The sequence below is a fragment of the Ictidomys tridecemlineatus genome, chromosome 6 (assembly GCF_052094955.1).
Source record: "Ictidomys tridecemlineatus isolate mIctTri1 chromosome 6, mIctTri1.hap1, whole genome shotgun sequence".
Taxonomy (NCBI): Eukaryota; Metazoa; Chordata; class Mammalia; order Rodentia; family Sciuridae; genus Ictidomys; species Ictidomys tridecemlineatus.
This window is the reverse complement of record NC_135482.1, coordinates 5,298,426-5,368,549: the sequence shown is the minus strand read 5'-3', so window position 1 is coordinate 5,368,549 and position 70,124 is coordinate 5,298,426. Positions and strand designations below refer to the sequence as shown.

The window sequence follows — 70,124 nt, the reverse complement described above, 5'->3', positions numbered from 1 at the left end:
CCCACCTCCCCCTGGGGGACCTCCAGGGGACCTCAGGGGGCATCTGGAGCCCCTCAGAGCCTGAGGAGGAAGACCGGGTGTGGGCGGGGAGCAGGCCTTTGGAGGCCGACCCGGGCCCAACCGTGGGGTCAGCCCTACGTGGCCCTTTGGCCTCCGTCTCCTGGGGCCTTGCTGTTTCCACTGTGGGTCCTCAGTTCCTAGGAAATTTTCTTTGGTAAAATTCCAGCTGGTCTCAGCTGAACCAGAGTCCAGCAGTCACTCAGCTTGCCGGGTGGGGCCTGGGTCCTCCCTGGAGATGGGGCGGGGCCTGGAACATTCTGGAGACAAAGAGGGGAACCAGGAGCCAGAGGGAGAGCTGACTTAACAGATCAGGGAAGGCCGCGGGCAGTGGGAGGGCGAGGTATGGCAAGGGTGGAGAGCAGGCCCTGAGGACGGAGGGAGCCTGGACCTGGCCCTCCCCACTCCCAGGCACCCCTGGTCAGCTGAAGAGCCCCGGGCGCCCCGTTTGGTCCCCAGAGCCCAGAGCAAAGGGAGTGGAGTTGCAGCAGGTACCGCAGGGCTCCTGGCTTGGATGGATGTGGGAACCGTGTCCCCAGGGGTCCCCACTCATGGAGCACATGAGCTTCTTGCGGATCTGTGTTCCTGGAGCGAGGCAGTCCCCAGGCACCATCCCTGGGAACACTGGAGCCTGCTGAGGGCGGGGCTGGACCACGGGGCTGGACCACGGGACCAGGCCGACCTCAGCCAGAGCTCACGGTGCAGCGAGGTGACAGTCAGTCCTGCAGGGGCAGCATGGTGCGTCCAGGGGCCGGGGAGCCCAGAGAGGGCTCTGACCCCGTGGTGAGAGTCAGCTGAAGAAGACCCAGAGGTGTCGGCAGAGCTCTCCTGCAGCCACCGAGGACCGGCATCGGGACCGAGCAGTTTCTAATGTTCTGGACGAAAAAGATGAGATTAATGACCGAGGAGGGCAGGCAAGGCAGGAGGATCACAAGTTCAAGGCCAACCGGGGCGATTTAGCAAGACCCTGTCTTAAGGTCAAGATTTTTAAAAAGGGCCGGGGTAAAGCTCCCTGGTAGAACACTTGCCCAGCCTGCGTGAGGCCCTGGGTTCGCTCCCCAGACCTCAATGAATAAATAAAATGAGAATCAAAAGAAGAAGAGCGAAAACCAAGGAAACGCTAGTGTGGAGCATGGTGTCAGGAGGAGCTATTTGAAATTAAGTTTTCTAAGGACTAAAAGATATTGGGGAAGGATTGTGGTATCGATGAACCTTAGACCTCAGTAAGATTCCGTAGTAAAATTTTATAGATAACTGATAGTAAGATCCATAGATTACCATTGAAATCATAGAGAACCTTATAGAGTTGTCCCTCTTAATCCTTGGAGATTGATTCCAGGGCCTCTGAAGTTACCCAGATCCAAAGCACTCAAGTTCCTTATAGAAAAGGTATAGTATTTGCATAGAACCTTTGCACATCCTCCTGTGTACTTTTTCAAAGGACCTTTGCACATGCTCGGCTAGGGCTCTACCACTGAAGTGCATCCCAGTCCTCTCTCATATACTTTAAATCCTCTCTAGACTACTCACGATACTTAACACCCGGTGGATTCTGTATGTTATTGAGCACAGCAGTGCATGCTAATAATCCCAGGTACTCTGGAGGCTGAGGCAGGAGGATTGCAAGTTGGAGACCAGCCTCGGCAACTCTTAACTCAGAATAAAAATAAAAAGGGTCCAGGACCAAGCAAAACAACAATTAAAAAAAAAAAAATCGGTGTTTACAGCTGTCACACATGTGGAATGAGGAGGGGCAAATTCGACCTGAAGGGAAGGGTTTCCAGACAGGACTGCCCTGGAAGGCTACAGGTGCTGCCTACCCTGGAATAGGGGAGGGAGGAGATCTGCCCTTGGACTCTCCCTGCCCCCGTCCCTGGGCAGACTGGGCAGGGCTGTGGGAGGGACACTTGCTCTCCTTCCCTGAGCTCAGGACTCTGCCTCCAGCCTCAGCGGGCTGCCAGTCTTGAGACAGTGGGCTCTGGGTGCCAGCTGCCAGGTTCAATGGCCCCCCCACGATTGGCAGCCAAACCCAGTGATGGTTCTCAGGTGCCCCCCGCTCAGGGCAGCTGGGCTGCTTCTTTGCTCCTGCGTGCTATGCCCTTCACAGTGCTCCTGAGGCAAGATGGGATGGCACCGAGCTCAGGGGCTGCCCCATCACCCACCGCGATCGCGGGTCCCTGTGGATCTGGCCTCCTTGGGATCCTGGCAGCACTGACGGGGAGCCCTGGGGGCACTGTCCCTCCTGCCTGCTGGTGTCCAGCTCCTGGTCTCTTCGGGGAGATGAGTGGGTCCCCAGTGCAGCTTGTCTTACTGCGGCTGACTCTCCAGGGGCCTGATGGTCTCTGTCAGGGGTGGACATGGGCCAGCCCGGCCTATGGAGGGTGTAGGTCCACGGCTGATGACCAATAGCCTCAGCCTGGTGCCCAGAGAGCCTGCCCGTGGCCACCAGGCACCGTGACCCTCCTGCTCTTCTGTCAGCGGCGCTCGGCTCCGGCCATTTGCCTACACTCTGGGCCCTGAGCACCCTCGGGGACGGGCCCCTGCCAGAGCCTTTGTGCCATGCAGCGCACACCAGAGTCTCCGGGAAGTGAGACCTGGAAGGTGGCCTGCAGCGGGCATGGTGACCAGGTGGCTTTGCCCTCGCTGCTGCCTCCTGAGGTGGCCGTCTCCATTTGCAGAGGAGGAGCGGAGGCCCCGGGCACTTCCCGGGAGGAGAGGACTGTGCAAGGCGTGGGGGACGGGGTGGGGCTTTGGGGCCAGGACCCCAGCGCTCTGCGCGGAAGACAGGGGCCAGGATGTCCTTAACCCCCGGTGGGTGCAGTGGGACGAGACCCCGCGAGGGGCCACACCTCAGGTCGGGACACTCCCAGGCTTGGCTCCTCCCACTGAGTCCAGCCCCAGGGTCCCCAAAACAAAGGGCAAGAGGCGGTGGAGAGTTCCTCCCTGCCCAGCCGCGGAGCGGCTAACTGAGCCGGGAGCTGGTCAGTCTGTGGGGGCCCTGGGGCTGGGCCTCAGCAGGGCCATCGCTGTGTCCATGTCCAGCGGGAGTCAGCTGCCCCTCTGACTCCCCAGCCCAGGCGGCCTGCGGGCGGGACTTGAAGTAAAACAGAACCCTCCGAGGTAAACAGGGTCCCCTCCTGGAGCTAAGAACGGTTTCCAGGAAAGTCCGACGAGGACCGGGCTGTCAGTTTGGGGAACTAAAGGACTTTGTCCTTGAATCACAGAAACATGCCCCAGGATCTGGGCCCCCAGGCAGCTCGAGGGCAGGCTCCCTGGCTGAATCTGTCCGGTGGCCCTGGGGAGAGCGGGGGAGTGGCCGGAGGGACAGAGGCCCTGCAGGCTTCTCACCACCCGCCCTGCGTCCTCCTCATGCGCCCACCTCCCTGGCCCGTCCCCATCAGCCTGCTCCTTGGACGTCAGCGAGTCCCTGGTGACCTGGTCGGATGCCTCCAGGGAGCCTTGGGAAAGGGTCCCAAGGCTGGCTCTGGACAATGGAAGGGACCATGGGAAGGGAGCTGGAGGGCAGCCGTGCCCGTCAGAGAGGCAGACAGAGGGTCTGGACGGTGACACGGTGACACGCCTGGTTTGGCATCTTTTACTGCTCATGCTCCGTATGACTGGGGCCATCCAGACCCCAGTTTCCTCCTCTGTGAGCTGGAAAGGGCTGTCCTCCTGGTCTCAGGCTTGGGGCCTCATGATGGTTACCGGGGGTCTCTCCCAGGAAGGTTCAGCCCTGAGGGTCTGTGGTTCCAGAGCCTGTGGCCTTTCCCCCAGGACACGGGTCAGGCTGTCCGTGTCTGCTCAGCTTCAGCCATAATCGAATTATCTGGCATCTGGCTCCAGTTCCGGCAGGTTCCCCTGCTGTTCCACCCTCCCCCAAGGGACAAGGCAGATTAAATCCCCACTGCATGCCCGAGACGCATGGCTGGTTTCTCCTCGTCTGACATGGGGTGTTTCTTTTTCTTTCTTCTTTTTTTTTTTTTTAAAGAGAGAGTGAGAGAGGAGAGAGAGAGAGAGAATTTTTTTTTTTTTAATATTTATTTTCTAGTTTTTGGCGGACACAACATCTTTGTTTGTCTGTGGTGCTGAGGATGGAACCCGGGCCGCACGCATGCCAGGGGAGTGCACTTCCGCTTGAGCCACATCCCCAGCCCTTTTTTTTTTTTTTTTAATATTTTCTGAGTTGTCAGTGGACCTACTTTTTTGTGTGGTGCTGAGAATCGAACCCAGTGCCTCACACATGCTAGGCAAGTGCGCTACCACTGAGCCACAGCCCCAGGCCACCCCCTACCCCATGGGATTTTTCTACGGGAGAGCAAGAGATGGACCCTGCCGTTTCCAATGTCCCTGTGGAGTTCCAGGAAGACTCAGGCTGCCCACAGTCCTGCAGGTCACCTGCTCCCGGGAGCCCGGGATTCCCACGATCCTGAAATAAATTGCCTGAAGCAGCCTTTGCTTCTTTGGGTGGGTCTGACTCTTCCTTTGGATTCTGAGCTACCGTCCTCTGACCATAGCAGTGAGGGACCATGTCAGGAGTCCGAAGCCTTTCCCTGGATGCAGTGGTGCTCTGAGAGCTGTAAAATTATCAAGATCGTCACCACCACCATCACCACCATCACCATCACCACCATCACCATCACCACCGTCATCACCACCACCAAAACATCACCATCACCACCACCATCATCACCATCAACACATCACCAACAACACATCACCACCTCCACCACATCACCATCACCACCATCACCACATCACCACCTCCACCACATCACCATCACCATCACCACCATCACCACATCACCACCATCACCAAACCAACACATCACCACCATCACCACCACCAACACATCACCATCACCATCACCACCATCACCACCATCATCACCACCATCACCACATCACCACCTCCACCACATCACCATCATCACCATCACCACATTACCACCATCACCACCATCATCACCACCACCACCACATCACCACCTCCACCACATCACCATCACCATCATCACCATCACCACATCACCACCATCACCACCATCATCACCACCACCACCACATCACCACCATCACCAAACCAACACATCACCACCATCACCACCACCAACACATCACCACCATCACCACATCACCACCTCCACCATATCACCATCACCATCATCACCACCACCATCAACACATCACCACCACCACCACCACCATCATCACCACCATCACCACATCACCACCTCCACCACATCACCATCACCATCAACACATCACCACCATCACCACCACCACCATCATCACCACCATCACCACCATCACCGCCATCACCACCATCACCACATCACCACCATCACCACCATCACCACCACCACCATCATCACCACCATCACCAAATCAACATACCACCATCAACACCATCATCACCACCACCACCAAATCACCTCCACCACATCACCACCACCACCACCACCATCATCACCACCATCACCAAACCAACACATCACCACCACCACCACCACCACCACCACATCACCACATCACTACCACCACCACCACCACCACAACCATCACATCACCACCACCACCATCACCACCTTCACCACCATCACCATCACTACCATCACCACCATCAATATATCACCACCACTACTATAACCATCACTACCACCACTGCCACCTTCACCACCACTCTCACCAGCACCACCGCCCCATCATTGTGTTAGTCACCTTTTTGTCACCCTGACAAGATACCTGGGAAAAACAAAGGAAGAAAGGTCTTTTGGGCTCATGGTTTCAGAGGTTTCAGCCTATTGTCAGCTGGCTCCATTGTTCTGGGGCCTGTGTGAGGAGAGGCGCCTTGATGGAGGGTGTGGCGGAGCAGAGCTGCTTGACTCATGGTGGCCAGGAAGGGGAGAGAGACAGAGGAAGGAAGGAAGAGAGGGAGAGAGGGCTGGGGAGGGAGAGAGGACCCACCCTTCCATGCACGCCCCAGCCACTCACTTCCTCCAACAAGGGGCCACCTCTGAAGTTTCTACCACCTCCCAATAGTGCCATCAGGTTATGGATCCATCAATGCATTAACCCATAATGAGATCAGAGCCCTCACTCCCAAAGCCTACCTCTGAGCATTCCTGTACTGGAGACCAAGCCTTCAACATATGAACTTCTGGGGGACACTTCAGATCCAAATCAACAACCATCCACACCACCACCATCACCATTACTATCACCATCACCACCATCATCATCACCACCATCATCACCATCACCACTACCACTACTACCACCACCACCATCACCACTATCACCACCACCATCACCATCATCACCACCACTACCACTACTACCACCACCATCATCACCACCATCACCACCGTCATCACCACCATCATCACCATCACCATCATCACCATCACCACTACCACTACTACCACCACCATCATCACCACCATCACCACCGTCATCACCACCATCATCACCATCACCACTACCACTACTACCACCACCATCACCACCATCATCATCACCATCACCACTACCACTACTACCACCACCATCATCACCACCACCATCACCATCACTACTACCACCATCATCACCACCATCATCACCACCACCACCACCATCATTACCACCACCACTACCACTACTACCACCATCACCACCACCTCCATCATCACCACCACCACCACCACCATCATCACCATCATCATCACCATCACCATCACCACCATCATCACCACCACCATCATCACCATCATCATCCTTCAAAACAACTTTGTGGAAAGCCAGGTGTCGTGGTGCACACTGAAATACCAGCTACTCCAGAGCCTGAGGCAGACGATAACAAGCTTGAGGACCCTGTCTCCAGACAAAAAATAAAAAGGGTTGGGGAAGTGGCTCAGTGGTAAAGCACCCCCAGGTTCACTCCCCAGTGCTAAGACAAAAAGCAAAAACCTTGAGGGTCCATCCGCTGAGGGTGTGGCCCAATGGGACTCCCATCAGCTGCTGGTAAGAGTGAAAATGGTCACATCTTTGGAAATCTTAGTGTGGTCTGCTAAAGACACACAGCCTCTGACCCAGTAGCTCCTTTGGGAATATAGAGCAGAAAACATACAAGCACCTCCTACCCGGGATCAGAGCAGCTGCACTCGTAATAACCCCCACCCAGAACCAACCTAAAGCTGGGAAACTGGTGCCTTCACACCACGGAATACTATACAACACTGAGCATGAGTCAACCATAACGACATACCGGCACGGATGGCAGCCATGGGCTGGCCTGGGGCCTCGATGGTCAGTCTGATATGTCCCCCAGGCTGGGCCAGTGTCCCCAGGGATCTCCTCACCCCTGAGCCAGGTGCCGCTGTGCCGGGACTGTGTGGAGGTGGTTCAGGTCGAGGACTCGGGACTCACACAGCAGATTCTCCTGGTGGCGTGGGGGGCCGGAGCCCATCTTTGAGACCTGAGAGCCAGCCGCAGATTTCCACACGGGCAACCCTCGCCGTGGACGGCTGCCCCTCTCCCGCCCTCAGAGCTGCAGCCTGGAGGATTCGGGGCCGCTACCAGGTTCCCCGTGGAGAGATCCTAACCCCAAGGTGACGGTGTCGGTGGGGAGGCCATTGGGAGGTGACACGGTTGTGAACGGGGACAGCTCCGTGAGTGGGATTAGAGCCTTCCTACAAGCGGCCCAGAGAGCTGCCTGTCCCCTCCACCGTGTAAGGACAGAGCAAGAGCTTGGCATCTGTGGTCCAGAAACGCCCTCGCCAGACCCCCACCCCCCGGGGCCCCGGTGGTGGACTCCCAGCCTCCATGTGCCGCTGGGCGTGAGCGGACAGCCCGGGTTCTGTTCCCGCAGCCGGACGGGGGACAGGGCCTTCAGAGGGTTCAGGGCAAGTCTGGGCTCAGCGCTGGTGACGTTTCCGCAGAAGGCTGTGTGGGCTGCGGCCCCAGGAGCCACGTCAACGGCATGACACCCTGCTGACCCGGTGTCTCTGGGAAGCAGAGCCCCAGGCCTGTCTTCCTGGTGGCCTTGGCTTTGTGGAATTTCTCGTCTGGAAGTTAGATACAGTGAGGAAGGGCCTTTGACCATGACTTGGCCCAGCAAATAGCACCAGGTGACAGTGCTGCTGGCGGAAGCAGACGCCCTGGGCTGCTGTCCTGGTCCCCGGCAGCTGCCTCATCCTACCTGAGGCCGGTCCCACCCCCAGCACCACGGGTTCCATGAGCACTGCCCGGCCATCTCCAAGGGCCTCGCTGGATGTCCCAGGGCGGGCTTTATTTTTACTGTGACAAAGCACTGGGGACTCCGGCTGCAGTCTTGCAGAAGTTCCCACGGCGTGCCCGGCTTGCCCCTGCATGAACGCCCGATGCCTGGTTATAAAACAGTTTCATGTAAACAAAATACTTGCTGTTTAAATATGGAAGTTAATCCCCATTGTGAGGCCTGAGGAGGGCGGAGCGGAATTGACTGGAATGAAGAAATGTGGCCTGTGAGAGGTGATCAGGGTCAGATGAGGCCACCAGAGTGCGGGGGGGGGGGGGGGGGGGGCCCAAGGCTGGGGACGAAGCTCGGTTGGCAGAGTGCTGGCCTCGCCTGCACAAAGCCCTGGGTTCGAGCCTCAGCCCCACCGAGGGCAGTCCCATCGCCGAATCCCCGGGCTCTAGAAGAGGTCCCTGTGTGCTCCCTGGGTGTGCTCCCTGCCTCTGGCCGCAGACGTTGCTTCCTATCTTACCGCGTCTGTGGTGTTGAGCTGTTAGCACAGAGAACGCACTGAGACCCCAACCCCCGCAGCTCAGGAGGCTGGGGCAGGAGGATCAGGAGTTCAAAGCCAGCCTCAGCAATTTAGCAAGGCCCTAAGCAACTCAGGGAGACCCTGTCGCTAAATACAAGGTTAGAAAGGGGTGGGTGTGGCTCAGCAGTTAGGCACCACTGAGTTCAATCCCCGCTGCTCCCCACCCACCCACCCCCATCCCACAAAACAAACAGAAATCGGAGTCGTGGCTTTTCCTGTAATAAACAGCATCAGGAAAAAAAAAATCACATCCTTGACTTCAAAGTTTCCTGATCCAGTGAGACCTGCCCCACGTCAGCCCTGGGGACAGGTACATAGATGACAGGTACAGACATGCTGAGCATGTGGTACGCAGGTGAGGCACGTGGGGACACAGGCACACGGGCGACGGTGGGGCCAGGCAGAGACTGGCAATGACCATGACCCAGTCGGATCTGGGTCTGGGAAGAGGGTGGAACCCCCCCCCCCCCGCCCCAGAGCCCCTCCCTCCCCCCACCAGGCCGTTGAGAAGCACAGGGCGCCCTGGACGGCTCCCTCCTCACCTTTTGGCCCACCTGTGTTCCGGTCCCCGGTCACCTACGCAGGACAAGGTGGGGAGCGCATGAGAACAAAGGAAACCTAGAATGTGTGGAGGGACAGGCGCCCTTCCCCGCGCTGGGACCCTCCTGTGTGGAGAAGGTGTCTCTGTTCCACCCTTTCGTTCCCTCAACTTGATTCTATTCATTTACCTTTGCACGGGGCTGAGGATGGGGCCCAGGGTCCCGCCCGGGCCTGGAGGCCAGCTCTGCCCGGTCCCAGCCTCTAGGTAAAACGTGTCTCTACGCTTTGCCTGGCGTTTCCTGGGTGCTCAGTCCTCACATCTGGGGAAATGGGACTTGTGGTCACGGGTGACAATAGGTACATAGACACACACCTAGGTGACAGACGGTAGGTAGACGATAGCAGGCAGACAGACATACAGACAGACAGCGGGTTGTGGGAAAGGCTCTCTGGATCTTGGAGGTCAAGCAACCCCACGGTCTTCTGTTTACCAGCTGAAGAACCAGGAAATGGGTGTGGAGAGCAGCCTGAGGTCTGAGGACGCGAAGTTCTGTCAGGGAGGAGCGAGAGACTCTCCCTGCCTCTGTCTTGTGGCTCCACCTGGGCCTCCACCTGGGCCTCCACCTGGGCTCCGCAGGCTGGGCCATGCCCGCCACAGGGCTGGGAGGGATCCTCTTTACCCAGCTACTGACTCAAACACAAATTGCTTTTGAAATACCCTCAGAAATGTTCCCAGAAACAGTGGTGTTTTTTGGTCTGTTTTTGTGGCACTGGAGATTGAACCCCAGGACCTACTGAGTTTCCTCCCCTGCTCTTTCTGTTTTGAGGCACAAGGAGGGGGGAGGTCTCTGGGGACCCAGGGTCTTGCTGGGTTTTTGAGATTAGTCTTGACGTGCCACCCCGCACCTCACCCTCCCTGGCAGCCAGTCTCTGGGTCACCCATCACCCACTTGTGACAGCATGGACCTCATCCTCCAATCGACCCCAAATCTACTAGCCTAGGAATTTAGGGGGTAAGTTTCCAACACACGAAGTTTGAGGGGACAGTCACCCAGCCTCCAGGGAAGCCAGCTTCCGTCTCTCTTTTCAGTTGGTGCATCGTAATTACACCAACGGTGGGACTCGCACACACACCACACAACAGTGTAGCTTTTGTCCCCCAGGACCTCTCCCAAGCTGCCGCCTCCCCCTTCCCCAGGCTCTGGGGATCGAACCCAGGGGTGCTTTTCCACTGCACCACCTCCCCAGTTCGCCCCAGGGCATTTTACATTTTGAGACAGGTCTTGCCAGTGGCTGAGGCTGGCCTCCAACTTGTGATCCTCCTGCCTCCGCCTCCCCAGCTGCTGAGATCCCAGGTGTGCACCACTGTGCCCAGCCGCAGTCTTTGAGTGAGAGCTCCTTATCACTTCAGCCCTTGTTAGCCACAATGCATCACAGTCTCCCCTGGAAGCTGGGGCTACACAGAGCCTAGAAAGTCAGTTCCTTCTTCCTCCTCCTCCTCCTTGTGCCTGCCTGCTCCCCTTGCTGGGTTGGGAGTTTCAGGCCGGAGCATTTGCTGGCCTGGAGGACCGGGAGGCATCTGTGCTTTCCTCTCTCCTCCTGGCCCTGTGCTTGTGTTTGCCACATCTTCCTGGGTTGTGGAATCCGTGGGCTCACTGTCCCTGGTGAATCACTCTGACCCCGGTCTCCTCCTCGCTCTGAGTTTGAGGATATAACGCAACACCGAAATAACACAGACAGTCAAATGTGGGCCTGGAAGCTCTCCAGGGCACATCACATGCAAATGTCTCTGCTGAGCCTCGAGGATGCAGTGACCCTTAGGAACATGGGGGGCTGGGGGCTGGGCCACTGCAATCCCAGTGACTCAGGAGGCTGAGGCGGGAGGATTGCGTGTTCAAGGCTAGCCTCAGTAACTCAGCGAGACGCTGTCTCAAAGTAAAAAACAAAAAGGGCTGGAGGATGTGGCTCTGTGGTAAACAAAAAAATAAAAGGAGATTTCTTGAATTGTCACTGTCCATCTTGTGTTGCATGTTTGTGAAATGCAGGTAACAAGAAGGGACCTTTCTCTGTCCTTGTTCTCCATCAACGCAAACTTCCCCGAGAACCCTTTGGTGGACAAAGGACAACCCGGGCCCCATTGGAGAAAGAGTCCCCTGGGGTGGGGGACTTCAAGACCTGAGCTGTGACGGTGTGAACCCGCGAAAGACCAGGCTCGGTGCAGGGGTGAGCCCGCTGCAGCTCCCAGCGACCTGGGTCCCCAGAGACCTGGATGTGGGTGCCAGGTCCCGCTCAGAGGAAGGAGGCGGAGCCGGGCGGGACTCTGCGGTGTCTGAGCCGCTCACCCGGCCCTTCTCCTTCCGTTTCTGGGAGCAGCCCCCTCGTGGGGTACGAGAACCCTTCTGCAACCTCTGCGGTCACCGCCCCCGTCTGGAGGCACCTCGGCCTTCTCTGTTCCCAGAACAGAACGACCGTTGAGAGTCTCGGTGAGCAGTTTCACACGAGGCGCTTCCTCTTCTCTCCTCGCCCGCCCGCCCACCCCACCGGGGCCAGCTCGCCCTCCCTCCCACCCTCCCCCATTGTAACCCCTTGTTTTTCTGAAAACAGGTCCCTGGGGGCTCTGCTCACCCCACACCCACCCGGGGGACTCTGGGCGGCCCCTCGGCTGGCTGGTGCAGGGCTCCTGGGGACCTGGACCTGCTCTGGCCTGTGGCCTCTGTAGCCAGGGTCAGAGCCTCTCGCTCCCCCTGGCCAGAAGGCTTGCGGCTGGGCCACCGACACCAGGTCTTCAGAGGGACCCTGACTGCTGCTCCGTTGGGGTCAGTGCAGTCCCCGTGGCCTTTGACCCCAGGGCTTTCTCCGAGGCTCGCTTCCTGTGGGGGAGGCTGCCCAGGAGACCAGCCCGGCCACCGCAGCGCATGCCCACGTCGTCTCCCCGCGCTGCCGGGGCCTTGTCTCCCCAGAGCCAGGCCGTGAGGCCGCGGCAGGTGGCTCCTGGGGACCCAGCACGCTGAGCTGTCCCCGAGAGAGGTTCAGGCGTGCCCTCTGAACCCCTGGCTCAGCTGACTGTCTGAGGGAGGGACCAGTCTCTGGGCCTGACCCTTCCTGCCCGGAGTCCCCAGGAGCCACCTGTCGTACCCTGAAATGGATTTTTTATTTTTGGAGCTGGGGACGGACCCGGGGTGCTCTGCCAGGGGGCTGTGTCCCCAGCCCTTTTTGTTCTCTGAGCCTGGGTCTCACCAGGTTTCGGGGGGTCTGACTGAGTTGCCGGGTTGGCCTCAAACTCGAAACCCACCTGAGCCTCCGAGCCGCCCGGCCACCAGGCTGCAGACCTGTGTCCAGGGACGGCCCCTCCCTCCCGCCTCCTTTTCCTCCATTGCGAGGGGAGGCAAGGACTGGGCGGCCTGGGGGGCTCCCATTTTCTTGGGGACGTGTCTCTGAACTGTCCCCACCTCCGGCCAGGCCACAGTCTGAACACTGCCACCCGAGGGTCAGGCTGGGGCTCCCTGCAGGACCTTCTCTGGCCTGAGAGACACCCCTGAGTCCCAGGGGCTCTGGCGCTGGCCCCTTGGGGGCTGCTGGGCATCGGGACTTTGCCGGGTCCCCACAGAGCGCTGGCTGTGGGACCCCAGACCTCGCTGCCCCAGGGCCATGGCCCGAGGCCCCGTGCCCCGGGGGTCCCTCTGGGGCTGGAGCCAGGGGAGGGGCACCGAGGCCCCAGGAGCTACTTTCTCTGCTTCCTCCCAGCTGACCCTGGCTCCACTGGACGTCCAAAGCCGCTTGGTGACATCCTGCAGCAGTTTGGGTGGCCTGTCTGTCCCAGACCCGCGCCCCACCCCGCACATGCTGGAGCTCGCCCCGTCCCTGGGAGTCTGCGCGGTGAAGTCCCCTCTCTGGTGGCTCCTCTTTCCTGCGCCTGTGCGTGGAGGGCGCCCCGCCTCCAGGGCCAACTCTGAGGCCAGCTGGCAGCCCCAGGACGGCGGGGAGCCCTGGGGGACCTCCAGGGCCCTCGAGGCTCCAGGCTGCTCGCTCAGGGGGTGGCTGCTGGGGGTTTCTGTCCCCAGGAGAGGAAGTGCCCTCAGCCAGCTGGTCAGGCGGAGGCCAGCCCGAGGCCCAGCGCAGGCTCCCCCGCCCTGGCTGGGTGGGGCTGTTCTGGGGACACCTCGGGGCAGGCCTGGGTCACGGGCCTAAGTTGTCCCGGTGACTCCTAAGACAGCTTCCTGGGTGACCTCAGCCCCGATCCTGCAGGAGGCTTCTAGGCCTGACTGGGCGCCGTGACCCGCCACTGCCCGGGGCTGTGTGGAGCCCTGAAGCTCAGATGTCACAGCCGCGTGGGTGTCCTTCGAGAGCTCCAGGTGGGCGTGGCGGGCATTCCTACTGTGGCGCCTGTCACCCTGACCCTCGTCTTCACGTTGCGGCTGGGCGCAGGGCGCTGGGCACTGGGCACAGGACGTGTGGCGCGGCGTGGGGAGATCCGGCACAGGGAAGCTGGGCAGCGAGTGCTTGGCCGGGTGGACTGGAATCCGTTCCTGCCCTTGGAGGTCACGGCTGGGCACCAGGTGCCACCACCTGGGCACATTTTAGGAAGATGGAGCGAGGTCCTCCAGGCTGGCCCCGGGGGACGTGTGCGTGGTGGGGCACGAGGACAGTTGAGTTAGCGGGGACACTCCTCCCGGCGGCAGAAACCTGCCAGCACCTCAGGGCCGGGCGGGAGCTGGGCGCACAGGCCCTTCAGCCGGTCTCCTCTGCCGGGGGACCAAACTACAAACTGTCAAGCAGATGACCAGAGTGGAGGACGGCCAAGGAGGACGGCCTAGCGGGGCCACGGGAGGTCTCTAGGAGAACGCTGCGCCAACTCGTTGGGTTTCTTTATGCTGACGCTGCTTCCTGGCTATTTATTCACTTAATTTGGAACCCAGGATTGAACTTGGGGCCCTTAACCACTGAGCCACATCCCTGACCCTTTGTATCTTTTTATTTTGAGTTGCTGAGGCTGCACTCAATTCACAATCCTCATGCCTCAGCCTCCCGAGGCCCTGGGATTCGGAACGCCCACCGCGCCTGGCCTGACCTTTTCTTTTGCATGTTGTTGTCATTCTGTGCCCACCGAGGCTTGGCTCCAGGCCCCATCTGGGCCACCCCTGCACCACGTCTGGGCCAGTTTGTCACATTGTGTCGTTGTTGTGACTCTTTTGCCCTGCCCTTCTTTATTTTGTGGCACCCAGGACTGAACCTGGGGGTACTTTACCTCTGAGCCACTCCTCCAGTCCTTTTTATGTTTTTATTTTTAAATTTTGAGACAGGATCTTGCTAAGTGGCTGAGGCTGGGCTCCAACTTGTGGTCCTCTTGCCTCAGCCTCCTGGTTGCTGGGATTTCAGAGTGTGCCACGTGCCCCGCTCAACATTCATTCTGAAACCTGATTTCACACAGTGTTTCATACTGTTTTTTCCATAAAGAGGCCCCCAGAATGCTGTGCTCTGAGGTGGCCACGCTGGCCATGTTCAGGTGGGATGTCCCCCACCCTCGGGGTCATGCGGTCTCTTTCCGTCTGTTAAAGGCCACAGAAGGGTTTGTCTCAGGGCTGTGGGGCATGCTCAGTGTGTGTGGGGAGCTGGGAACCAGGCGTCAGCCTCGCCCTCCGTGCCCTGCCAGGCTGCAGGACTCATTTTCCACCTGTCAGAGATGCTGACTCAGAAGCACCGTGCATTCCAGTTGCCTGCCTGTGGGTGTCTTCCTGTGTCTCCGTTTCCTCACTTATGAAGGTGGAACGATTCTGAGGCCCGGGGCTCTGTAAAACCAAGGTGGTGCACACTTGCAATCCCTGTGGCTCAGGAGGCCGAGGCAGGAGGATTGCAAATTAGAGGCCAGCCTCAGCAACTCAGCAAGGCCCTAAGCAACTTAGCGAGACCCCATCTCAAAACAGAAAATAAAAAGGACTGGGGATGTGGCTCAGTGGTTAAGGGCCCCTGGGCTCAATTCCTAGCACCATAAATAAATACATTAATTAATTAAAATAAAAACAAAACCCTTGATGGTGAAGTAGGTGTCAGATGGGTGCCTCGCCACTAGCAGATTGCCTTCCTGCTGGCCCTGAGCAAAGGGGAGGTCAGGGTCGGTGTGTCCTCTGTGTCCAGTCCCCTCCTCACTCATCTTCCCTCTGGAGGCACCCTTCACTCTGACCCGTCCCCGCAGCCCCGGGGCTTCTGCGGTGACTGGCGGAGGACCCCACGTTCCTCACTGGACTTTCAGGCCCCTACAACCTGCCCTCCAGTCCCTGCCGCCCAGGGCTCCGCCGGGAGAGGCCAGGAGAAGCCTGGAGGCCTGGCTGCCTCCACCTGTCTCCTCTCTAAGAGTCACTCCCAGTTCAGGAGAGGGCGAGGGGCCGCTGGGCAGGGCCACACCCAAACACACTGCCCCAACCGTGGACCTGAGCCACTGACTCCCCAAGACCGGCCGGGAGCAGGGGAGGCGGGGGCCCTGGCTGCTTCTGGGTCCGTCAGGACAGAGTCCGGGGGTGGCACTGGGACTGACAGGCACATGCTCCTGAAGAGCCAGGGACCTCAGCTGTCTACAGGATGTGACCCGCCCGGCTCCTCAGGATGACTGCAGGCCGCAGCCTCTGGTGTCACCAGCACCGAGGCCCTGCACCCCACCCCGCATGGCCTGGAGGCACCTGCGCTCCCGCCCCTCCCTCAGCCAGCCCTCAACACAGGCCACGCGGCCCCTCTCCAGCCTGCTCTCGGCACAGGGCACCGAGCCCTCCGCCCCTGACTGTCACAGTCCAGTGGGAGAAGCGGGGCGGGTGGGGTTCCGAGGTGGAGAGGCGGTGGCTGGACCTTGCAGAAGCCCATTCGAGGGCAGCTGTCTCCACAGGAACACAGATTGGGCTCGCGTGGCCGGGAAGTGATGGCCCTTGTCCCGCGGGCCTCTGAACCTGCTGTGGGCGCAGGCCTGAGAGTCCCGCCGCTCTCTAGCACCCTGGCCTGCCCTGAGCGCACAGGCAGGGCGCAGCCGACCCCAGGAGGACAGGGTGGCCCTGGGGGGGGGTGGCCCTGGGGCGGGTGTGCCTGGGGCAGGGCAGGGGGTCCCAGAGCCAGGAGCCAGCCCCAGGTTCAGGATGCAGGCAGGTCCTGGTCAGGCTGGACGCTTGCTCCCTGGTCAGCACACAGCCAGGCAGAGCGGGCAGAGGAGAGACTGTGCGGAGCGCCTGTCTCATGGGCTGGGAACTAGGAACAGGGAGCCCACGGGCCGCGCGAGTCCCTCAGGACGCCTGGCCGCAGTGGGAGGAGAGTCACCCTCTGTGGGCAGCCCCAGCGCCATGGTCCTCCATGTCTGCCCCTGGGTCATGGTCACTCCAGCCGCAGGGGCAGCTCAAGCCGAGCCAGGGTGCCCAAGCCCGTCTAGCCCTGCTGCCATGTGCAAGGCTGTCCCTCCTCCACTCACCAGAGCCTCCTGTTCCTCATGCTCTGGACGTCCACGGGCGTCAGGGTGGGCAGGAACAGGGTGGACAAACTCAGAAGCGTGTGCTGGGAAGGGGTGACTGAAAGGGGCCTGAGAGCCCGAGGGAGGGAGTCTGTCCCCAGGCGGGTTCTGGGAACCCTGGGTTCCAGCCCAGGGTGACTCCACCCTCTGCTTCAGTGCTGTCTCCTGTCACCTGGTGTCACCTTCCTCAGGGGTGGGAAGGACCAGGTTCCTCATTCCAGTGCTCACTGAGGGCCTGTGATGGGCCAGGCACACCTCCAGGCACAGGTGACATCAGTGAACAAGAGACCAACAGCCCCGTCCCCAGGGTGTGGCACAGGGGGACTGAGACACAGCCAGCGCGGCAGGTGGCCATTTCTAACAGGGCCATCAGAAGCCACAGGAGACTACCTGGCCGAGGCCCTGAGGGGGTGCCCCAGGGCCTGAGGGGGCTGGTGTGGGGCACCGCGGGCCTGAGCCACTGCATGGCAGGGAGGGGCTCGCAGGCCTAACCTGAGCTCCTCCAGCACAGTTAGAGCCCAAGGCCGAGGGGGTCTCCACGTTGTGTGCACAAGTAAACAGCCGCCACCTGCCTGGCAGCACAGCCCAAGCTGGTGAGTAAGTTAATCAGCAAATCAAAGGACCCCCTGGAGCTGCGGGCACTGATGGGCAGCCAGGAGGGAAAACCAGCAAAGGGTGCAACCCCTCGCGCGAGCCCATGGCAGGGTCCCCCGACCCTGCCACCTGGTCACTCGTCATGAGCCTGGCCCAGGAAGATCACCACAGCATCCCACCCCCTTGGACTTGCTCAAGGTGAGGTGCCTGCGGCCTGTGATGACCGCACATGGCCAAGTCGTCCCCAAGCTGGTACTGGGAACCCAGCCGTCTGGAGCTTGGCCCAGAACGGGCTCCGAGCTCCGCTGGCTATCTTATCTGAGTGCCCACAGGTCTGCCTGGCCAGCCTCCTCACCCCGCTGCCCTGCCTTAACCCTTCCCTAGCCTTTGTCCCTGTGTGTGTGGAATCGTGGGAAGAGTGATGTGATGTGAGCGAGGGTCAGATATTAGAAATTAAGATGGAATAAAGAGCCCGTGGTTCCTGGCTCACACCTGCCAGGTGACTCTCGGGTGTTCAGGGAACCGCCACTGCTGAAGGGGACAGCCTGTGAACTGACTGTGTCCAGTGAATGCTGTCTACCTTAATGACAGCTGGGCAGCGGGAAAGGGGGAAAGGGGCAGGAGAGTTCCCAGGACTGGAGGCCTGGGGACAGGGCCTGGAGAGTTCTAGAACTAATACGACTTGAGCCCTGAAACCGGAGAGTTGATGGGGGGGAGATGGCAGGGGTCAGCAAGGAGACCAGCTGGGCACCAGCACGGTGACCTAGGCGCCTCAGCCGGACTCTGGGTGACTAAGGGGACCTCCCAGCAGACTGCTACACTTGTGGGAGGGACGTGTCAGCAGGTCTGCAACCTGAGTATCAGGCTCCTAGCTAAAGAATGGGGTGGCTCTTGGCCAGGGGTGGTCAGTCTGTCATGCCTGAGGGTGAGTGGGGGGCAGGGTGTGGCACGGGGGTCCTGGGGCTGGAGCTTCACCCCTCTGGCTTTGCTGGGGTAGTGAGAGGGGGTCACTGTGTCCCTAGGAGCTGAGGCCTGGCCTCCTGGAGCTGTAGAGGGGCAGCGCCTCTGTCCTGAACACTGCCTTCCGTGGGGCCGGAGCTCACAGGTGGCACCGGAGCTCACAGGTGGCACCTAGCTCTCTATTTACATCTGCCGATCTCCGTTCCTGGCAGCTCTCTGGGGTGATTAAAACATGCTGCACGGTAAACACGAATCCCTTCCCCGGAAGGCTCTGAGAGCAAAGGCCTCCTCGCCTCCTCGCCCCTCCTGGCAGAGAGGGTCAGCAACACCACCTGGTGCTCAAGAACAGAGGCTCCGCAAACACCCAACGCATCAAAGCACCACTGCCAAGCCTGCCCCGGGGCCTGGTGCCTGGGCAGGTGCTCCGTCCACCATTTTCTTTTTTAATCAAAAGACCCCACGTGTTTGGCTAAACAGGCATTAACCAACATCCTTGATGTACGAAGCACTCCTCAGACAAAAGGATACACGGGCCCAGGACAGACTCCTTCAGCCCTGCTGGGGGACGGCCACAGAAGGGCGCAGTGCAGCCAGGGGCCCACACCCCCTGAGACGCCTGGGAACGCCCCACACACTGCCGCGAGGAAAGCTCCAGAGTCACCCCCAGGCCTGGGGTGGGCTGGCTGCTGGCCAGGAAGCCCAGTGAGGGGGCACAGGGCCGCTGGCCCCCAGCCCTGAGGGCTCCCGAGAGAGAAGAGCCGCCAGCCAGGGTGGCCAACACGGTGGAGTCTCCCGTGGACACTGCTGGGACGAAGTGTCCCTCCCAGACTCATGCTGAAGCCCGAGTTCCCCTGTGCAGTGGAGATGGGCCTTACGGATAGCTGAGGTCAAGAGAGGTCAAGGGTGGTCCCTGACCAAGAGGGCTGGTGCCCGGGCAGTGAGAGGGGGTAGTGGGGGGGGCAGTGGGAGGTGGTCAGTGAGGGGGTAGGGAGGGGGGTCAGTGAGGGGGGCAGTGGGAGAGGGTCAGTGACAGGGTAGTGGGAGGGGGTAGTGAGGGGGTAGTGAGGGGGGTCAGTGAGGGGGGATAGAGGGGGGTGGTGAGAGGGGGTAGTGAGGGGGGTCAGTTGGGGGGGTATAAAGGGGGTGCTCGTGGGAGGGTAGTGAGGGGGCAGTGGGGGGTGAGAGGGGGTAGTGAGGGGGGTAGTGAGGGGGCGAGAGGGGGTAGTGAGGGGGCAGTGAGGGGGGTAGAGAGGGGGTAGTGAGGGGGCAGTGGGGGGTGAGAGGGGGTAGTGAGGGGGCAGTGAGGGGGGTAGTGAGGGAGGTAGTGGGAAGGGGTAGTGAGGGGGGACAGAGGGGGGTAGTGAGGGGGGTCAGTGGGGGGTGAGAGGGGGTAGTGAGGGGGGTCAGTTGGGGGGGTATAAAGGGGGTGCTCGTGGGAGGGTAGTGAGGGGTCAGTGGGGGGTGAGAGGGGGTAGTGAGGGGGCAGTGAGGGATAGTAAGCGGGGGTAGTGGGAAGGGGTAGTGAGGGGGGATAGAGGGGGGTAGTGAGGGGGGTCAGTGAGGGGGGCAGTGGGAGAGGGTCAGTGACAGGGTAGTGGGAGGGGGTAGTGAGGGGGGATAGAGGGGGGTAGTGAGGGGGGTCAGTGGGGGGTGAGAGGGGGTAGTGAGGGGGGTCAGTTGGGGGGGTATAAAGGGGGTGCTCGTGGGAGGGTAGTGAGGGGGCAGTGGGGGGTGAGAGGGGGTAGTGAGGGGGCAGTGAGGGATAGTAAGCGGGGGTAGTGAGGGGGTGCCTTTGAGGTAGCCATGCTCCACCCCAGGCCCAAATGACAAACAGGGAGGGATCCCAGAGGGGAGGTGACAAAAGCGTCCTTAAGGCAGGGGCTCCCTCAGGCAGGAGGCACCTCACCGGAAACCAACCCGAGGACACTGCCCTGGACGGTGAGGAAGCACCTGTCCACTGTCAGGCCCCGGCGGACCCACCCCCCGTCCCCCTCAGGAAGTGGGAGGAACACCCCAGTTGATGGAGCCACCCACACTAAGACATCGCCCGGGTCTGTGTTGACATCATGGGTCAACGCTGCACCACGGCCTCACCCACAGACTTCAGTTAAAACGAAGCAAAAAAACATGGCCCACGGATCTGCTGCGACTGTTTATTGTATTTAGGAGTCTACAAATTTGAGCTTTTAAGAAAGATTCACAAAATATTCATTTGAAATCACATTTTTGGTTCATCAAATTTCAAATGTTTTATGGCTGAACAACATAGCCCAGTGCCTCTACCACACAGCCAGATTGTCTTTATTTATTGATTCACAAACATTCTGTGACTTTTTGAAAACCAAGATTAAGACAAAAAAATCGTAACAAAGCTATTTCACTACGATGACCGCTGTCTGCCCCCTCGCCTTCTCCAACCGTAATTCTGCCACTGGACTGACTCATAGGCACACGCAGGGGGCTCTCGGCTTTCCCTCCTCATAGATCACACAGCAACACCTCGTCAAAAGACCACATTAACTCCCTTGACAATGTGGAAGCTTAGGTTTGTTAAAAATACTTCCCCGTAGTGCTTTTAACTTTACAGAACATAACAAATAATTTGCAAAGGGACATTATTTTGAAATCACCTCAATATATGAATAAAAACGAACAGTCAATCTGTCAAATCAGACACCAGTCATTTTGGTCTTTCTTTTATTCTCTGCTCCCTTTTCAATGAGATGTGTGCTATGAATTTGTTTCTCCAGGCCAATCCCCGGTCAGTGGACACAGTGCGCGCCCTGCTCCCCGGAGGAAGGCTCAGTCCGGGAGAAGGGGCGGAGGGGACTACAGCCCCACTGCTGGAACTAAAGATTCCTGGAAATTAAAGCGAGGACCCGCTGGGACGTGCCCACAGGGGGCATGCGCAGGACTGGTGCAAATGGAAATTACAATAAGGCTTCTCTCTACATTAAAAATAGGAATTTCTCAAAAAGAAATACTAAAAATCAGAAGTGTATATATACCATGTGAAAAAGTAGCAAAACAATCTTGAAAACTGGTGTGTCTGGTCTTTATCGCAGCCTGAGATGCGGTCACTGGTCCATGAGAAGAGGCAATTTCTCCAGGAAGCGCAGAGCCTGACCTGGGGATCAGGAGCCATAGCGATCCTGGGGAGAACCAAAGCCAGGGTTTGCTCGGGGCTTCCCAACAGCACAGCGCAGCTGATGCGGCTGTTGACCCAGGGCACGAGAGGTGGGGACGGGTGTGTGTGTGTGTGTGTGGCATCGGCACTGACGCTGCATCCCAAGCACAGGGCAAGACACAGGTTGCTGGGCCGACGCCCAGGACATGGGGAGGGTTTTGGGAACCTGCGGGTGGACGTGCTGCAGGGTTTGTCCAGGGCCCATGAGCGTGTGAGGCAGGGGCGTTGGGAAGGTGATGGCCACATGCTGAGCCCTCTGGGGAGGACAGAGGAACACCCACCAGTCTGAAACCCTAAAATTTGGGGCCAGCTGCTGATGGTAGAGAAGTGACTTGCCCTCTGGGCCTCCATCTCTTCACTATAAAACAGTGACATGAAAAGGTGGCGATCTGCACAATGGGGCCACCACCTACCAAATGGGGGTGCTACTCACTAGAAGGGACCCATGTAGGCTCAGCCAACCGAGGAGTGGGAAGCAGCTCTGTGGCTCTGCAGAGAGCCTGGGACAGAGACGCAGTCAGGCAAGGTGACCCCCACAGGGATCCCCACCCTACCCACCACAGCAGCAGCCGCTGGGACTAGGAACCCCCTTGGGGGCACCAGAGACCACTTGGATTCAGTAACCTGCCAGAGCCATGCTTTTTGTTTGTTTTGCGATACTGGGGATTGAACCTGGGGTGCTCCACCACTGACCTGCACCCCCAGCCCTTTGTATTTTTTATGTTGAGACAGGGTCTCACTAAGTTGGTGAGGCTTGCCTTGAACCTGCAATCCTTCTCCCTCAGCCCCTGAGTTGCTGGGATTACAGGCGTGCACCACTGTGCCCAACCAGAGTAGTTTCATGTTAACAGAGTCCTTCTAAAATGATACAAATTAGAAGGTTCCAGAAATAAGCCTTTCACATAATCTGAGATGGCTTTATTTCAGATTCCATCTCTGCTTTATTTAAAAGATTGAAATACAATCTAAATATCCAACATGGGAATAGTAACTAAATTAGATGTTCTAAGGATATAAAATCATAGACTATATAATCCCCTTTTAATTTAATGACTTGCATAGAAATCTGGAACTAAACTATACCAAAATACTAACAGATTTTTTTTCTCTGAGCAGGGGCATTAGTGATGATTTTATAAAAACTTTCTTCTTAATAATTCTCTGTTCCAAACTAGGAGAAAATTAAATGTCATGCCATATCCATGTCATAAGTTAGAGAATTTTAAGCCAATATAGAATTGTGACTTCTGGTTTCCATGAGGCCCTGGGTCACACTGCAGCAAACACACAAAGCAGCAACCCACCACCCACCGCCCTGCGACTGTGCGGGGAGGGGGTCAGAGCATCCCTCACTGACCTGGATGGAAGTCATCACTCCGTTGGCAAACACAGACAGCTTTCCAGCCACGGACCTCACGCCCTGCTTGAACTGCGCCATGTCGGGGGCACTGGGCAGCACGTTGGAGAGGTTGTAATTTCCTGCATACACAGGGCAGATGCCAGTTTGTCCCTCAACCACAGCCAGGACACTAGTGACTTTAGAGGACAAGGGCCGCCCCTCCTGCTTACTCCAAGCAGCTACACAGGAGGGGCCCAGCCACATTCTAGCAGCTGGGAGGAGACACCTGCCCTGGGCACATGCTCTGCTCTTAAGGCTGGTATGGGAAGGGAACATCACCACAGCCACCTAGCATTGGCCGTGGGACCTCAGGGTGCTGGGCAAAGGGTCCACACACGTTCCTGCAGCCAGTGGGCAGGCTCCCAGGCCAGCCAGTGCCTGGATGCTTTGGCTGCCCAGCTGCCCATCACTCATCCTGCCAATGCTCCACCAGGTGCCTCGGAAAAGTGAAGGGACAGTCCTTCCCCAGAGAGCCCTCGGATGTCAGGAGGACAGCGTGGGATGGTCTCGCCCCTGCTGTGAGGCACCTGGGCAGAGCGGGTGGGAGACGGGGGTCCTGGGGTCCTGGAGGAGCCCAGCGTCTTCAGGCCTCCCAGGCTCAGGCGGTAAGTGAAAGAAATGAGGTTGGCAGGAGCCGAGGTGGGTGAGTGGGCAGGGGAGCTGCAGGCCTGCCTGGGGCAGGATTCTAAACAGAGGGCTGAACTGTGCAGGCAGGAGGCCACCGCAGCAGCCCATGGCCATGGCGCAGGCTGGACCATGAGGATTTTTAATGGAACATTATGTACCAATTTCCCTGAAATTGAGACAATCAAGAGAAAAGTATTTCCAAGACTAAAAGAACAACGAATCCAAACAAAGTGCTCTCCACAGATTGCTGCTTCTGAGAAGGGTCAGGGCTGGGATGCACTGAGTCAGTGAGGACTCTGCCTAAGGGACTCAGCCTCCCAGCTGCGATGTCTGACAAATGCTCCGACCAACAGCCAAGCAAGACCTCAGGCCGACTGAGCACAGTGCTCCAGGGCCTCCAGCCATCAAGCCCCACAGGAGAGAGCCAAGGCCTAGACACGAGGGGCAGGCGCTGGGATGAACCGGTCTCCTGTACCCTGGGAGAGCGCGAGCTCTAACCCTGAGCCACCCCCAGCGCCCTACAACTGGTTTTCTTGGAACAAGTATTCTGAGAAGGGCGGGTGGGGCTCCCAGCCACTTTGTTCTCACATGGCTCTCAAGTTACCTGCACTCTGTCACCTGGGCTCTGAGCTCCCCTCTCCCAGGCAGGGCCCAGTCCATGGCAATCCATGTCCCCACTGGCCCTGCTCCCTGGGAGTGACCACAGGCACTGCAGGAGCAGGCTGGCCAAGGGTGCTGACACGCATTTCCCACTCAGCCCTTCCACCCCTGAAGGGACAGCTGCCAGAAGTCTTGGTGCTCCTGGTGGGGACACAGTGGGGGAGTTACTTCACAGGCAGGAGTCTCAACTGGAACTACCTTCCCCTTCTCCCCAGGTTAAATCACGAGGCCCTCAGTTCACCCATACTCCACACACAGGGCAAGCGCCTGAAGCTAAGGAACACAGGACCATTTCTCAAAACCAGCGTTTGCTCTGCTGAATGCTCTCTAAGTAAAAAGTCAATGTTTCCAGAAAACCACGGAATGTGCTGGAGTCCAGGGGGAACCTGGAAGTGCAGGAGGGTGGCCCCAGGTCTGCATCACCTGCCTCCGAATGGGGGAAAGCCTAATAGAGACCACCTGCCTGGGCCAAGTCTAGGGTGGTGGCGCCCCAGGGTGCACCTTACAATGATCTTGAATTGTTATGGACGGTTGTCTGACACAGGTCAAAGAAATCAATGAACCTTTGTTTTCTTACAGGGACAGGATGCAGACAGGGGCTGCCTCAGTCCTCCCGCAGCAACAAGCAGGCCACTGCCATTTGACCTCCAAGAATTTAAAAACAAACAAACAAAAAAACATTTTTAGAAGTAAACCTCCCAGCAACTTGAATTAGGAAACCATCCACGGCTGGGGTGCTTCTATAACCCAGGTATCTGGCCTGAGAAGACCGGCGGTGCCAGGACCCGGCGCGTGCCCCGGAGCTGACCTGAGTGGGCCCTGGGGTAGGTCTGCTGGGAGCGGCCCACGTGCCAGGCTGGTGGAAAGAGGAAGTTGCCTGACAAAGGCCAGGATCCTGAAAGTTCAGAGCACATGGCCCAGGGCCACCCCTGCCCCAGCAGACCTGAGGCTGGGAAACGCTGGTCAGACGGAGATTGAGCAAGACCAACAGCCCCCTCGCTTGAGGTCAGAGGTGAGGCACAGGGAGCCGTGGCCCTGGCTGCCCTGCCACAGTCTAGCAAAAGTCGAGGTGCGGGGCCTGCCCACTCTGGCACAGTGCCTACCTGCCCCCTGTCACCCTGCCAGCCACACACCTGGAGAGAATGCTCTTCCCTGCACAACACATTGATCTATCTGGTGGTGCCCGCTGTACCCCAAGGCACAGTGGGTCTCTAACATGCTCTAAGCCGCATCACAGAAGGCCCTGGACACTGGCAGTCTGTGCTATGGCCTTCTATGTCACTTCTCCATGGCTGGAAGCCACTGAGTCACTCAGTCACCCCTGCAGAGACCCATGACCTTCCTCTGCAGCACACCCAGCTCCCTACGGGTGCCGGGCCTGGAACGCTCGCTGCTGGGGTCCCCGCCCCTCAGCTCTCTTGCTGAGGAGGGGTTCCTAAAGTGACCTCAGAGGACACTGCCCTTCCACGTCAACCACACAGCCTCCCCTCACACCTGTGGCCCAGGAAGCCCATGGCCATGCACCAGGCCCTTCTGCAGCTCGGGGTGTGGAGCAGAAGCCGGAAGACAGGGCTCTGGGCAGTCCCCAAGTGGCTGCACTGAAGCTCACACCTGCGCTCTCAGGCCACCCCCTCCCAACCCAGCCCCCAGCCCTGGGATGAAAGGACACCTGGCGCTGGGGTCCCACCCTGAGGCAAGATAGCATAGACAGGCACTTCTTCACCTGCCGGTCCCTGGATGTTTGACCTTCCTGGGGGATCCCTGTTCTTATGGGCTGCCACCCACCCCTGGGGGCTGAGGCCCATGAGGCACCTGCTGTGAGTCAGACCCGATTGGGTGGCACCGAACACACAGCATCCATCTAAGCTTCGCTGCGACCTTGAGGCTGGCCTTGTGCGTCAGCTGGCGGGAGCCCCGTGTCCCCAGGGCCAGCACCCTGTGGTGTCTGCACACCCACATGTGCCAGAAGACACCAGTTCACCACACGTGCTAGGAGACAGCCTGCCAGGTGCTGTGTGCGCCGCTGCTTAAGTTTCACGATGTAGCCTCCCCAAGAGTGACCCCAGAACAGTAGCCTCCACTTGCCCGGCTTCACAGGACACAGGAGGCGGAGGACGCTTGCTCAAGTATTTTGGGACAACAAAACCCCCAAGGAAACATGATGTGCCCGTGCGGTGGACGCAAGCCACAAGCCGTGTCCGTCAGCCTCTCACCTGCCGTCTGCTTCCTCTGCTCCTCAAACAGGTCAGCGGAACTTATGGAGGAACTGGCCGCCAGCCGCTCCAGCCGGGCCCTGCTCTCGTACTAGGAGAGAGGAGAGGGCCGTCAGGCTCCCTGCAGGGAGCGCAGCAGCAGGAAAAGGCTCCCCAAGGCGCTGCTTCCCCTAGGCTCTTTTCTCCCAGTTACTGTAACTGCCAGGCAGGGTCCTGGGGACGGCACAGGCAGCCAAATCCACTGTGACATCAAGGCCATGTGAGCGGTGCAGGGGGAGAGGCTAGATCTGTGCTGCGTTCAGCCAGCTGCCAGGTATCGCACTATTTTAGAACCGAGCCTGAATGCTATCAACCTTAACTGAAAAAGGCTTTTGCAGTGCTGAGGGCCGAACCTGGGGCCTCAGGTGTGCCGGCAGGTGCTGAACCACCGAGCTACCCCCAGCCCTGCCAGGGACTTGAAAACAAAGCAGATTTTACGGGTGGGGGAACACACAGGAGGCCACTCTATTCTGAAAATGATGGTATTGCTGTGAAATGAAATCTGCAGAGTGGGGTCCAAGAAGCCTCGAGAACAGGGACGTCTAAGAGTGTGGCAGACAGAGCTGCGCCTCGCAACCGCCTGGCTGGGACCTTCCACCCCCGCCACAGCCCCCAGTGCAGCAGGCCTCCTCGGCACGGCCCCAGAGCAACCCGGACATAACGCAGCCGCCCACAAACCAACTGTGTTCCCCATTTCACGATGGCTAAAGATTATCAATGAATTACAGCTGTATCAAAAATCACCTGTCATTCACTCAAACACTGAGGGGAAGAGAAAGGAGGCCCAGCCTCTGCCGCCCAGCACTTGTCTTGCTGAAGTGGCCGGCGATGAGTGGTCAGAAAGGCCTCGCTCCAGTTCTGGCTTGGGCACTCAGCCTGGGGCCTTGGCAGCAGCCCCTCTGCCCCCACCCCCAGGCCTTCTTCCTGCCTTGTGGGGTTCCCTATGAAGGAACTCTCTGGACCTTACATCAGCCTGGGCTTGTCTTCCAAAGTACATGTCTGATGAAATGGCCTTGACGTTACCAAACTTCTTCTGGGCCTCATCTGTGCTCTCAATGGGCTCATAGTCAGGCTTGCGACGAGCAGTAGTAGCTCTACAATTACAATAGTCAAAGGAGTTAAACCAACCTGTGAGGCAGAAATCGCTCTCATCTGTAGAGTGCACATAATACAGTTTATAATTTAAAAATCTAATAGCAGCAATTTTGTAAAAGAACTCAAGGTTACTTTAAAAAGTCTGAAAATTCTAATAAAAAAATCCAAACAATAAAACATTTAAAGGAATTCCTGCCTAAAACAGGTCTGTTGTTTCTTTTCAGTTCTGACGTGTAATTGCGCGTGTCGGACATGACACTGCATACACGGTGTGTGGTGCAGGGAGGGTGCCCACCCCCAGGTGCCTAGACCACCTCTGCTTACACACAAGGGGCCCCTGGATGGGACAATAAATTATACGGTCCTTCATGATCTCTAACAGCTAGAGAGTCCTGTAGCAGGTGAAGGATAAGCAACCTTGGAGATAAAGAGGGAGACACAGCCTGATAAGTTGCAGCCAAACACCTGAGGAGAGTTACGCAGGCCGGACAGGAGGGGCCACCACTGGGCCCATTCACACAGCATCCTGAGAAAGCCAAGGGCAAACCAGGGTACCAAGGCTGTCCACACAGGGCAGCAGGGGCTGGGGGAGGGGGAAATGTTCTGTTCATTGCCTTCGGCGGCCAGTATACAACCGTACATGTTTGCCAAAACCTGCACAACTGTAACCTAAAAAGACGAGAGGTGTGGCTCAGGCCTGTCATCCCAGCAACTCAGGAGACTGAGGCAGGAGGACTACAACTTAGCCCATCTCGAGCAAAAAAAAAAAAAAAGGAAAAAAGAAAGAAATGGGAAAAGTGATGCATCTTGGTCCAGACCACCCAGGGCCTTGGGCTGGGAATCCCAGGGAAGAGGCCTCCTCCTGTGTCTGTCTGAGATCCATAGGTGAGTCTGTGCCTCCAATGAGAATCACTCATTTCACATGAAAAGGAGACTTAAGAGAGACAGGCTTCAGGGACAGTGCTGCGGAAGGTCTCCATGCCTCCCCTCCCCTCCCCTCGCCTAGTGTTCCCCGCTGCATGTGTCCCCATGGCAACCCGGGGCTGTGCTCATACCTGTCTGAAGAGGCTGCACCTTTCACAACCGCCTCTGAGTCCCTGCTGCTCTCTTTCTTCCAGTAGGAATCTGCACTGTCATCCCAGCTGGATAAGGAACCGCCTCTTATCTCCATGGGGTCATCAAAGTACCTGCAGGAACAAGAGGGGACGGTGACATGGGAGGTCAGTGGGGACACCCACTCCAGTTGCAGTCTCTCATTTCCCTGCCCCACATGGCTGTGGCTGACAAACAGCAGCAGACACAAGGCGTCACTTCTAAGGCTTAAGGCTTTTCAAGCGCTGTGCTCAGCCCACCTGTCCCCTCTCTCCCTGCTACTGCAGGGACATAGCTGCGATTTCCACACGGATAACCTCAGGCAGGTGACCCTCCATCAGCCTGGACATCTGAGGCACCACATGGAAGATAGCTCCAGACAATCACCTGCACTGCAGCTGACTTGATGTGCACAGAAATAAACTGATGTGACGCCCTTGAGATTTGGGGCATGTTTACACCGCAGCATGACCTGGCCTCTCCAGGTAGCACATGACATTGCTCAGTGTTATCCTCCACTGGTCGGTCACATATTTCATTTTCTTTAAGTCTAGTTACAAGTAATGCTGCTTGGCCAGGGGAACTGACCCCACATCCCAGCGCATCCCAGCACAGCGCTGCTCAGAGTAGCCCACGATGGCAGTGTCCTGTGTGGTCAGAGCAAGATTTGCCTGGAATAGGACTAGCCTGGAAGGCGAGGTAGACATGACAGACCTTGATAAACAGTGACTGTGCTATGTCAGAGTCCATGGACAGACTGGCCCCCACACCGCAAGGGACTCTGAGGAAAGGCAGGTCCCAGGGCTCAGGGTTTGGAAGGCAGGTGAAGGGAATGCACCCTGCCTGTCCCCAGAGAGAGAACCAGGAGCACAGGAAGAAAGGCCAGTGCCAAGCTCCACCTTGAAAGGAGTTGCACAAAAGCTGGAAATGCCAGGCGCAGGGTGTGAGATGGGCAAGAGCGTGAGAGCCTGCAGGACCCACCTGCTGGGACCCAGGAAACAAGATCTGGGCGGAGGCACAGGGTGCAGGAACAAAGGCTCTTTTTTTTTTTTCCATAATGTTTTTTTAGTTGTAGGTGGATACAATACCTTTATTTTATTTATTCATCTTTTTATGTGGTGCTGAAGATCAAACCCAGGGCCTCACATGTGCTAAGCCAGCACTCTACCACTGAGCGACAGCCCCAGCACCCACAAAGCTCTTTCCAGGCAGAAAAAAGCAAAAGAGGGAGGCAGGATAAGACTGCTGTTGATGGGGCTGGGGATGTGGCTCAAGCGGTAGCGCGCTCCTCTGGCACGCGTGCGGCCCGGGTTTGATCCTCAGCACCACATACAAACAAAGATGTTGTGTCCGCTGAAACTAAAAAATAAACATCAAAAATTCTCTAAAAAAAAAAAAAAAAAAAAGACTGCTGTTGAAGCAGGTGGTGCGACTTGTAAGGACTGTGGAGAAGGCTTCTGCCTGCCCTGGCAAGAGGGCACTAGGAACACATCATGTGGGCTGGGGCTATGGCTCAATGGTGAAGCACTTGCCAGCATGTGGGGGCCTGGATTTGATCCTTAGCACCATATAAAGATAAATAAAAAATAAAGGTGATGTGTCCATCTACAACTAAAATATATATGTGTATTAAAAAAGCAATAATAACAAAAAAAAAACACGTCTTGTTGCACGAGATTCCTCACCGCCGTGCCAGGCTCTGGCTTTCAGCTTGAAGGGCCCTGTGCTCCTGCTGGTGAGCAGTTCAGCATTGTGGGCCACAGCTTGGAGGAACAAAGACAACCCATCTTCAGAAAACAGAGAACAGAACAATGAAGGGATTGGAAGTCACATCAGAGGAAGGGTCCAAAGATGTGGGACACATCCTGGCCTGGAGAGAGGCCCTCCCATGTTTGACAGACTGCTTTTTAAGGAAGACAGACCAATTCAATGAGAAAATGACAAACCACTCAACGAGCACTTAGGAGGGCGGGTACTCTGCTAGGGGACCCAGGTGACTTATGGGGCCTTTCTGCCTGCTCTCATGGGGCTCAGGCCCTGGTTCAGAGAGAGGCTACTGTAAGCTCAGAAACCCAGGGAGCATGTGAGCAGTGCTTCTTCCTGAGCTGCTCCGAGGACGGAGAGTCCATGGGAGGCTGGGTGGCCCTGGAAGGTGCACAGGGGCCTGGGCATGGAGGCTGGAACCTTCTGGTTCTTCACAACACTGAGATTGAGGCACTTACAATTGCAGACTTAGCATCACTCTAAGGAACTAACGCTTTCTTCACACAGCCGAAGTGCTCTTCTTAGAGCGGAGGGCACTGGGCGGTTTCTAAATGGCTGAACTATCCAGGTCAGGAGGCAAGAGAAAGCCACTGCGTGGGTCTCCTGACCAGCATGGCTCAGGCAGCAGCAGCCACAACAGCAGCTTCTCTTCCTACCACTCACCACGAGCAGCACTCTGTGCTCTGGCAACTCGCAGGGGACAGACATCCAGCCAGGCCTGAGCTGCCCTGGGAGGATGGGAGAGTAGGACTGTGTCTCTCCTGGGTACTCAGCAGCCCGGCTCCAGCCTCACTGGTGTCCCCTCCCTGCTCCATCTTTGGTGTCTGCCCTCACACAGTGTCCTCACTCCACCCGGAGCACTCTCCCCAGAGCCCTTGCTGAGAGCCCCTGCAGGCACACTGGTAGAGGCCGAGGAGCCCTTTGGCTGCACAAAGTGCTCCCTGCTCATTTTGAACTCAGTATGTAATTGCATTGTTTATGTCCTGGAAATAATGGAACTCACTAAAGCTCAAAACCCAAGGATGGGCTTGATCTTATTTTTAATAGAAATGACACTCCTTTATAATTCATAATCTGCAAGTTCTAATGGCTAATGAATAATTTGGAAGCAGTAAGAGCTCTTCGTGGCACTAAAATGCTGGATCTCAGAGTCTCTGTGTGCCAAAGAACCTAACTAATAGTGCCACGCTTGACTAACAGTGGTCACCTGCTCACAGAGAACTAGACAGACATTTATGTCCCTGGACAACCCTAGGGTCACAATGAACAATGCTCTAGGGTCTCTCTGGTGGGAGTCCAGGCAGCCTGGTCTACAATAAAACATCGAAGGCTCCCAGGTTCAAAAGGTAAATAACTGCCCCAGGGCAACAAGGGCGGACTCTTCTGTCTAGAGCCCTGAAGGTCCCCAAGGCCACCACCTGGGGCCATGAGGATGGGGGCTCCCAGTCAGCAGGTGAGCCCACTTGGGGCCCTTCAGCCAGGCTGCTACCAGGTGACAGCAGGGTTCACCTTGAAATTTGCTCCTTACTTCCTATGCCACCATCTGCAGGCATCAGTGAGCAGTGAGATTACCACAAGGCGCGCAAGTCAAAGGGGCAAATGCCGGAACCTCCTCCCTGGCTGAACACCTATTCCTGAAGTGGCCAGCGAGCGCACAGCTTCCAAATAAAACTGCAAATTTAATTTCATCCTGTACAAAAGTATTTAAATGCTTTTAAAGGGCATGATTTGGATATAATCCCCAAGTAAACTGAAACCTGGTGCTTTACACAGGTCATAAAAATAGGTAAACATAAACCATGCAGGTCCCTGAAACTAATATGGGAGGCTGTTTTTTTTTTTTTTTTTTTAAACGGGGATTTGAAATAGTGTTAGAGACAGCAGTCTTTTACAAGTCCTTTTCTTCACGCTTTGATAGGGAAATAAATAATTCTACCATGAGTCTAGCTAGCATGTATTTACATCCATCCTCTAGGTGACACACACACCTGTTATACAATGACATCCCTGAAGCCAGTGTCATTGCTAGACAACTCCATGCCCGCCCCAATGCTATGCAGCTTTCCCCAGCTCCTAGCCTGAGGGGGCCTTTGGTGTGGTTAGTTTACCCCAGCAAGAGTGATCAGCCACAGAACTGAGCCAAGCGACTCAGGCTGTTTCCCCATCACAGAGCAGCTAAGCTCACTCGGCCCACAGAGGCCCCGAGCTGCGTGACTGAGGCTCGGCTGCCAGCACTCCCCACGGTGGCTTCACACCAGTTATGCTCATTAGTACCCACACACTCAGGCCACAGGAGCCTCCCAAAGGCATTCTGAAGCAGGAGACTCTGCTGAAACCCAGGGCAGATGCAGGTCCACCTCTAGGACGCCACACCCAGCAACCATCCCTTTGACTGGGGGACTTTGCATATCTCCAATTTCATGTTTTAGATAAACACATCTATCCCCACCTCTAATTTGAACTCTTGGATGCTGATTTTATTATTGGACATTTTAATATTAACACACACTGTCATCTTAAAAATATTTTCCCAATTTTTATTTATAGCACAAGAGTTAATAACAAGAATCAACAAATGGGACTTACTTAAACTAAAAAGTTTTTTCTCAGCAAGAGAAACAATAAGAGAGGTAAATAGGGAGCCTACATCCTGGGAACAAATTTTTACCCCTCACACTTCAGATAGAGCCCTAATATCCAGAGTATACAAAGAACTCAAAAAATTAGACAATAAGATAACAAATAACCCAATCAACAAATGGGCCAAGGATCTGAACAGACACTTCTCAGAGGAGGATATACAATCAATCAACAAGTACATGAAAAAATGCTCACCATCTCTAGCAGTCAGAGAAATGCAAATCAAAACCACCCTAAGATACCATCTCACTCCAGTAAGATTGGCAGCCACTATGAAGTCAAACAACAACAAGTGCTGGCGAGGATGTGGAGAAAAGGGTACTCTTGTACATTGCTGGTGGGACTGCAAATCGGTACGGCCAATTTGGAAAGCAGTTTGGAGATTCCTGGGAAAGCTGGGAATGGAACCACCACTTGACCCTGCTATTGCCCTTCTCGGACTATTCCCTGAAGACCTTAAAAGAGCATGATACAGGGATGCTGCCATATCGATGTTCATAGCAGCACAATTCACAATAGCTAGACTGTGGAACCAACCCAGATGCCCTTCAATAGATGAATGGATAAAAAAAAGTGGCATCTATACACAATGGAGTACTATGCAGCAATAAAAAATGACAAAATCATAGAATTTGCAGGGAAATGGATGGCACTAGAGCAGATTATGCTTAGTGAAGCTAGTCAATCCCTAAAAAACAAATACCAAATGTCTTCTTTGATATAATGAGAGCAACTATGAACAGAGCAAGGAGGAAGAGCAGGAAGAAAAGACTAACATTTAACAGAGTCATGAGATGGGAGGGAAAGGGAGAGAAAAGGGAAATTGCATGGAAATGAAGGGAGACCCTCATTGCTATACAAAATTACATATAAGAGGTTGTGAGGGGAATGGGAAAATAAACAAGGAGAGTAATGAATTACAGTAGATGGGGTAGAGAGAGAAGAAGGGAGGGGAGGGGAGGGGAGGGGGGATAGTAGGGGATAGGAAAGGTAGCAGAATACAACAATTACTAATTGGGCATTATGTAAAATTGTGGATGTATAACCGACGTGATTCTGCAATCTGCATTTGGGGTAAAATTGGGAGTTCATAACCCACTTCAATCTAATGTATGAAATATGATATGTCAAGAGCTTTGTAATGTTGTGAACAACCAATAAAAAAAATAAAAAATTAAAAAAAAAAATTTTTTTCCCAATTTTTATTCCAGAGCACAGCCTTGGCACACCAGCCAGAGCTTTAGAAAACAATGCAGTACATGGATTTGTACTACTCCCACTGCCAATCAATGAATACCGGAGTGCTCGTCACTACTGTTCAAAGTGGTGGTGATTCTTACTAGATTTACCTTGAGCTGGAAGTAAAGTAAGAATCCTCGCTGTCCTCATGGTACTTTTTTCTCGGTTTTGCCAGGGTAGGAGACTCCTGCTCTATGGTCTGCATATCTGAAGTCACTGAATGAGAAATGCCACTTGAGAGAGCAGAACAGAACAGGGAAAAGTTACATGTTAGTTCATAGAGATCCGCATCTCACTAAGGGAAAAAAGCATGCTTTAAGCTATATTCCAATCAGGGACAAATTGATCAAGAGGATTAAAAACACGGGACAAAACAATTTTTTTTGGTTAAACTTAAAAATATATAAAATCTTTGTGAGATCGCTGGGCCCAATCACACCTGTAATCTCAGCAACCCTGTGCTGAGTAGGAAGATGGAAAGTTTGAGGCTAATTTCAGCAACTTGATAAGATTCTGCCTCAAAATAAAAAACAAAAAGGGCTGGAGATGTTAGCTCAGTGGTAGAGCACCCCTGGGTCCAATCCTCAATACAAAAAAGGAAATCTTTCTACAACTACACAAAACACAGTCACGCCCATGGTGATGCTTGTGGCATGGGCTCTGGTGCTAGCTCAATGACAAGTCAGACCCCTTTCCTTTTTCTAAGGACCATGTTTGCAATTTTTCATACAATTCTGAGTCCTGGAGTAAAGCAAACACAATGAAAGAAGGTCAGAAATACCAAGAGGACACCTTCAAGGCTGAAATGCACACAGCCCCAGGAAGATCCATTCCTGATTAGGAAGCAGAACCACACCTACCTCCTGCAGTTCCCAAGCCCCATGCCCAGTCTCTCCGCGTCGGCTTTCCGTCTCCCACTCAGGTTCATCTTCTCATCCTTCTTCATTTGAATTTCAAGATCCTTATAGGCTAATCGTAAAGATGACACACTGCCAGAGAAAACAAATGCTCCTGAGCTGAGGGTCAACCCTGTGCTCTTACATAATATACCAGGCCAAATCAGATGATGATTGATTCATACTTCAGCTTTACACTCCTTTCCACAATTAGCGATTATGGAGGAAATGGAATTTTTTCCTACTAGTCTTTTCTGAATAGATGCTCAGGACATTTGAATGCATTCTACAGATGCTTTTGGTCCTTGCTTTTCAAGTTTAGCTCATCTGACCTATTATTGTGTAATAACAACACAAGTCTTAATGACTTCTCTATGGGACAGTAAAAGGCAAGACTTCCTCCTCAGGTTGATATTTTATCACACTCCCCCAAAGGACATCAGAATCTGATGCCTCACTAATTAGTCAAACTAATCTGCTGTGATTTAAGATTAAAATATATACAATTTTGTCTTCGTAAATAAATGAAGGGGGAGATAATTAGTTACACAAGGATTCTTCCGTTTACAAAAGAACCCCCCATGGGATCTCTATTAGTCAGGTATCTGAGCATTTAAAATGGGACATTCACCAGCCAATGCTCTCCAGCACCACTGATCGGTACTGCTCCATCAACCAAACACCTGTTACAAATAATGCACCCAAGAGGTCTGAAGAAGTAGGAAGGTCCTTGCAATAAGAACCTCAGTTTTCATAAGAAAACTAAACCAGGCCTCTGTGGTGTCACTGCAGGGTTCCAGCCCATCAGTGAGACAACAACAAAGTGCCAGCACCTCAGGTGACACTCTCTTTGTGGGATTCTGAAGTTATCATCTTATAAGATCAGGAAAAATCAGGAATTCCTTGTAAGAGAGGCATGGCAAAAACACTAGTAAAATAAATTCTGTGTAGTAACAGATCTCAACAGAATGCCTAAGAAAGGAAAACATGTTTGCTTTGCTGTTCCTGCTGTTAATGATCAAGCAGGGTTTTGCTCTGTAATATTATTACTACAGAATAGGTCAAGTCTATTTTATTCCTTAGCAAATAAATACTATTCTTTCAAGTGTAATTTTTGGAGAAAAACAATAGACCTGTCAAGAGGGATATGACAGGAGGTCTGCCGCCTGCTACAGCACGCACTGGACAGTGGCTGGAGGGCTGCTCTGGAAGCACCGGCAGAACCAGGAGGCCAGACTGTCCCCGATCCTCAGAGGCGCAGAGCCTCCAGGCCACACTCCACCTCTTCTTAACCCTCCCAACAGACGGCCTCTGAGGACCACTAGAGGCTGCCAGAAGGCCAGCACTAGGATAGCTCTCAGGCCACGCAGCTCCACAGTATGACGCTGCAAGAAATGATGCTGCACCAGGGAACAGCTCACCCAACTGAAGTCTTGATTTGCAGACATTAAAAATTACCCAGGGGCTAGGGCTGGCACTCATCGGTAGAGCGCCTGCCTAGCACGTGCAAGGCCCTGGGCTTAATCCTCAGCATCACATAAAAATAAATAAATAAAATACTGTGTCCAGCTACAACTACAAATATATATTTTTTAAATTGCCCAACTAGTAGAACATTTTCGATGCTCAGGACAACACACACGCCCCGTGCTCCTGGTCAGCACAGCACTGGTTTGTGACACCGAGGCGAGACGGGTCTGACATCAGTGGCAGGCATTTGGGCACAGTGCTGCAGTGTCCCCAACAGAACTGAGAGTGGCCCACCTGGGTTCCCAAGGCAAATTCATAAAATCTCCCTTCTGGGCACCTCTGCTCTCTCGATGCCTTACAGAGCCCAACGGCAGGTGCCAGGGAAGGCTGGGGGTGGCTTCTAGTAGGAACACACTTCTTGGCTGCCTTCCCTGCAGCAGGGCATGGTCACTTCCCAGATTCCATCTCTGTTCCAAGCAGGCATCGACCCTTCACCCTCTGGGAAGCCTTAAGAACCAACAGTCTAGACAGAGGCGACTCCCAAACACCAGCTGCAACACACCCCTTTGCCCTGGGCCGGAAACCTAGCTTTGTATGTGGAACGAAAGCCTGTCCAGGGTGTGTGGATCTGGCAGGAACACTCCAACACGGGGCAGCGCTGCCCCTGTGTTCTGAGTTCAACCACCCACTGCAAATGACCTGGGCTGGCCTCCGCAATCCCACTTAGCAAAGCGCTGGGAGACGACACCAGCTGAGCACCTCCTGTGTGCCAGGTGTTGCTGGACGCACGTCAGTGAACATTAACTAAACTAATCCTAAAACAACCTCAAAAACAAGTCTATGTATTTTCTTCATTCAATAGTCTATAGGCGTTCAGGCTAAAGCAGACAAAACACCCACAGAGATAGGAAAACCCCCAGAAAGATAAATACGCATAAAAGTAGGGGTCTGAGTGGCCTTTCGGTGCTTCCCCCACCCCGCCCTCCCTCACCGTGGATCTCACGTGGACCAGGTCACCACTGTGTGTGGTGGTTGGTGACCTAGTGACTGGTCTGCGTCTCAGCACAGACTTTCAAGGTCATCCATGCTGTGGCAGGAGTCAGTGTTCTCTCCTTTCTTGACTGAACTCAACTCCACTATGTGGATACACCACCTGTGGTCAGGCTTCTCTATTCATTAATCAGTTGAGATAAGGCTTGTTTCTGCTTTTGACAGTAAGATTAATGCTGCTGTGAACATTCACACAGAAATTTTTGCGTGGATGTGTGTTTCCATCTCTCTTAAGTACACTCAGGAGCGGAATTACTAGGTCATAAGGTAACTTTAAAAAATTTTGGGGGTTACTGAGGATGGAAGCAGGCCTGATGCATGCTGTGCACACCCACCACTGAGCTGCAGGCCTGGCCTTGTTCATTCTGCTGCCCTGGTGGATGTCAAGTGGCCTCATGTAGCTTGGGTCTGCATTTCCCTTGCACCTCTGAGGCTGAGTGTCTTTCACGTATAACACCTCTTTTTTAAAATCTCTGAGCACCGTACCTGATGGCTCATATTATAGTCTCCAACGAGACGATGGTGGAGGAGCAAGGAGGTGTGTGGTCAGGCTTCCTGTGCTGTGTGCAACCACCTCTTGATGTGCCCCGTCCCCTTCTTGCTGATGCCAACAGTCCTGCCCTCACAGCCTCCATAAAACTCAAGTTGGCTTGCCCTCCACACACCCTGAGATAAGTGGCCTCTGGAAGACAGACCCAGAGTTGTCGGAGCCAAGTTTGCACCCCCAAATGTCCCACTGTTACAAAATCTCACTTACATGGACTCTTCCTTGGGCGCCGCCCTGGCCAGGTCCTCCTGCTCCTTCATTTTGTCCACCGCTTGTGCTTGTTTTTCAATTTCAGTAAAACACGTATTTGCCAGTTTCTGGGCCCCCAAGCTTCCTTTTTTGGCTCCGAGCTGGAACACATGGAAGATTATATCCACCCGTTGGGAGGAAACTGGCAACCGTGGTTGATGCTGATGGAGGTTAGGACCTGCTAGGTACCAAGACAAGCACTGACGCTTGTGCTCCTCCCAGTCCCCACAGCTCTGGGAGGTTGGCATTATCACTGCCCTGGCTTACAGAAGAGGACCCTGACGCTCATGGGAGTCCAGCAACGTGGCCAAGGTCACACAGGAGGTGGTGAGGCCAGGGTTCGAGCCCTGACACAGGCTGCCAAGGATGGCGCTCCAGCACAGCACTGTGCCAGCTCTGCAGACAGCTGCTCCTCTGCCTCACAGGGCGGCACTGAACCCAGGACAGGCAGGAGAGAACTCGGCCTAGAAGGACTCTGCTAATTGTTTTTAGTCGTATCAGGGACAGAAGGAACATCAGACATTCGTTCTAAAAACTTTACTAAGTACAACATTCATCTCATTGAACAAAAGCAATGTCAAAACCATGTTCAACACATTATTGCTCAAAGTAAAAAGCAAATAAAACCACAGGACAAAGAGATTCTTTAGCTTTAGAGACAAACTACCAGGTACTTATACATAATACTCACTCCTCTTTTAGCTTGGTTTGGCTTCTTTTTTATGATAGAGGAAACCTCTGCCAAAAAAAGGGAAAATTTAAAATTCAGACCAATGGAAATCAAGCACAATTTTTCTGTTTACCATGTATGTTAAAAGAAATTTAAGAGGCTGTATATTACTAAAGACTATAAGATTTTCCCACTTTAGTTTGTTATCCAGAAAACTCATGTACATGAGTTAACTTAGATCGACAGAGCGTAAGACAGTGTCCTCTGCCTCTCCATGCAGTGTGCAAACTCAAGAGAAAACATGAATTCTGCCGCCCACGCTGAAGACAAAGAACGAACCTGGGACCATCCCATTCAGCATTTTCCTTAGGAGTATTTAAAAATGTATGTGAGAACGAGCTCTACTGTGCTCTGCTCTTCAGAAACTTTAAAAATTATGCTATGATGATAATTTTGTGTGTGTGATGCTGGGGCTCAAACCCAGGGCCTTGCATGTGCTAGGCAAGCTCTCTACCACTGAACTCCATCTGCTCCCCAGTGAAAATTATTTTAAAGTACAAAGTTAGCCCAGCATTATGTGTACAACTAAAGCTGTCAGTAATGAGCTTTTTCACATCAACTTATACAGATTTTTGTCATATGAGCCACTAAGAAGTATCAAGCAGTCTATTATTTCATTAGCAGTAATTTCATTGCTTCTTGGTCTTTTGGCTAAGATCAAGTGAAATAAAACATATGCTTTTAGAAAAAAATTTTTCGTTTTGTTTTGTGTTTTATAGTAGCTGGAACTACAGGTGTGTACCACTGAGCCTTACAGAGAAATTTTATTTAAAAATCATTTATTGAGAAAACTTCAATCAAAGATTATATGTTTTATTTGTATAATAATGTTTAAGATACCCAACAAAAGAAAAATCTTAAATTTTCTTCCTACAAAAATGAGTATGTGCAGGCTGGGGTGTAGCTCAGTGATAGAGCATTGCCTAGCATGAGTGAGATCCCGAGTTCCATCCCCAGCACCACAGAAAAAAGTATTCTATGATGGAAAAAAGAGCAAGAAACCACAAACAGCAAAAGATGATCATTAGTCCTAATAAGAGAACATAATTAGAAAAGATACCCATGAATAAAACTTTTCTACCATTTTCTTCTTCTTTTTAGGTATTAGGGATCAAACTTGGGGCACTTAACCACTGAGTTACATCCCCAGCCCTTCTGATTTTTTATTTTGAGACAGTATCTTGCTAAGTTGCTGAGACTGGCCTCAAACTTGTGATCCTCCTGCCTCAGCCTTGAGCTGCTGGGATTACTGGTGTGTGTCACCATGCCAGGATTCCATCACTCTTGTTTAGGTTTATACTGCCTTTTGTCACATAATCTGCTTTTAAACTCTAATGAAAATGTCAGGAACATTTCTACACAGCTTACTTGTTTTCACCAAAGCAGCTATGTCCAGTGAATATGCATCAATTTCAAATGATTCCTTAATAATGAAAAGTCAGTGTTAAGTTCATCTATTATAAAATCAAAGAGGGGCTGGGGTTGTAGCTCAGTGGTTGAGTGCTTGCCTCAAATGCGTGATCCTCAACACCACATAAATAAAATAAAGATATTGTGTTCATCTACAACTAAAAAAAAAAAAAATTTGAATCAAAGGGAAGAGAATTCTGAGTTCTTGAATGAACCAGAATGGTGTGGTGCTCAGCTCTGCTCATGCTATGCATCACCACCCCACTCACGCCTGCAGCCACCCTCATCTTTGGGTTCTCTAGGCTGGCTCGCGAGGGATGGAAGTCATGACGCGTCAGCACTCAACAGCGAGACATGATACAGAAGGCAAAGACAGACCTGACTGTCTTGGGTTGTAAACACATTACCTACAGCAGCCTTCGCTGGGGCATTAAGACCTTCCACGCTCGGGCCTTGCTCTGGTCCCCCTGAAAGTTTAAAACATTAACATTAATAAAGGAAATTTGCTCAACAAACTCGCTTTTGCATGCATAATAATTTAACTTGCTCAATACCGTACATCTTATCCAATTTTGTCAAATATCATCTTTCTCTGTAGCTCCGTATTCTATTTTATCATCATAATTTTGGGGGGTGGAGCTGGTGATGGAAGCCAGGCCTCACCTATGCCAGGCAAGTATTTCACTACTGAGCTACATTATCAGACCTTATCATAATTACACAATAATTATACACATTTACAGGATATAGTATGACATTTCAATGCATGTCTACAATGTGTAATCAGATCTATCATTTCAAACATTTAGCATTTCTTTGTACTGGGAACATTTAAAAGCCTATTAACTATTTTGAATATATAATTAATTATTGTCAATCATAGTCATTTTATTATACTATATATGAATTAGAAATTATTCCATCTATCCAACTGTACCCCATACTCAGTAACCATTCTCTCTACATGTGTCCTCCCTCGAGTATAAACTTTTTGATTTAAACTGAATTTTTGTTTGTTTGCTGGGGGTTGAACCCAGGGCCTCACTTGTGCTAGGCAAGTGCTCTACCACATAAGCAATTTGATTTAAAAGTCTGCCTGTGATCCCAACAACTTGGGAGGAGGCAGGAAGACCACAAATTCAAGGCCAGTGTCACCAACTTAGCAGGACACTCTCAAAAAAAAAAAAAAAAAAAAAAGACTGGGGATGTAGCACAGGGGTAGAAGAGCACTGGCTTACCATGCTCAAGCCCAAGTTCAATCCTAAGTACTAGGAAAAAAAATCCACTCAAGAAGTGTATTTTTTTTTTTTTTTTGGTACTGGGGATTGAACTCAGGGCACTCAACCACTGAGCCACACCCCAGCCCTATTTATATTTTATTTAGAGACAGGGTCTCACTGAGTTGCTTAGCACCTTGCTTTCTAATAAGGCTGCTTTGAACTCGAGATCCTCCTGCCTCAGCCTCTGGGCTACCTAATATATATATACTCAATATATTGGAAAATTTAACACCAGCTTCATTGATGATAGAAGTTCAAATTTCAGTTGCCAATAAATTTACACTGTTTTCTAATTTACCTAAAAAAATGATCCTGGTTGGGAGCTATGTTAAGACTTCATTTAAAATATATTTTTCACTGTAATTTGGTTTTACTTATTACTTTAAAAATGGCCAAAGAAAATGTAGTATGTGCACACAATATTACTAGGCTACAATCAGGAACAAGGTGAGCCCTAAAACATCCGTGACAAGCATGAGCCGCCAGTCATGGGAGGCCACGTGTTGTATGATTCCACACGTGTGAGATGTTCAGGTCAGGCCAAGCCACAGAGATGGGACGAGCCCGGCGGCTGCTACCAGTGGAGGGAAGGGGGACATGAAAGGAGTGTGGGCTGCTGGAAATATCCTGAAATCATTTAGTGGCAAATTGTGCCACAACCTTGTGAATATACTAAAAACCACAGGAATGTACACTTTTTAAAAAGGGTGAATTTTAAAGTTTGGAATTATATGTCAGTAGAGCTATTTTTAAAATGTCAGTCCCAACACTGAACCAGGGGAAACTCTACTTGTCACTTTTGTAACTAAAACGTAAGCTCTAGTTACATGGGTGTTTCAACAGGCACATCGGGGGGAGTGTGACCTACTGAGCGGGGCTCTGCTCTGACACCAGAGAGGCAGCGGGGACTAAAGGACCTAAGGGGTGGGGGGCGCTGGGTGAAGAAGCTCTTTTGTTCTCTCCTCACTTGACTGACTGACTAAGGTCACTCAAGAGGCTGCCCCTTGCCACCTGTGGGGACAAAGATATCCCAGGTAAAGTGCCATCAAAGGTCTCCTCAATCCTCAGCAGCTTGTGTGACCTTCCCACGGGGACAGGAAGGTGCTTCCCCATAGTAAAGGCCTTTCAGGGGGAGCTGTCAGTTCAGGGAGCAGGTAACAGAACGGTTCCTCATCTGAGTTTGGTTGCTGAGGTTCCAGTTAGAAAAACGAACCAAGACTCTGGACCCTAGAGGCCCCCCAATACCTGCGGCCCGTAACCTTCAATCCCAAAGGGCCTTTTATGCCACTAAATTGTAATAGTGACAACAGTCAGATCATCACTTGTACTTTCAGAAAATACATGATCCACCCTCCCTCATTCATTAGGAAAGTGCTGGAATTGTTTTTCTCTTCTCTCTTTAGGGATAAGGGGACTCAATCGACAGCTCAGATAGATCCCACATCTTAAAAAAAAAGCAGGGGAGGAGACACAGTGACATGCAAACTAAGGGACACAGTTATTCCAGAACAGGGTATGCTGTGCCACGAGGAGACAAAGTACAAGTACGTAGCTGGGCCGGCAGTGCCCGTGGTGGACCTGGAGCCAAAACGCCAACAAAAAGCCAACCCATGCCAATCAGGGAACAGTCCTGCACCCTATGTAAAACAGAGAGCACACCCAGGAGAGACAGGAAGGGCCGGCATGGCCGTAGTTTTGTTTTGCAGGAAACAAGAAGCCAAACTGCAGACAGAGGTGTGGAAACCACTTCTGTGCAGTCTTAGAAGTCACACAAGGAATGCGGGAAGCGGGGTCTAGCTCAGGGTGGTGCACCTGCCTAGCAGGCTTAGGCTCTGCTGCAATCCCCGAAGGGGCAGGGTGCAGAGCACAGGCCCATAGTCCCAGCCACTTGGGAGACTGAGGCAGGAGGATCCCAAGTTCAAGGCCAGACTCAGCCACTGAGACCTTGTTTCAAAAAATAAAAATAAAAGCGGGGGTGGGGGAAGCGGGGCAGGAGGGGAACAGGGCTAGAGCTCAGTGATAGGCTGGGTTCAATCCTCAGGACCAGAAAACAAAAACAAACAAAAACCTAGGAAGGGGCCAGGGATATGAGGAAAAAAAACCTACAGGTTGCAAATCATGCAAAAAAAATCATGTTAGAGTTTGAGGAACAGTCTTTTACCTATATAAGAATTGCAAATATTTATCATTTGTCTTTACTTTTTCAGAATGGAAATGTTAAATATGCATGTAGCCAGATTTATTAATCTTTCCCTATTATGAGGTTTGAATATGCACAGAAGGGCTCCCGCTCCTAGGTCACCGGAAGCTTCTCCAGTGTTTTCTTCTAGGGCCACCATGTTTCCATTTAAATCCTTGATCCACTAGACTTTAGTTTAGTGTCAAGAGGAAAGAAGGGGCTGGGGCTCATTGGTAGAGCACTTGCCTAGCATGTGTGAGGCACTAGGTTCCATCCTCAGCACCAGATAAAAAAAATAAAATAAAGGTACTGTGCCCATCTACAACTAAAAATATATAAATAAATAAAAAGTAAAGAAGGAATTATGCTTTTCTTAATTCTTTTTTTTCCAAAATGTAGATTTGTGTTACAATTCCTCTTACTAACCAGTTCACTGTTGCCCAGAGCTGGAGGGCGTCTTCCTGACCCCTGGGCATGTCTCCTACACTGCTGAAGCCAACCCTGGCCCTCTGAAGCCTGTGGTTTGAGGCCCTCTCAGACGTCCCACTGTGACTCAGCACTGGCTTGGTGACTCTGTTCTCCTCACACTGCTCCAGGCTACCTTACAATACCTTGTCCCAAAGCTCACTGCCTAGCTGTCAGAATGTTCATTCTAGTTGTTAACTGGCCTAACACTCTGGCTAACAAAAGATGCTCAATTTGGGGATGGGGACATAGCTCAGTTGATAGGAACCTTGCATCCACAAGGCCCTGGATTCAATCCTCAGCACCAAAAAAACGTCCAAAAACCAAAAAACAAAACACAAAGGGCTGGGGATGTAGCTCAGTGGTTAAGCAAGCCTGGGTTCAATCTCAAAAGATGCTCAATTTTAAGAGAAAGGGATGACTCCTAATATCACATAAGTGATTTTTAATATTTATTTATAATAAATAGCCCACAATAAACTCACCAAATATAAGTCATTAGGTGTCAATTATTTAGGGAATAGTTTTAAAATTAAAATCTTGCTTTCTGATTATATAAGTAGCTTGTACTCATTATAGAAGTTCAGACACTTTGAGGCTAGGGAATGTGTCTCAGTGGTAAAGCATTGGACTAGCATGTGTGAGGTTCTGGGTTTTATCACCAGTACCACCACCAAAAAAAAAAAAAAAAAAAAAAAGAGGCACATCAATGCTGTATCAAGAAACCAAAAAAATCTTATGGATTTCACTCTTTAGTTAACAATGTGGTACATGCCTTCCAGATTGTCTCCTGTATGTATGTTTTTCTTGCTTTTTTTTTTAAAAAAATGAGATCATATTGCACATTCAGAAATCTCCATGATCTATCATAATCTCTTTTGCTAACGCAGAAGGGTTCACATCTTAATTTTTTTGCAGGGCGGGGGACCTGGGATTGAACCTAGGGAGCTTCCACTGAGTCACATCCCCAGTGCTTTTGTTTTGTATTTTATGTAGAGACAGAGTCTCAGGAAGTTGCTTAGAGCCTTACTAAATTGCTGAGGCTGATTTTGAACTTGTGATCCTCCTACCTCAGCCTCCCGAGCTCCTGGGATTACAGACATGCGTCACTGTGCCCGCTTCACACCTTAATTTTAACAGTTTGACAACATGCCAAAGAAACAGAACAGCATTACGTGACAGCTCTAGGACCCCACCTTCCTTATTTTCTGGAGTGGCTTCCGTGGCCCGTGGTCCTAAGGGAGCTGGTTCTGGCTGTGCTGATGGCTGTGTTGTGGTGCTCACCTGAAGCAAGGTGAGGAAAGTCATTAGCAAACAAAGCAAGGAGAAGAGTGACAAGAAAGCAATCAGTGCAGGGCAAAACCCAACACCAGAACAGCGGCCTTCCGAGGGCCTGCACAGTGGAGAGGACAATGCTAAAATACAGTCACACCTGAGCCTCTGCTGCAGGGCTCAAGTGCTCACCATCCCACCTTTTTAAAAATAACACGTGTATTCCGGAGGCATTTCAGATCTGCACGAAAGCTACAAAGCTAGTGCACCAAGTTTCCATGTGCCCGCCACTCAGCCTCCTGTGACACACCTGTCAAAGCAGGAAATAAAACCATCCCTTGGATCAGCTAACCTTCAGGCGTTATCTGAATTTCACCATGTTTTAAGCTAATGCCTCTTCTGGCCCAGGATGCCACAGTAAAAGTAGCTGTCCTACTTTTTTGGGTTCCTCTGGCTTGCGACAATTTCTCTCGTCTTTCCATGTTTTTGATGACCTTAAAACTTTTGAAGGACATTAGTCAGGCACTTTGTGGAATGTCCCTTGGTTTGCTTCTCTGATGTTCTCTCCTGCTTAGGCTTGGATCTGGGCAAGACATCACAGAGGAAAAGGGCTCCTCTTATACCACGTCAATGTCACTCAACAGTGTGACACTAGACTTGACACACTATTAAGTGTCTGCCAGCTTCCTCCATCATAAAGTCACTTTCTCCCTTTCCTTACACCAGTCTCAGGAGGTAACTCCCCAAGCCCAGGCTGTGCGTGAGGGGAAGGCAGCTGAACAACATTCCTGAAGGGGCAATATTCACATACATGACCTGGGATTCGATGAGGAGACTGTCCCTTCTCCCCTATCCATTTACTTATTTCCCAATCACTTATTTAAAACAGTATGGACTTGTAAATATTTATTTTGTTCTTTGGATTACAATTCAACACCTTCCTTGTTTATTTTCTTGTCCCACTTGCTCCAGCTTTGAGCACAGGGGGTGGGGGCTCTTTCAGGTTGGTCATGGTCCTCTGGACAGCACTCCCTGACTTTCTATTTCCAACACAGGATGCTCCAGACTCTTCTGGCCCCAAGAGCCTCAGCTGCCATTTCTCCACAAGTAACCTGGCTCTTTTATGGGACAGTGGTGTTTAGAAACCAAGATCTGGACCCCAGGTGTGCTTTTGTCTCAGGCTGCTGCTGCCCTAGGCCCTCTCTGGGACACTGCCAGGTGACCTCTGTGTGTGCTGATCCCCGTACACACAGGTATCTATAGTTCTCTGTCTCTGCATGTGTGTGACATACTTACATATTTTATATACACAGATCACACACTGAGGTCAATATGGATTAGATTCCAGTCTAATATCCATACACATTGCCCCTATTTCTCCTCTTTTCAGCCCATCATTTCTAACACTTCTCATCTATTAATCATGGATATTCTATGCCTAGTTCTTTATAAAACAAAAGCAACATACCATAAGACACCACCTTATCTTTTGTTTTCTGTTTCCCTCTTTTTTGGTAACCACTGACTACACCAGTGATAATGTGTGTGCAAATTTTAACAGAAAAAAACACAAAGTTTGGCCACTACTATGGCCTGCATCTTAAATGCTTCCCAAGGCCTGTGCATCAGAGCTAGCCCTGGCCCATGGACTAGGAGGAGGTGGTGGAGCCTTTAAGAGGCGGAGCCAATGAGCTCTTTGGATCACAGGGGGGGAGGTGTGCTCTTGAAGGGGACTTTGGGACCCCTTCTCTTCTCTCTCTCCTCTTCAGTCCAGCCTGGCCACAGGTGAGCAGCTTGCTCGTCCACACACTCTCTGTCATGATGTCCTGGCACAGGCCCAAAGGAGCAGGGCAATGGAGCGTGGACTAGGACCTCCAAACCGTGAGCCCAGATGAGCGTCTTCTCTTTATCAGTTGATTCTCTCAGGTATTTGTTTCAGTGACAGAAAGTGAACAACAGAAACTTACACAACTGTACGTAATTTTAACTTGGAAATTAAACATGAACTGAAGAGCACATAAGCAGCTGGTGCCCCCTCCCCAGCAGGAGCTGCGGGAGAGAGGGCAGGTCAAGTGAATGCATCAAGCTTCTCGGGTGCCTAGGGCTCTGGGGAAACCTCCAGAAGTGGCCTGCTGTCAGACCTCCAAGAGAACAGCAACATGGCATCAACAGAAAGCTCACTAGGTATCAAGAACCTTTTCCTGGATTCACTTATTCATTTCCCACAATGCCCTTGAGGCATATGCTGTGCTGCGTAGCAAAACTGGGCACTAAGACCCAAGTCCCCAGTGAAACCACCCTCATCTGCCAGGGGCACAGCTGAGTCGACTGCACATTCAAGCAGTGTGTCCTAGCCTCGCGGGCAGCTTGGCACACACGGGCAACTGCGTTCCTGAGCAAGGTGAGCTGCCTCCACACTGCTCTGCACTGAGCTCCGCCGTCCTCCGCCCACAGGCTGGGAAAGGCACAGTGGACACCCCAAGGGAAGCCACATGTGGAGGACAGCAGGGGACCCCACCAGGAGACCCCGGGCAGCCTGCCTCTGACCAGTGGAAGTCGATTTCTGTCTTATTCATGTCATGAACATCTCAGGGCTTAGCCTGACACCTCAGCAGCTTAGCCTGTATCTTAATTGAAACTTGGTAAATATGTATCTTTTATAACTTTCAGGAAAAGCAGTTTAAATTCATGTGAAGCACAATACATACCTCAGGAGAGACGTGAGAGGCAAAAAAATCTTCCTCCTTTGGTGGAGGAGACAAAGGTGGAGCCACACAGCTGTCAAGCCACAGCTGGAATAGAAACAAAGCAGCCTCAGCTCGGCACCCCACGGTGTGCAGGGCTCTCCCTCCCCTTGGACAGCTGCCTCCTGCAGACTGGACCTCCCACCAGCTGCCTGCCCAGGGCCCCAGTGTGGGCACTTCACTTCCACACTTGAGGGGCTCAAGTGCCTCAGCTCTAAGGACAGATCAAGGCCTTCAGATGGAAGTGAGGTTCCATCTACAGCCAACCCTCAGTGTTCCCGGATTCGATATCCGGGAAGGCACCCACTCACTCACAGTACTTGTGATCCCAAATCAGTGCTCACAGTATTTTTGTGTTCATTCCAGACATACACAGAGCAGCAAAAACCAAGTAGCAGAAGAAGCACATTCGAGCCAAGGCTGATAAGGCAAGGCCCGCTTCCCTGCCTCAGTGCTCGGCCTGGAAACAAGGTCCTCTTGGCAGACACTCCAGTACCACGCTTTTCACATTTTTTGGTTTTTTATTGCTAATTTCATTGTTTAAAAAGGCCCCTGAGTACAGTGCTAAAGGCTGTCAAGTGTCCCTAAGCTCTGAAGGCTGTGGTGTGTCTCCGTGAGAAGATGATGTGTGAGGTAAGGTTCACTGAGCATGAGGTCCAGCCCCTGGCTGCTGGTTCAGTGTTCATGAGTTACCACATGTTATACAAGCTTCATTCATTCATTCATTCATTCATTCTTACAGTGTTGGGGAGCAAACCCAGGGTCCTGCACATGCTAGGCAAGTGCGCTACCTCTGAGTGGCTCTCCCAGTCCCTGAGTGAGCTACCCTCAGACAAAAACACATGTGCCATAAGGGCCATGTGCTGGGTGATGAAGAACCTCACCTACAGCTGCCAGGAGTGAGGCTTCAGGACTCGCTGATCCATATTCACTGCCAGTTTATGGAAAATAACTACCTTGAATAAGGAGAGCCACTGCACACTGCTTCTTATAAGAGGCTCCAGGGGAAAGCTCTACTGTGCCGGGAAAGCATTACGTCCAAGAGAGACACTCGCCTACTCACATCGGTGCCGTGTTTCCGGGTAGCCTGGGAGGCCAGAGACTTGACCCTCTCCCTGTAGAGCTGGGCTGCGCGGCTGTTGTACTTGGCATTGGTGTCGTTGGTGGTACACCCATGTTGATGGAAAAAGGAAGACTGCAGGGAGAGCGGGCAGAGTAACAGAAATGACCGAGAGCCCTGTTCCACATGACGCGGGGTCCAAGACCAAAATACTTTGAACACCGCCAACAGTTCTAAAATAAATTTCCTTTGTAAAATCCAAAGGTAACATAATGCATCAATAAAACTGGATGTGAGATGTGCTTTATAATATGAAGCCAGGGACACTCTACCACTGAGCTACATGCCCTGTCTTTTTAAACTTTTTATTTGAGACATGTTCTAAGTTCTTGAACCTGTGATCCTCTTGACTCAGAACTATTTTTAATTCATGAGCAATCAATTCCAACTTGGACTTCATTAAATCAGAAGTTTTGACAAGTTGGTTAGGTGCTCTTCGAACCCCTACCCTGTGCAGCACCCTTTCTTCATCAGCAGAGATAACGGCACAGGCGAGGTGACAGCGAAAATGTTCAAACAATTAGAAGAAACGGCCTTCACCACTTCACGAGAGTCCACACGTACAAAGGAATCACAGAACTCATGTGTGAGTTAAAGCGGGTCTTCTAGAGACTGGCACAGGCCATCCTTGCAATGACCCAATCTGATCAGGGCCAGTACTGACGGCCCACATCTCTCAGTTCCTGTCCAAAGCTGGGCGTGGGCATTGTCCCATCAAATGCTCACAGTCACTCTGTCACGCGGTCACCACTGCCACTACACTGGACGGGTGAGGAAATTAAGCACAGAGGGACTCAACAACGCACCCAAGGTGACAGACAGCAAGGGCAGAGCTGGGGTTCAAAGCCAAGAAGACGGGTTCTAGGCCCAGTCAGCAGCTCTGCCGTCTCCCCTCTCCCAGACTCCCTGTCTCCTTATGTTCACTGGTGGGGGCGAGCTGCTCTCTGCACACCTGAAAGGGTGAGCTGGAGGGCTGCTGACTCCAACCCTCAGCAATAAGGGCAGCACTATTGAGTCCGTGAGCATTGTGCTAATGAGAAAGGGTTTCTAACAATGTGCTGGAGACACCTAGTGTACACATGAAGAGGCACAGAGGGAAAAAAAGGAATGGTTATTGCAATGGTTCATCGCCCTCCAGAGCTAGCCCCTACCTGACCAGATTGTGTCCCTTAGCACTTAATTTCCCTCATTAGGAAATATCCAATCCAACTTAAGACAACAAAGTTAATGGAATTTTTCTGCTAAGGTGGTAATAATGAAAACGAGATGAGAAACATTGACCTAAGGAATTCTGGCATTTTGTAAACTACTAATTTAGATATTAATTTAATTTTAAATATTATGCACTCTTTTAAAACTATAAATTATTTGAACTTTTTTGGGGGGGAGGTACATAGGATTGAAATCAGGGACACTGAGCCACATCCCCAGCCCTATTTCGTATTTTATTTAGAGACAGGGTCTTACTGAGTTGCTTAGCACCTCACTTTTTTTTTTTTAATATCTTTATTTTACTTATTCGTTTTTATGTGGTGCGGAGGATCGAATCCGGGGCTTTGCACATGCTAAGTGAGTGCTGTACCACTGAGTCACACCTCACTTTTGCTGAGGCTGGCTTTGAATTCGAGATCCTCTTGCCTGAGCCTCTCAAGCTGCTGGGATTACAGGAGTGTGCCATTGTACCCAGCTTTATCCGAACATTTTAAAAAGTTACTTTTATAGGGCTGAGGTTGTAGCTCAGTGGTTGAGTACTTGCCTCACATGCATGAATCACTGGGTTGGATCCACAGTACCACATAAAAAACTTTAAAAAATAAAAACAAAAATATTGTGTGCATCTACAACTAAAAAAAATGTTACTTTTGGGGCTGGGGTTGTGGTTCAGCGGTAGAGTACTCACCTAGTACATGTGATGCCCTGGGTTTGGTCCTCAGCACCACATAAAAATAAATTTTAAAAAAAGGTATTGTGTCTAACTACAACTAAAAAATAAATATTTTTTAAAAGTTACTTTTATATAGAAGTTACTATTTATAAGTTAATATGTGATATTTGTCTGCTATTATTGATATACAGGTTTTGTTAATACATACATGTTTTATATATGTATTAACAAATATATATTAACACATATATATGTTATTATATAATTGGGATTGAACCTGGGGCACTTTACCACTGAGCTATATATCCCTAGCCCTTTTACTTTTTGTTCTGAGAGAGCCTCCCTAAATTGCACAGGTAACCTTGAACTTGATCTTCCTGCCTCAGCCTCCAAAGTCCCTAGGGCTTACAAGCATGTGCCATAGACTGGTTGCAAAGTACAGGTTTTTTAACATGTAGATTTTATGCCTGCTATTTTATTGTCAATATACTTATTTTTTGGGGGGAAGGGTATTAGGAATTGAACCTAGGGGCACCTTACTTCTAAGCTACATCCTCAGCCCTTTTTAATTTTGTATTTTGAAACATGGTCTCCTTGTTAAGTTGCTAAGCCTGGCCTCAAATTTGTGATTCTCCTGCCTCAGCCTCCAGAGTCACTGGAAGTATAGTCCTGAGCCACAGCTCCTGCCCCATTGTTGATGTTTAAGCTTTCAGTGTGCTCCAACTCTCTACTCATGAGAGGGGGTCTTGTCTGTCACGCATACGCAGCTCCCTGTCCAACAGCTTTCTGCTTAAATCAGATGTTCAATACATTTTTTGCATAAATAAGCCCACCAGGTCTGTCTCTTAGCCCATATGGCCTCCCAAGCACACAGGAGCTGAACTTCTTTACCAGGGAATTTAAGCAACAAGGAAAAGGACTGAAATGAACTCACGGCATTGGCATTTCCTCCAACTTGCATGCATCGCAGCTGAAACCATGACCAGTTAGAATCCAACTCTGTAGATCTAAACAAAAAATATTCCTAAACGTTAATACTTCTCATTGCTAGAATCAAATCACTAAGCTTTTTTTTTTTTTTTTTTGGGAGGGGGGTATCGAAAACAGTCGTACCTAGCCACATCCCCAGCCCTTTTTTATTTTTTATTTTGAGACAGGGTCTCACTAAGTTGCTTGGGGCCTCCCTGAGTTGCTGAGGATAGCCTCAAACTTGCAATCCTCTTGCCTCAGCCTCCTGAGCCACTGGGATTACAGGTGTGCCCCACCACAAATGGTAAATCACTTTTGAAAACAAGGTTTCCTTGGGCTTTAGGATCCTGCAGAAGTCTGTGTTAACAGGGATACATACTTTCAGGATATCAGGGCTTCTGGCCAGGACAGTTAAGCAGCCCCTGAAGCCAAGGCCTCCCTGACCCTGTGGACTGCTGTCCTTTGCACTGCCCATGGGCAGGCCAATGGCACTGACTCCTGTAGGTCATCTCCTGTAGGGCACAGGGATGTGTCAGGGTCCTGGGGCTGCTGCAATTACTCCAACTGCTTGTCTCTCATCTTTAGGGAGTTATAAGCTAAAATTTTGTAACACATCTCTACCCAAAATAAATGTGCCATTTGGATGTCTTCAGGTCAGCTATCTACTTGCAAACTGTGACCTTCGAAGAAGCCTGCAGGATGCGCATACTGTGATCATCAGGTGGATGACATTACCACCCACAGGAAGCGGGGAAAGGCAGGTTGCCAGGCTCCTGAAGTGCAAGCTGTATGCCCCCCTCCTCCCACCATGCTTGACGTTCTCATCTCCAGCGGAACATCAGCTCAGAGAGGGCAAAGGAAGTAGTGTGCAGAGTACTGACGACGCAGTGTCACCAAAGGATTAATGGTAATCCATCTGGCCAGGTACCAGGTCCATAGACGTGAGCAAGAGCAAGGCAGGCCTGTCATCCCCATCACAGATGGGAGGAGGCGGAGCACGCTGCACACACTGACAGCAGGGGAGGGGACAAGCAAGCCCAGATACACCAGAATCTCCTTCTGGGCTACCCTCCCCTGGCTAATGCCTATGTCTGCTGGTGTCATTTAACTGTGTAAGTGTTAAGCTTCAAGATACAAATACACAATGACAAGTGCACTCCATGGTCATGTATAAAACGTAGAGATCAAACCACACTTTGTAAGAGATAGGCTTCTAAAATAAAAATAAAACAAGCAAAATTCCCCTCTGTTCAGAAAGTCTCACTTGGTAAAGGAAGAGGATCAGGCGATGCACCTTCCACTGAGTAAGCAATTAGCTCTTCTGAACCCCTCTCGGAAAGGTCTTGCTTAGGCACCTTTTCAGGAACATCCTCTCCCTCTGTGACCTCCCCACCTCGCTCCGTGTCACAGGGAAGCGGCTGACAGTACAGCCTCTGGAGAGACTGAGAGTGCCAACCTCAACTCTGCCTCTTACTGGCCATGTGACCTTGGAGAAGCGTTCACCTCTCTGTGCCTTATTTTCCCATCTACAAAGTAGGAATGATGACAGTGTTATTCATCCTGTTGGTGCAGAAGTGAAGTAAGCTAATATCTGAGAGTATGTGGACCTGGCCCTGATAAATAGCTTGTGGCTGGAAGTCCCATCAACGTCATTGCCATTGGTGGCCTGGACACCCTATTCCAGACAGGGCAGGCCCAAGCTTCCCCTGGTGCTCCTAGGCCAGAGGCGTCCATCACAGGTAGCTGAATATGGGCTGCCTTAACGTGTGTCCTCAGGTGAGGCCCTGCCTACTCTGCCTTGCTCTGACTCTGTGACTTTAGTCCTAAGTTCTCTTTACAAAAACGAAGCCCAAGAACTCTCTATGTATTTCTTAGAAATACAGTTCTATAAAAACTAAGGATGAGGGGCTGGGGTTGTAGCTCAGCAGTAGAGCGCTCCCCTGGCACATGTGAGGTGGTGGGTTCGATCCTCAGCACCACATAATAATAAATAAATAAATAAAATAAAGGTATTGTGTCCAACTACAACTGTTAAAAAAACAACAACAAAAAAAAACCTAAGAATGCATTGTTCTTAAACTGAGCTGCCAGGATTTTCTGTCAGAACACTGGACTTCTAGCTCCAAGTCTCTGGTGACGATGGCTCTGAACATGTCCACAGGAGCCTTAGGAAGAAAGTGAGCTCACAGCACCTCCTCCCACATGGGGCCAGGACTCCCTGCAGGTAATTTCTTATCTTCAATTTAGATTAGGAGATAAGTGAAAGCAGAGAGTGTAAGAACAAAGTAAAGAGGAAGGCAAGAAAGGCTACAGAAGTGTGTATCCCAACGGCTCCCATTACCAACCAGGTAAGCAAGGACACAGGGTCCCCAATTCCGACAATCCTGAGTCAAAATACAACCTTAAAAACTGTAAAAACCAGCTTCCCTTGAGGCTGCCAAAGTCAGAACTTTTTCTAAGTAGAGGATTTAAACAGATTTCAGAAGCTTATGAAATCAGAATGATCTTGCAAAGTCAACATAACAGTTTTCATATAATCAAAACTTAAAAGGGAATAAAGTACACAATTAACCTAGACGTGTACTCACAGACAGGCTCAGGAATGGCTTCTGGGCACCTGGTTGTTTGTGTGAAACTGTTCCATACAGGGTCAAGAAAGTGTCCCCTTCTATACTAACACAATGAGGGCGGCCTCCAGTGTCCCCTGAGCAGGCACCTGGCTGACTGGTAGCTGGGCTGGTTTCCAGTTCTCATGGAGATCTCTGCAGTCTGCCTTCTGACATCCTCGTATTCACCCCGGCCCCTGCCCCCTCCCCACAGAATCGTGTGGGGCTCCCATTTCATAAGCTCAGGAAATACTTAAAGGCAAACCTGAGAAGAAACAGCTCGAGGGAGCGAAGCAGCCTGACACTTGGGCATTCCAGAAACACAGGTGAAGAGTTCCAGCCCTCAGAGGTGGCGGGACAGGGCCACTTCAGTTGGGCCCAGCTTGCCATTTCTGTACGCTCTAACCTGCCTTCACCTGGTTTGCCGGCAAAAGCCATAGTTTATACTTTTCCTTTGTAAAATGTTGACTTGATATTCTACTTACAAAATAACAAACTCCACTTAACACTCCTCCCATGACACACTGCGAACAGTGGCCACGCCTGGGAAATGTGTGTGTGGCTGGCAGGGCAGGAAGAAGGGAGAGGGGATCCTAGAAGAGAGACTCTTGCATCTTACTTTATACTTCGGGGATGCTTGGGACTTTTTTCCAATGAACCAGTGTATGTAATGTTTTTTTTTTTATCAATAAAAATATTTAAAGAATAGCCATCCCCCAAATAAAACCCAAACCCATGCTGAGTACCTTTTCACCTTTGACTTCTCTTGTCCACATCCTACACTATTGCCCTCTGCTTATGCACTGATTTTTAATTGCTGTTTTTGAATCGTTCATAAGCAATATGATTCATACACACGTATTTATCTGACCTTTAAGACTAGTGGTGAAGCCTGCACCAGCCCAAACAGATCCTGCCATCCAGTCTCCTCCAGATCCAGCCCAGTCCTTCCCTCAACAAGGAACATACCAGAAAACTGCCTGCCTTCCTGGACCAGCGTACTCTGGCAGTATGCTTTAGAGGTGAGGAAGAGGGGGGCCAGATTATAATGCGAGGGAGTGGCAGGGAGAAAGAGGGAAAGAACACCGTCAGCAGAGAAAGGGAGTGTACTAGTTACCTCTGGTCTCAAGCCCAGTCCTCACGTGCTCTGGGCACACTGTTACCATATGTTAACTGTTATCAATCTGGGGAAAAGTACATCAAAATAAATCTAGACTGGAGGAGTAGCTCAGTTACAAAGTGCATGCTTTGCATGAGCAAGGTCCTGGGTTCAAGCCCCTGCAACTAACTAACTGACTAAATAAATAAAAATCTGGTTACATGGGCAATGTCTTTTTAACAACCAATGCTGGCAAAACTAAATATCATGTGCAAAAGAATGAAGTTGTACTCTTACCTCACACCATAAACAAGAAATTAACTCATCATGGATTAAAGACATAAATGTAGGACCTATGAAAATACGAAAAGAGGGAGAGCATCATGACATTGGATTTGGCAGTGGTTTCTCAGATATGGCACCAAAGGCGCAAGCAAAAAGGAAAACAGACAAACCAAACTTCATGGAAACTTTAAAATTTTATCAGAAGACTTATCAACAGAATAAAAAAAAAAGGAGAAAACACCTGGGAATCTTATGTGTGATAAGGAATTAATATCCTCCAAACATACAGAACTCCTAAAATTCAACAACAAAAAGCCAAAATAACCTGATTTTAAAATGGGCAAAGAGTGGAGTATGGTGGTGCACCACTGTAATCCCAGTGACTCAGGATGCTGAGGCAGGATGATTTCAAGTTCAAGGCAACCCTCAGTAATTTACCAAGATCCTCAGTAACTTAGCAAGACCCTGTCTCAAAATAATAGATAAAAAGGACTGGGATGTAGCTCAGTGGTAAAGCATCCCTGGGTTCAGTCCCCAGTACCAAAAAAAAAAAAAAAAAAGTCGGATAACTTGGGTAAACATGCTTCAAAGAAGATAGACAGACAGCCAATAAGTACATGAAAAGATGTCAACATCACTAGGAAACTGCAAATTGAACTACAACGAGACACGATCTCATATCCATTAGGATGGCTACTATAAAAAGTAAGTCAGTGGAGAGTGGCTCAGTGTAGAATGCTTGCATAGTATGCATGAAGCCATGGGTCCCATCTCCAGAGATGGGGAAAAAAGAAGAAAAAGAATGACATTGAGGGAGAGCATGCAGAAAAACTGTAACCCTTGTACATTACTGATGGGAAGAGAAAGCAGAACAGTCACTGTGAAAAGCAGTATGACGGCTTCTCAAGATATTAGAAGTGGAATTACCATCAGATCCAGCAATGCCACTTCTGTGTATGTGCACAAAGGAATTCAAAATAGATTCTTTTTTTTTTTTAAAGAGAAAGAGAGAGAATTTTTTTTTAATATTTATTTTTTAGTTTTCGGTGGACACAACATTTTTGTTTGTATGTGGTGTTGAGGATCGAACCCGGGCCGCACGCATGCCAGGTGAGCGTGCTACTGCTTGAGCCACATCCCCAGCCCCTGAAAACAGATTCTTATAGAGACTTTTTTTCCTTTTAAACAATAAACATTTATCATCAAAGAGATATCTGCATATGCTGTTCACGGCAGCACTGTTCACAGTAGCTGAGATGTGGAAGCAGCCCAAGGTCTATCCATGCTCGATGGACAAGTACACTGCAGTCCTGAATAAGGCAGGGTAGGGAACAGCCCCCGAATAAGGCTTCTTTAATGTAAAGGCCACTCCATGAAGTTAACCTTCCAAGCCTTCCTATCAATTCCTTTGTCCAGCTGGAAAAGGGAGACAGGACAGCGGGGCAGACCTGAGTGAAGGCCACAGACCCGAGGGCTAACCCGCAGGCTTAACCTTTTCCAATACCTGTTTAGCACAGATTTTGGCCAATAGCCTGGGTAGTGTACCAAGACCTGATCAGCACAGCTATCGCTCAGCACCCCTAGACTAGCACGTTTAAGTGGCAACCCTGCGGGCCTGCTCTTGCTGGAGCTCGGTCTCTTTGCTTCTCACTTGAATGAATCCTATTCTTTTAGGCTCACCCTTCCTCATCCATGGATTTCATTCTTCAAATTCACAAGACAAGAACCAGGGAAGAGGAGACAGGCAGGTGGCTGAGGCTGGCTGTTAACACTGGGGGCATGGCCCGCCATTAGCACTATGACATGCTGCTTGGTGGCAGTGGAGGAGAATCCAGCTTTGCCAGTTGCAATGCTTGGAGCTGATGCTGCAGACATTCTCTACTTTAACAGGTGCTAACACTAACAAAGGCTCCTGGGCTGCACAGGCCTGCCACTCAAGCAGCCTCCACCCATGGACAGAAGCAGAACACTGGTTTCATCTGGAACTCTGGTTTCAGTACATACCTACAATGGAATATTATTCAGCCTTAAAAAGTAAGGAAATTCTGACCTTTACTCCAATATAGATTATACTGAGTGACAAAAAAGTCACAGTGACAAAAAGACAAATACTTCTGACTCCACTCATATGAGGCACTTACAGGAGTCAAAATCATAGAGGCAGAAAGTAGAATGGTGATTGCCAGGGACTAGGGGGGACGGAAACAGGGAGCTATTGTTTAATGGGTATAGAGTTATCTTTACAAGACGGAGAGTGAGGGAGACGGCTGGCAGTGGTGGTGGCACATCATAAATGTGTGTACATATCTAGGCATTTACTCACTGACTTACCTATTGATTGAGAGATGGGGTCACACTGTGCTGTCCAGGGTGGTCTTGAACTCATAGGCTCAAGTGATCCTCCCACTTCAGCTTCCTGAGTAGCCGGGACTACAGATGTGAGCTACCACAGCCGGCTCATGAACGTATTAACTCATAACCGTACACTTAAAAATGGTGATAAGTTGCCTGTTATGTGTATTTTACTATAATAAAAAAAACCTGTAATACATAAATAAACTTGCCATAGCAACTAAATCCCTCAATATTTACAAAAGAGACAAGAACAGGATAGTATATTCAAAATATTTCGTAACCAAAGTGTAAGAAAAAAGGGGGAAAAAAAGAAGAAAATGATAGAAACCACAAGAATACACAATAACTGCCTTTATAAATAATTATCCAGAATTATATAGCTATATATTTAACTGACAGTGCCTTTACAAGCTGGTTTCTAAAATAACTCCATGAACTAGTAAGGTATTTTAATATATGAAAAAAGAATGCTATGCTGTGATTATTCCTAGGTTTTTGTGCCATCACACAAAATGTCGTTAGGAGTTACCACAGATTTTAATCCCACAGGAAAACTCGCTCTGTTGCAGCAATCACATCGTATCAATACTCTTTAAGTCATAGTAGAGAATAAAACTGCCATGATTCCAAGTAGCCTGGCCAGCAGGTTCTTTCCTTGGAAAAAGAGGTGACAGGGAAGTGGGTGAGCTAGTTGGAGGAGGTGAATCCTCCAGAGACCTGAGCCGTGGCTGCTCCATGGACCCTGCAGAGGGGCCTGGCAAAGGCCGTGGCCACTGACGTGCAGACCTTGCTCAGCTCCAGGCCTTAAGCCTGAACAGAGGCACTTTTCCACTTTTTATTTCAATTTATTTTGCTTCATAGGGTGGCCCTTCTCACTTCCCACTGTGGGCTCTCTGTGGAGAGGGGGCGCCTCTCTTTGGTGCCCACAGAGGTCCCACAGTGGCTCCAGCCATACTGTCAGAAGTGGAAGACGACTGGCAGAGGCCGCAGTGTGGCCCACGTCCTCAGGGAGAGAGCAGAGAGGCTCATGTTATAAATATTTGAAATCGTTACTAAAGTCAAATGAAAATCACTTACTCGGACTCCGGGCTATCAGTGTCCTTGGGAGTCAAAGCCAGAAGGGGACGTGGGAAGTGGCACCCTGATATAAGGGGGCTCCCACCTTACCTGAACAACCTCCTTGGTGTGTAGGAGGGACCCACAGCACTGAAGCCCTCTCCCAAGAGTGTGCACCTCCCACTAATAAAGGGACGGAAGGAAATGTTGCGTCACAGCCTCCATTCTGACTTGGTTGTCACAGTCACAGCCTCGTGTCTCTGACAAAATCTCCACTGTAGATGATACCTGAGTTACCAGGTTACTGAGGGACATAAGACTCAATCTCTATATCTCACAACCACCCTGCCATGTCAGAGCAAACATAATGAAAAAAGGGGAATGACCCCACATAACAACGGAATCTCTGCCGCCCAGCAAGGGAACAGTCACTTACCGAATGAAACTCAGGTGAACACCAAGTGACCGGTGTGACCCTGAGCAGTCAATGCAGAGAAACACCCCATAGGTTATGCTTGCCCAGCTGGGGTTTTTGGCACCACAATCAAAGCACACCTGAAATAAAAATGTTAAATTCATTTATTAATTAATTTGTATTAGCCAGATGAGTCACCAGCAGGGTATAGCGCGGGACTGGCCTGAAAGTTGTGTTACCTTCACAATCTAAACTTCAGTTATTAGAGAATGTTTCATTTAGGTGTTTAAAACTCTCAAATTTCCACTCCTTTTATATTAGATCTAAGTATATTAATTATGCTATTATTATAGTTAGATGAGCATACAGATCAAACTACATTATTATATACGTGTAACACTCTGCATTGAACGTAGTGGAGAACGAGGCTTGTAGGCCATCTCAATTATTACTTATCCAGGAAGCCTCAACAAGGACCCTGTAATCATGTAAAGGAGTCCTGCCCAGGAATGTGGACTGCTGGACATGCTCAGCTCTTACCGTCACTGGGCAGGGGCTGTATCTCACATGGGAGGTCCTCCATGTGTTCCTTCTCTACTCAGCCAGGGGTAGCCAGATGGTCCCAGTGATCCCCACCCTCATGTAATCTCCACTCTCACTTTACCAAATTGATCTGTGTGACACACAGAAGATGGCAGAAATGATGGCATGTTGCTTTCAAGGTCCTTCTCTTCCACCATGGGTGGATCACTAGCTCTGGGTAAAGCAGCCCTATCTCAAGGACACTCAGATAGCCTGGTAGAGAGGCTCAGGTGCCAAGCAACTGGGGTGAAGGCTGGTTCAACAGCCGGGGGGAGTAGAGACCTGCCCACACCACTTGAAGAGATGCTCAGAGGACTGAACCAGCCAGCTAAGCTGTCCCCACTCCTGGCCATCAGACCCTGTGCGAGAGAACATATGTTCAAATGTTCATTGGGGGTAATCTGACACACAGCAACAGCAACATGATAGGTGCGAGGCACATAGGAGTTGATAGCATCACAGATTCCACCAATAAATACTCGGTTCTATTTCCTGCAAGGCCCCATGCTGGTCTTGAAAAGCTCACTGTGTAGTGAGAGAGAGAGACATGACATTAAACTGCCCTGAAGTAACAGCCATTCAAGAGAGAGCCTCTCCTGTGGGGCACCAAACAGCGTGACTGACTGTTGAAAGTGCGCTGCTTCCAGAGGCTGGCTGTGACACCACATTGCTGTCAACTGATGCATGCTGTCATTTGCTATCCAGTACTATCCCCGGCACACACAAAGTGGACCCACAAAGATGATTCAGGATGTGTCTGCCCACATGGAGCCAGGGTCCAGCGGGCAAGACAATGAGTTATATGACTGTCTTAGCAAGCAGAGCTGGAGTGCAGGAGGTTTCTCGACAGGGTCCAGGAGGCATCTGGGATCTCCAGAACAGTGAGTGGCAAAAGCCTGCTTAGGACATTCCCTGTGGAAGGAGGGGACAGCAGAGGTTTGGTGTGTGTAGCTCTAAGCAGGAGAGTTTGAGAGTTACTTTTGAATGGTGACAAGGATGGCTATAAGAAGATGGGAGTGGGTTCCCAGATTTGTGGCATCCGCCTCCCACCCCTCACCCAGACCTGAGGAATCACTAAACTGCAGCTGCAGGGGGCGGGGCCCTGTCCATCTTGTTCTCCTGAGCTTAGCACCAAGCCTGGCACAGAGTGGCTACTATTAAATGGACAAACACGGGGCAACAGTGTGTGGGTGAGGGCTGGGTCCTGTGGAGGTCCGAAGGCAGCTAGAGAAACAGGTCTAGCACTCAGTGCTGCCTCCATCTCCTCTGTGAACAGAACCCAGCGCTCCCAGAGAAGGGACTGCACTGTGATTTTTTTATTTGTTTGGTTTTTGGTCCTGGAGATTGGACGCAGGGGCACTTTACCACTGAGCTACACCCCCAGTTCTTTTTATTTTTTATTTTGAGAAGGGTCTTGCTAAGTTACCAAGGGTTTTGCCAAATCGCTGAGAACTTGTGATCCTCCTGGCTCAGTCTCAGGAGTCGCTGGGATTATAGCATGGACCACTGCATCCAGCTAATCTTTTTTTTTAAGCTGGCCTCTCACTCTGTTGCCAGGCTGGCCTTAAACTCCCAGGCTCAAGAGATCTTCTTGCTTCAAGCTCCCGAGTGACAAGGACTACAGGCATGCACAACCATGCTGGTGCAAAGTAGATCTCTATCATATACAAGGGGAAAATATTGGATTCCATATCCTAAAAGTAAACCAAGTTGTGTAACTGCCTTTCATTAATCTTAGAACTTTTATAAAACTCCATTTTAAAAATGCTTATTGTTGTCTGACTCTTCCACATCATTAAAACTGTTTTTCATTTTTGTTCAGGTAATGGTTTCAAAATCAAGAAATAAAATAAACTACTGTGAAACATTACCAGAATATATTTTTGCAAATTGTTTAAAAATTTTGTTATAGAACATATAAAAATTTCCAATGGTATGTTCTTCATGATAAAAAATTTAAAATAGCTGACATTTATGGGATACTAGTCATGCATGTATTGCTCCAAATGTCCCATCTCATCTAATACTTAAAACAGTCCTTGAATTAGATTCAATTCATATCCTCATTTTCAGATGAGGGAAATAAGGCACAAAGTGGTCAAGTAACCTGTCCTAGGTAACAGAGCTAGAATAATAGAGTCTAGATAATTTATAAGCCTATACAAATCCCTCAAAATTATCTCTTGGTATAATGACAGACTTCATCCTTTCCCTTTGATGAATTGAATCAAAGAGAATACATCTTGATATGTTCTGAGATAAAGGAGATAAAAATATTTTCCACTTTGCTAACTGCAGATTAGGTCTTGTCTAGTAATGCAGTGACCATGATTACAAATAGATCAATCTGAATTTGAAAAGTAAGAAATGGGCACTGGAAAGTTCCTGGAGCCTTTCTCCTCTCATTCTCATACATCAAATAGACACTGCCCCCAATAAACTACTTCCTTCCTCATTTCTCTTATCAAAATAAATCTCCCTTCCACAATGAAGATTTAAAATGTACTGGGCACAGTGGCGCCCGCCTGTAATCCCAGAGATTTGGGAAACTGAGACAGTAGGATTGTGAATTCAAGGCAGTCTCAGCAACTTAGCAAGACCCTCAGCAACCTGGTGAGACCTTGATTCATAATAAAATATAAAAAGGACTGGGTGCCATGGCCATGCCTATAATCCCAGCAGGTCAGGAGGCTGAGGCAGGAGAATCCCAATTTCAAAGCCAGCCTCAGCAGAAGCAAGCTCTAAGCAATTCAGCAAGATCTTGTCTCTAAATAAAATACAAAATAGGCCTGGGGATGTGGTTCAGTGGTCGAGTGCCCCTCAATTTAACCTCTGGTATCCAAACCCCTCCCCCCAAAAAAGGGCTGGGGATATACTCTGGGTTCAATCCCTGGTACCAAAAAAAAAAAAAAAAAAAAGATATAAAACACTTAAATTTTGTAAAATTCAGAAACTTTCTATGCCATCACATTAGAGCTCATAAGCATACTCATTAACAGCTGTTCCCTTTGGGTGACAGTGGGGACCAGATAGAACTGTCCCAGGAAGGGTGGGGTGACAGGACAGCCCTTTGCACTCTGCAGGTTCCACTCTCCTTGTGATCCTTAGAAGGTGTCACCTTAGCCCCATGTGTCATCATTATACCTCCAGCCAGATGCTGAAAGTTGTAAAAGTTGTACAAGGTGTGTGGGGGGGAGAACCCTGGAGACAAAAAAAAAAGGAGTGTATGTTGGGGGGGGGTGCCCTAACTCCACAGAGAGCCAAAAGAGGGAAAGAGAGGGTCTGTGGTGGGATTCCTTAGGAATGGAAAAGAGTGGGAAGCCACTGAGAGATGGCTTAGCAGCGTTCCTGGAAAGGGAAACTGAGGCTGCCACTCAGGAACAAAGTGAACCAAGAGGTTCCAAGGGCTTCCCCCAATTCCCTGGAACACAGTAAAGGGAGAGCCATGCTTTCCCAGTACCCAGTTCCACCAGCTGGAGTTTCTGACCCCTGGGACCTGCTAGGTCCAGGGGCCCCTTGTGTCACTTGAGCCCTCCACTTGCAGCAGCCCTAGTATGATTAATGTATGCTCCCAGCTCTTCTCAGAGACGCCCTAGGAGCTGGCCCCAGACCTGGCAACTCATATTTGTCCACTACCCACCCCTCTGATCAAGTGTCAGGAACCCACAGATGCCCTGGCCTCTTCCTCCCAGGACCCCCAGGTGCCAGACCCAGCCCTCTGTCGGATCCCTTAGGTGCTCTGGCCTCCACCTCCAAGAAGCCCCCCTTCTGGGAGCAGAAGCCTAGGTGCCCAGCCCCTGCCCTCCGTTGGAGTCCCCATGTGTTCTGGCCTCCATCCCCTAGGAACCTCCAAGTGCTCTGGTCTCTTCCTCCTAGGACCACCAGGTACCCAGCCTCTGCCGTCTGTCGGAGCTCTCTGGTGCTGTGGCCTAGACCTCCCAGAAGCCCCCAGGTGCCTGGCCCCGGCCTCCACGTCGGAGCCCTCAGGTGCTCTGGTCTCCACCCGACAGGACCCCCATGCGCCTGGCCCGGGCCTCCACCCCCCCCCCCGCACCGCCCCCTCCCTGGCGGGGGCTGGGAGCGGCGCGCCTCCGGACCCGGGCGAGGCCCCGCTGCCGCGGCTCCACAGTGCGACGTGTCACAGGCCGGGCCGGCTCCTCCTCCCACGGCCTTGGCCAAGGCGCCCGCAGGGGCCGCCCGCGGTGTCCCGCGGGGAAGCCAGGCAGGCCCGAACACGCCAGGCGCCGTTACCTTGTTAGTGGGCACCGAGCGGAGGCGCTTGAAGATGGTCAGGATATCCTGCTTGCTGGGGTCCCCCATCGTCACCAGAGACCCGAGGTGCAGGGGCCCTACCGACCGGGAAGGACCGACCAGGAGCGGTTGCCGCCTCCTGGAGGCTGACGGAGCCGAGGGGCGGGGCTGCGCGCGACGGAGGCCCCGCCCACCTCCCCGCCCACGTCCGGAGCGCACGCGCCACGCGCCTTCCTAGGGGCTCCCGCGGGCCCCGCCCCGCCCCCGCCCCGCCCCTGGCGCCGCACGCGCGTGCGCAGGAGGGTCGCGCGCCCTCTACATGCCTTCTCCCGCCCTCGGCATCCGGCGTCTGCACGCGGTGTGGCGGGACGAGGCTTTCCGGGGCTGGGGCTCTCACGCGCTTATCGGCTGGGTGGTCTCCGTTTCGCCTGCGGGCTGTTTACGAGGCTAAGGTCTTCTCGTGGCCTTCTCACGAGAGCCGCAGATGTAGCTCTGCACATGGCAAAGGAGTTGGGGGAAGGGAAGGGCAGCCCTCACACGGGTTGTCGCCGTCGCCTTCTCTTTTAATTTTCCTGCTCCTGCATAAGCTAAGCTTCAAGTAGAAATCTGTGCTGGAAAATGAGTTCTCTTGAAGCCTGGTGTCACCTCCCGCCAGGAAGACCCCGGACAGAAGCCTGACTGGTAGCCTCCGCCCCGTGGGCGCGCTGGCATTTTTAGCCAGGGGTTGGACTGAGGTGGTTGGGGAGACGCTGGGAAACGCGGCCGGAGGTCGGGGCCCCTGTGGGAACTAACAGGTTTTGCCGTCAATACCTGGGCGCCGGTCCCAGTTCATCCAGGTGCTTCGAGCTCCGCGGTCAAGTTACTCTAAAAGCACGAGGAAGTTCAGTCAAAGCAACTGCCCAGCAGCCCCAAGAGCTGCTTCTGGGTGCAGTTGTAGAAAGGCCGTGGGGGACCCTTCCACTCCCAAAGCTGGCAATGCTGCCTGGAGACCCTGCGGGGAAGTGGTGGATTCACACGCCCAGGGCTGGACCTTTTCCAAGGAAGGAAAATTTACCACCTCCCAGAACAGTGCATCACTTTTGCAGACAGCTCTGCTTGAAAATTATTCCTTACATTCATAGTGTATACCGAGTAGTTTGTGCCCCTTCGGTGCCAGTTTGACTCTATAGAGAATGCCTGGCATGTTAATGAGGATCAGTCTTATCTTTCCTGATAGTAACGATGGTCCCATTTATTATTTGGAGCTGAGATCTTACTAAGTTATACCAGATTAGGGTGGAGTATTGTCCATGCTCCACTCTAGAGATTCTCCAGGGTAATTTTAAAAGGGCAATGAAGTATAGACAGAATCTATAGTAATAAGGAGGTAGGCAGGTGCCATTTGTACAACCTTCATTTTCTTTTCTCTCTGTGCTTAAATATTCATGGAACTTATTGCCACCTAATAGTATGTAGTATTTTATTTGCTTGACTGTCTGCCTCCTCTCAATGGAATATAAATTTCTTGAGGTCAAATGCTTTGTCAGCTTCTCTGTCCCCAACATTTAGAACAATGCCTTGCACACACTGTGAATTTAGTAAATATTTGTGGAATGGGCTTGTAGAAAACTATAAAATAATAATGAGAGAAGGCTAATATTCTATGAAATCATAGTAATTCTCTTGAGCCCACCAGAGAGCTGAGATTTCAAGACAACCAAGTAAGTGGAGTTTCAGAGAACTAGGCCATGAGAACTTTTCACCAGTGGCAGAGCAGAGAAGAAGGTGTCTGCCATAGAAGGTGGCAATAGGAAATAGCTAAAATTTTAACGAATTCTTAAAGGTTAAATATGGGTTAGCGGATTAGTTTGATTGATTTCCATAGAGGTTCCAAGGTAATTCAATGGAAAGGGTATAATGTTTGTATCAATGGTACAACTGGTCATTCATATGCAAAAAATAAAATAAACCTCAACTCATTCTTCATAATGAGTTTTTTCATAATCATATGAAAACTTAATTTGAAAGCCAGCTGCAGCTGTATGCACCTGTAGCCCCACCTACTTAGGAGGAAAGAAAGAGAAAAAGAGGGAGAAAGGAAGGAAGAAAAAAAGATTAACTTGAAAGACTCATAGACCTAGGTTTGGTAACTATATATAACTTCTGCTCCCTGTTTGTCATGTCCTTCCACCAAGATGCCTGCCTCATCTCAGGCCTAGAGTAATGGAGTTGGCCATCTATGGACTGAGACCTTTGAAACTGATATCCCTAAATAAAACTTTTTGTCTTCTAAAAAAAAAAAAAGGAAGGAAGGAAGAAGAAGAGGGAGAAAAGAAAATATGGGCGAAATATCGTATTTTATCATTCTCTTCTCCAGAAGAAATTGCAAAGAAAATGAAGACTAGGAGAAAACACTTGCACAACATATCTGATAAAGGACTTGTAAGATAGCAAAACAAATTATTTTTTTTAATCTTATATTTTTTTGGTGGGGTTCTTTTTTTAATATTTATTTATTGTTTGTATGTGGTGCTGAGGATCAAACCCGGGCCGCACGCATGCCAGGCGAGCGCGCTACCGCTTGAGCCACATCCTCAGCCCCTGGTGGGGTTCTTTTTTTTTTTTTTTTTTTTGTCTTTTTTGGAACTAGGGGTCAAACCCAGGGCTTTGCAAATGCAAGGCAGACACTTCGCCACTGAGCTACATCCCAGCCCCAAATGATTTTTTTAAAAAGGGCACTTTGGGGGGGGGGCGCTGGGGTTGTGGCTCAGTGGTATAGCGCTCGCCTAGCACGTGCAAGGCCCTGGGTTTGACCCTTAGCACCACATAAAAATAAATAAATAAAATAAAGGTATTGTGTCCAACTATAATTAAAAAATAAAATATTAAAAAAGGGCACTTTACCAAAGAAGATATAGAGGTGGGAAATTGGCTCATGAAAAGATATTCAACCTCACTAGTCATTAGAGAAATATAAATTAAAACAACAAGGAGTTACCACTATATACCTATTATAATAGCTAAAAGTTTTAAAATTTGCAAGGCTGTGGAACAATTAGAACTCTCATACATGGCCCCACATTGGAAACTCTGAGAGTCTACCACCCAGGGAGTGGATAAACACATTCTGGTATATTTACACAGACTACTAAAAAATAAAGAAACCTGTGTGGGGAGAGAATAGAAGTTCATTGGATTAGACAAAGAGGAATGAAGGGAAGAGAGGAGGGTAGGAATAAGAAGAACAGTAGAATTAATTTGATGTAACTTTCCTATGTTCATATGTGAATGAATGACCAGTGAAACTCCACATTATGAACAACCACATGAATGGAATCCTAACTAGGATAAGTTATACTCCATGTGTGTATGATATGCCAAAATACACTCTAGTGGGGCTGGGGCTGTAGCCCAGTGGCAGAGCACTTGCCTGGCACATGGGAGGCACTGGTTTCAACCCTCAGCACCACATACAAATAAATAAAGGTATTGTGTCCATCTACAACTAAAAAATATTTTTTAAAATGCAGTCTACTCTCATGTATATCCAAAAACAAACACAATTTATAAAAATAAAAAAACCTGATAGCAACATGAATACATCCCAAAAGGATTACACTATGTGAAATAAGCCAGTCACCTAAATCTACATACTGTATCATTCCATGTACAGGACCTTCAGGAAGATCCTTGTGGGAGAAACAGCATCCACTAAATATTGCACCTTGTGGTAAGGGCTGTAACTGAGATTCAGAAAACCACAGGAGAGAAAGTCACTTTTCTGAGGAACTAAAGAGAACTTTTCATAGGAGGACCTGTTCTACTGGGTCTTGTCCTTCTTGTGGAGCACTTGTATTCTGACAGGTATGGAACTTTATTATAAAGAGATTTTTCTCTAAGGTCAATGCCCCAGGGTGGTGCAGATGTGAGGTTTTATCGTGAATCTGGTGTCCTGAGTCCTCACTCATTTCTGCCTGGGTAAGTGGGAAGATGGGTCTTTCAAAAGTAGCAATGAACAATAAGAATAATAGAGGAGGAGAAAGAAAAGGCACATAGGATGACATTTGAGAAACGAGGGATAAAAAGAACACAGGAAGATTTTTTTGTTTTGGTTTTGATTTTTCATTTTTTTTCTTGGTGCTTTTCAGTGTACAACAGTGGAATTTGTTACGTATTCGTATGTGCACATGACATAACAATGTCAGCCCCTCTCCCTCTGAAAGAAAGGCTTGGCCCACTGACCACATTGCTTCCAGTGGAACTGTCCTTGCTCAGGTGAGGACCTCCTGGCAGGGTCACGACCTGAGTTTATTCACAGTTCAGCCAGGGCCCGCTGAGAGCCAAATGCTTTCCTGAAGGAAAACTAGACGTGCCTAGACAGTCCCAGGTAAATCACAAGGAAGGATAAGTACAGCCTGTGTTCCTTGCCCCTGGAGGACAACGCCCATGGACTTCAGTTCTGAAAGAAAAAAATGAACTCGTGTCTCTTAGACACGTCACTTCTGTGTAGGTCAGAAACATTTGAAAACCAATCAACTGAATTGGGACCAGACTCGTGACTTGTGTCAACCCTTATGTACTCAGGCAGTGCACACTTGGAAATGCACAAATATCCCATTTTAAAAGATAAAATATTTACATAACACTTGATAAGAAGTAAAAGTAGAAGCTGATGCATTTCCTTCTTTAAGGGGTAAATGGTTTGGAATTTCTTTATTACTGTAATATTTGCAATTTCAGCAAAAATAATTGGAAAGTTAAATTAAAGCGAATGGATACACAAAGACCTGTACTTGAATGTTTATAACAGTTGTATTTTCAAGCTGTTATGCTTTATTTGGAAATATTAAAAACAACC

At 50.9% G+C, this 70,124-nt stretch overlaps 1 protein-coding gene across 1 annotated transcript; it reads right to left on the bottom strand.

The window, feature by feature from the left end:
* Window positions 1–20,556: 20,556 nt before the first annotated feature.
* Window positions 20,557–65,468, bottom strand: Arfgap3 (ARF GTPase activating protein 3). The gene is made up of 16 exons (XM_078052614.1): window positions 65,288–65,468; window positions 60,476–60,594; window positions 52,604–52,676; window positions 49,728–49,859; window positions 48,629–48,712; window positions 45,845–45,932; window positions 41,132–41,191; window positions 39,276–39,322; window positions 38,546–38,685; window positions 35,233–35,361; window positions 34,483–34,605; window positions 28,693–28,824; window positions 27,510–27,636; window positions 26,504–26,594; window positions 22,962–23,083; window positions 20,557–21,569 (listed from the first exon to the last, which is right to left on the bottom strand). The coding sequence occupies exons 1-16, from the start codon at window positions 65,354–65,356 to the stop codon at window positions 21,552–21,554; spliced, it is 1,554 nt and encodes a 517-aa protein (XP_077908740.1). The 5' UTR covers window positions 65,357–65,468; the 3' UTR covers window positions 20,557–21,551.
* Between the last annotated feature and the right edge of the window lie 4,656 nt (window positions 65,469–70,124).

What these genes read in the sequence shown, in the direction of transcription:
- Arfgap3 (XM_078052614.1), bottom strand. Translation starts at nt 65,356, where the DNA reads ATGGGGGACCCCAGCAAGCAGGATATCCTGACCATCTTCAAGCGCCTC. An exon ending in TTGGAGGAAATGCCAATGCC is followed by an intron (nt 49,860 to 52,603) that starts GTGAGTTCATTT and finishes CTCTCCCTGCAG; the next exon opens with TCTTCCTTTTTCCATCAACA. An exon ending in GGGCTTGGGAACTGCAGGAG is followed by an intron (nt 34,606 to 35,232) that starts GTAGGTGTGGTT and finishes TGCTCTCTCAAG; the next exon opens with TGGCATTTCTCATTCAGTGA.